The 72,089-nt window shown below is 37.1% G+C and overlaps 2 protein-coding genes and 1 long non-coding RNA gene across 3 annotated transcripts; 2 read left to right on the top strand and 1 right to left on the bottom strand.

The window, feature by feature from the left end:
• Nucleotides 1–12,292: 12,292 nt before the first annotated feature.
• On the bottom strand, nt 12,293–14,685 carry LOC127096700 (uncharacterized). The gene is made up of 2 exons (XR_007792771.1): nt 14,243–14,685; nt 12,293–12,640 (listed from the first exon to the last, which is right to left on the bottom strand). It is a non-coding gene; the product is annotated as an uncharacterized LOC127096700 (long non-coding RNA).
• A 20,605-nt stretch (nt 14,686–35,290) lies between these two features.
• LOC127098040 (lysine-specific demethylase ELF6) lies at nt 35,291–45,469 on the top strand. The gene is made up of 7 exons (XM_051036541.1): nt 35,291–36,795; nt 38,428–38,506; nt 38,675–38,742; nt 40,143–40,293; nt 40,825–41,372; nt 42,133–42,324; nt 42,870–45,469. The coding sequence occupies exons 1-7, from the start codon at nt 35,649–35,651 to the stop codon at nt 45,122–45,124; spliced, it is 4,440 nt and encodes a 1,479-aa protein (XP_050892498.1). The 5' UTR covers nt 35,291–35,648; the 3' UTR covers nt 45,125–45,469.
• Nucleotides 45,470–45,562: 93 nt separating this feature from the next.
• Nucleotides 45,563–47,047, top strand: LOC127098041 (lysM domain receptor-like kinase 3). The gene has a single exon (XM_051036542.1). The coding sequence runs from the start codon at nt 45,684–45,686 to the stop codon at nt 46,920–46,922; it is 1,239 nt and encodes a 412-aa protein (XP_050892499.1). The 5' UTR covers nt 45,563–45,683; the 3' UTR covers nt 46,923–47,047.
• Nucleotides 47,048–72,089: the final 25,042 nt, after the last annotated feature.

Raw genomic sequence — 72,089 nt, 5'->3', positions numbered from 1 at the left:
GTAGTGTCACATGTCAAAAGAGATGCTCAAAACAAATATCCTTTGTTGCAACAATGTGTAACCTTGACAAGAGAAAAGTTGGAAAAAATTGAAATCCTATAAAATATTGCACGTCCCAATGGAGGATAATACCAAGGCATTCTTCTTTTATAAGCTCTCCAACACTAAAGCCTTTAAGGTTAAACATTCTTTCATCCAGGAAACTCTGAGGAGATCGAGAATTGAAGCCCTTAAGGTGATGATGGAAATAATAAAAGGAATGTCACATCCTTCTTGGATCTCACCCAATGTAACATGCATTGAACAAGGAACATTTCCCACCGACCGACATAGGCCGCCCTAGCTAAGAGAAAATGTAGCTCATATTTTGTGATAGAAGGAACTTTGTGAAGGAGAAGAGCGATCCAAAATGCAGCGGAATTTAAAATTTCTCCTTTAGTGATCCTTACGAATGGGCATGATCAGTGATAGAATCGTTACCTCTTGCGGCGATTGTAACCTTTGATGCAGATCTACGGAGCGATCACGAACGTTGAACGATGACAACGCCTCTACTCAGTCCACACGAACAGATTCCTTTTATCTCAGTGCTAGCTGCTACGAATGAAGGCTTTGAGAGAGAGAGAGAGAGAGAGAGAGAGAGAGAGAGAGAGAGAGAGAGAAAAACGAAATTGCAACTACACGAATGCTTCTACACAAGGGTTCTATTTATAGAACCACTTGTGTGGGCTGCAAGCTAAAAATCCCACTCATGTGTATGTGGCCCATATCTTATAATATGCCAAAATCACTTAAGTGTGTGGTACCTTACCATATTTCGTATTCTACTTAAGTACACCGTACCTTACGATGTTCTACAATTCACTTAAGTGCACCGTACATTACGGTATTCCTTAGTTACTTTATCTCTCATCAATCCATCCTTTTGTGTGTGACCCTGTCGGTTTTCGCGGCATTGACAATTATATTAAATCACGTATTTAACATAATAAACAGTGAGCGGTATCTAGCAACACATCACTGCTACCCAAGACACGAAAATGTCATGTGATCTGACAAATCCTTTTGTGATAATACTAATGTGTACAAATACCCTTTTACCCTTATGTCTATATTGAACACAAGGCATAGACCGTGTCATCCTTGTCCAATTCAATATTGGGCCCATAGACATTTATCCTGTTACGCAGGATGGGCAAATTCCATCTAGGTCACTCATGTCCCTTAGCATGCTTCGTGGAGTACCCATCAACTGTCTTTATGGTCATCCAATTATGGACAATGTTTGATCAGCAATAAGGCACTCGACTCTACATCTAGGGTCCATAGCGGTTTCAGGTCGAAGGGTGGTATAAACCATTATCACCATGAGAATAACTTATGACACTTTGCATAACATTCTATATAGTATTCTCATAGCGGGTCAATCCAGTATAAATATTACTCTTAATATTCATACCTATGTTTAAGACTTGATAACTCCTTATCCATGATCCATGAGATGTGATCATCAGTCTATATACATAATAGTCTTAATGCTTTAATATTATCCCACTTCACAATAAAGCTCGACTACGGATACTTTAAGAATAATGTCCTTATGTTTAATGTGATCTCATGATTAAGTCACACTTGATACATTAAACGGACTAGCTATTATAGGGACTTTATTAAACAAACATAATAAAGAAAAAGCCTTTTATTATTAATAAATAATTCGATACAAGTATTTCAAAAGTATTGGCCTCTAGGGCTTACACGAACACTTTGCACATAAGATGTTTGTCATCCTCTCTACTGAAATTCCTCAAAGGAGAAGAATTTCCATACACTATCATCATGGTGTATAAAGGGATAGTTAGGCAACACTTGGGAGTCGGTCTCTGGTTAAGAAAGTCCTTATTCAAGACACTAAAGATTATATGAAGAAATGCGACCAGTGCGAAAGACATGGATATATTCACAATGCTCCTCTATTAGAGTTTCATTCATAGATATCGCCATGGAATTTCTCCCAATGGGGCGTGGATATCCTCATTCTATTTCCTTTAACTTTGAGTGAGTTGAATTTCCTGATTGTAGCAGAAGATTATTTTACAAAATGGGTAAAAGCAGGGGCCTTGGCAATGATCAATGTTGTCAACTTTTTAATGTTATTCAAAATAAACATCTTGATAAGGTATGGAATCCCTTAATCCATCATGATAGACAATAAGACATAATTCACAAATAAGAACTTCAAGAAGTTTCTGGAGGACTTAAAGGCCAAGAAAAACTTCACTTTGATTGAGCACCCTCAGATTATCGAGCAAGCAGAAGCAACAAACTATGTTATGTTTAGAGGATTAAAGAGGAGGATCAAAGTAACTAAGTGGAATTGGGACAAAAAGTTACTGCATGTTTTTTGGGATTTAGGACTACACCATATTCAACAACAAGTGAGGTGCTCTTTTGACTCACTTACGGGACCAATGTTGCCATCCCTATTAAAATAGGGGAGTTGAACTCGAGAACAACAAATGATTTGCTTGAAGGAGATAATTCACAAGCTATCAGAGATGAGGTAAACCTTTTAGAAGAAAGAAGATATTCAACCACCCTCATGAGCGTCATCATAAAGCAGGTAACAACAATTAAGTACAACAAGTGACACCAACCTTGGGAGTTCCATCCAGGATACCTTGTACGACGCGAGCCAATGTTGAAGGGAAGAATGTAGGAGATGGAAAGAATGCTACCAAATGGGAAGGGAAATACATGGTCAAGGCTAGAATATGAAATAGAGCTTAAACTTTAGAGACTCTTCCCAGAGGACCAATCCCAATGATGTAAAATGATCCTAATCTCAAGCAAGTATTTTAATTAAATTTTCTCCAAATTATTTGAACATGAATTAGAAATGATTGATAAATGTAATACTTTTGATATAAATAAATGCAACAATTTTTATTGGAACTGTATGATTGACTATCTTCATAAAAGAACGGTGTAAGAGAAAACTAAAGCGCACAAAGTCACAGTTGGAACAATCCTTTCTTGGTATCTAGCCACTCTATAGTGCATGCGGTGGAACTCTAGATACGTTGGACCTGAACCAGGTTTTCATCTAGGGCCAAGAACGGAACTGACCCTTCGCTGGGCACGGTTCCTAGATATGTCAAAACACATTCTAGTGTACAGCCCGAACGTAAACATGATGAAATAAAATCATAAAAGACCACATGATGAAATAAAATCATGATTGGTTATATGATAAAATACAATCATAGAAGACCACATGATGAAATAAAGTCACGACAAGTTGTATGATAAAATGAAATCATAGAAGATAACATGATGAAATAAAATCATGGAAGACTATACAACAAACAAACTCATGTAAAGTTACATAATGAACAAGTCTTTCAAACCCAGTAACAAATGAGCAGATTTATTAAAAAGCAAAGTCACGATATATTTGATAGACATTATTAAATTTCTAGATTTAGCTGAAAATTACAAACATTGTTAAACAATTCTATAAGGTTCATTCATCACCACTAACCAGTTCCCCGTCCATAACTACCTTCTTCGGGTTTAGTAACTCCCGAGGGATGTCCAAGCCTGGACAAAACAGTTCCACCTGTTGAGCGAGATGATTTTGAAAGGTGATATGGACGGAATTAATGTTATAGTCAATAAAGGAATATACTTATTTGCATTTTCCAAGATATCCTCGTGAGCTTTCACCTCTTTGGAGTGGTCTTCCATATCTTTCTAGAGGGTTTTCTCAACCTTCTTGACTTTGGAAGCCAATGCCTATTTGGACGTCTCAGAGTTAGACAATGAAGTCCAGACCTCTCCAAAGGCTTTATTTTTCTCGACCAAGGCCATATCCTTCTCCACCAAGGATTTCTTCAAGAAAGAGACCATTGAGGCAAGCTTAGAAAGGACACCATGGATATCCATGTCCTTCTAGAGACCATCAAGTTTTTCTTAAGGCTGGCTTCGTTCATGAATAGTGAGATCACATTGGCCTTTCAAAATCTCCCTCACCTTAAAAGGGTTACTAGGTGGAAATACCTCACCACGACCAGCACCCGTCAAGGACAACAAAAAATCACTTCGATACATGTTAAAGGTTGTTTCGGCCTTTAATTTTAACACAACCATATTTGTGAATTTCCAAATGCAGGCATAGTCCCATTTGTCCCTTTAGGGATGCAAAACTACACCTCTTTGGCATAACGAAGTCCTCGAGATAGGAATACGTATATGGGGTTAAAGAAGGGAAGAGTCGATAAATCTCCACCCATAGACACCCTTTCAGAGGCAGACCCTGAAGGCTTGGGTAACTTGGAAGGGTTATCCTCCACACCTTAACCTTTACCATACTTCCTCTTGGAAGCCTCACTAGTAGTAGATGTTTAACAGTCACAAGACTTCTTTCTCTGGATTTCAAATAGTGGACACATTGACTCTGCTATATTTTCTTGCACGGCCTAGATTGTTTGCGTTTGTCCAGTAAGCAAAGTCTTAGTCTTTTTTTAGGCATAATTATTCTCGTTTCAAATGGGTCATGGTGGGAGTTGGAAAGAGAGACGGAGAAACATCATTTTCCAAACGGGTCTTCTTCCTTTTGAAGATGTTCCCAATCACATCCATGTTATTTGAAAAATGATATAAATAAAAAAGTTTGTCATCATAAATGTTTTATAAATAATAAAGGCAAAGATAAAGATGGTTCCCTCTCCTCACCGAAAAGGTCTTTCCTCTCGAGAGAAATGACAACTTCCACAACCAAACATGTGTTAATATATCTTCTTTTTTTTGTTGTGGGGGTTGTATGTCTGAAGGGTTGGATCCATGTTCATGACCTAAAATATCTTAGAAGGAGAATAAGTCGTCTTTCAGTGACTCTTTCTCCAGGGTCAAAGAGTCACAGGCTTAGGCATATGTCCTCAAAGAATGGAAGAAATGGTGTCGGGTCTAGCATTTTCAAATCTTATACTTACATTTCATTAGCTCTGAACAAGGGGGCAATGAGGGAAGGAATGCCTTCTAAGAGGATGAAAAAATAAAAATAAGTCTCTTGATTTTGGGGGTCACCAAAAAGTAACAGTCCCTTAAGTTTTTCTAACTCTTAAGGTAGGTGTCAAACATCTTCAATGGTTGGCAAAGTGAGAGAAGTCCTTGTCCGCAGTATCAGTTGGCCGAATTACATGTCACATTGAAGAGATGGAAGAATAATTTCAAGATCGGCACCTTCCCCAGGTATTGACACCAATATTGGAACACTTTGACAAATGTCCAAGCTAGCAGATGCATTTTAGAGGGACAATTCTCAAGTGGTTCAACACCCCCTCCTCGAAGGTGTTGAAAGGCGACTTGAATCTCAGCCTGAAAAACAAGCATTCATAGAATGGTATAGAGCACCCTTTGAAGGATCTACATATCCTTTTGTCGGTATCGACATGGAAAATAAACCAATTAGAGGACGGTCTCACGTCTTTGTAAGAATTCTATAGTTTCTTTGTTTTGCTGAAGAAGGAAATTCTTCCCAATGACTCTGCCTCCACCCAGTGGTACTTACCAACATTAGTAGGCATGAAGAGACCTTGAAGATCCTTTGGAGCCATGTCTTTCTAATTTTCATGAAAAACATAATGCATGTCACGAATCAGAGAATGGTTCTGAAAGTTAACGTGGTAACCACCTTAATACTAGGTTTCCGACCATTTATAGATCTAAACAAATTAATAAAGAGATGAGTTCCTAGTCCATCCTCTCGGGCCTCAACAAGATCAAGAGCAGAAGGGTTAATATTAGTACCACTAATGACAGAACCAGCATGACCATTTGTATTTCCACTAGGATATGAACTCAAGGATTCGCTGTCATCTTTGATAGAACCCCCACCACAGTCAAAATTGTCACTTAAAACAATGAGGTTGGCAATGTGTCGATTAACTATTAAATGTGCGATGTTTGACATTTTTGGGTTTATTATTTTAGTGTTAGATGAAGCATCACTCACATCACAAGAAATTTATAAAACATTTGTAAGGTTGTCTCCTATATTGACCATAACTTAAATAAGGAAGGTAAAAATAACAAGTAGTACACAAGGAGAGAAATGATATCTAAAAAAGCTAAATCTTGAGGAAACGATTATAGCAAAGAACAGTTCTAAGGGGGTGGTGAGTCAAGAATACGCAGGACTTAGAGCTGAAAATAAAGATAGATAGAACAAGAACCACTCGAGCTCAATGAAAAAAAATCTGGATTCTTAGAAGAAGAAAAAGCTTGCAATTTGCACAATGAGTGGAAATGTGGATAGAAAATTGAAGTAACCTTTATATATTGGTGCGAAACAGGTAAGTTAACGGTCCCAAGTAAAATAAAATGGACAGATGAAAAACAACGGTTGGATGTGCCTTGATATTGTAACGATACTCGAGTACACTTGAGCATCCTTGAGGGAAGTGTCACGCCTTAATTTAAGATACTAGAGCCACGTGTAAGAATGATTGTGAGACGTTTCAATGATAAGACTCTCATTCAATACGTTTCTTCTCAAGGCCACTCAAGTCGGCTCCCAAGTAATTTCCGCTTCTCTAACCGATAAACCCGACACAATAAGTCAAACTCGGTTTTCTTAAAGACTTTCCATGACCGTGTCACGACAAGCCTTTGGGGCAACTATTTTTGACATACCACTTACTCAAAAGGAGAAGCTCAATCATCAGTCCTGACTACTCCACTAAATCGTTGAAGGTTCAGTATAAATCTCTCTCTTTTCCTCTCCCTCCCTTCTTATTCTCTTATTGATTTAAGTGTTAATTTCCTATGGGAACAATAATTATACTTATGATAACATGGTTAGGTATACTGAATGAGTATATGTGATATCATTAAGATTGATAATTAGATTAGCCACAAATGCATGAATGCACAGATCCAGTATTGGTGGACAAAAATCCAAAAAAAGCATCCAACAGATTTGTGTTTCCTTATTATCATGAAACAAGAGATCCCCAATGTGGCACATTATATTCTTTAATAGCTAACAGATTTGCAAAAGATTGATGGGTTTATTTTGTTTCATTCATTTTGGATAGTTACAAATTGAACTCCAAAATAAGTATCAAGCATATGGTTGGAGGTTAGCAGGACTGATTCACATGGTGAATATATGATAAGATAACTGGCAATTTTGGAAGAGCCATGATAATATTCTTTTTTACATCATCTTCATGCCTATTTGAGAATATATTTTGAAGATTCGCTTACAAATTTTTGTTTGCAACTGATGCAAACAAATATAGTTAACGAAAAGAAATTGAGCTTTGCACTTGATCTTAGTTTTTGATATATATTTTAGTTAAAATTGAACTCTGTTTAAGATTTAAATATTAACAAAAGAAATATATTGTAATTAAAATATTAAAATAAATTTATATATTGTACATTATTGAGTATATGTTTTAAAAATTATTTTATAAATCAATTTTAAAAAAATAACTTTGAAAAAAAATAACAAGTTTGATAATTTTACTTAAAAATTTGTTTTACAGACAAAAAAATGAAAAAAAAAATTCATCGATTTATTTTTGAAATATATTTTAATTTTTTTAAAAAATTGTTTTAAAGTATTTATTTTTTTATATTTTCATTTTAATATATTTTAATTAAATTTAGATATAGATTAAAAATACTTAAATATAGTATTTATTATATTAAATTTAATTTTGAAATTCATCATATATTTTAATTATTTTTGAATCAATAGGGGTTAATAATATAATACTCATATTTCCATCTAATATGCTCTATTTTATATTAATTACTTTATATTTACATTAAAATACGAATATTATCGAATCCAACATTGTTATTATTAAAAATATCAAACAAATATGAGTTTGATTCTCATTGTACATCTATTAAGTATATGAACTTTTCACTATTTTAGAAATATTTTGTGGACACAATTTTTTAACATGTGACGTGTATGATTTACAAGTTGAATTTTATAGCTATTGTTTTTTTTTCTCAATTTTATTTATAACTAACTCTTTGTGTATTTTATAAAATGTTGGATATTATATTACTTTTTTTAATTTAAATAACACTCCTCTTACTAGTTTTAGTTTTAAATTATAAATACTTTTTTCTTCTAAAAAATGTTCAATTGAATAACGCATAAATTAGATGCAACTAACAAAAAAGAATAAAAATATATTTTTTAATTTTTCTTTACCAAAATAAATAAATAATCTAAGGGTAATTAAATATATAAAAAATGTATTAAAATACTATTTATAGATTTATTTATGATTTTGACACATTTGTTTTTATAAAAAAAATAATTCATATACTTATTATATATATTTTAAAGTTGTAAATATTACAAATTTATTATTATGAAAAATGTATTATTTTTTCCTTGTTGTTTCTTCAAATTTTTCAAAACCTCTAAAATCTTTTTTAGTTTTTTAGTTTTCAAAACTCATAAATAAAATATAATTTTTAAAAATAATTTTATAAAATTAAATTATTAAACAAGTTTTATTATTTTCATGTTAAATAAATTAAATAATTTTTTTTACAAAAGCAAATCAAACAAGCCCCCCTTCCCCTTAATCTTGTATTGTTATTTTTATTCTTTCTTTTAGTTATTTTATGTTTTGATATTAATTATTTTTTTTAAAAAAAAATAGCTTATTACCTTCTTGCCATTTAAAAAAGGTAGTCTCACTCAATTGTATTATTATGATATTGAATTTTAATATAATTAAAGAAAATTTAGTTTTTATCTTCTAAACCTCTCTATTTTTTGTTTTAAATTTTGTTCCATGTTTTTAAATGAATCATCTCATATTCATTAGTTTTTACATGGTATTAGATGCGAGTATTAATCATTGCCTCCAATTTCTTTTCTCTATCAATCTTTAGGTTAGATTTGAATCGATGGAATAAAGAGTGAAATCTAATGGAATGGAACGGAACGGAAAAGATCAGGATGATGAGATATTGCATTTCATTGTCTTAGTATTTTTGTTAATTTGATGGAATGAAACATAACTAATTAGTTTAGTCTGTTGTATACACTCTAAATTCGACGGAATGAAAATTGAATAATTTTATGGAATATGATGGAATGAATTTCATCATGTTTTATTTTGCTCCATCCATTATTTGAAAATTCAAACAATGGAATTTGATTACTTACCACTACACCGTATTTCATTCTATCACATATCATCAATCCAAACATACTCTTAGGGTTCATATTCCCAAAATATTATCTCATTTTTTAAGGTTCGTGTTGCTTTTTCTATAACCTTTTCTTCTTTTCCTTCTTCTCTATCATGAACGACCACAAAGATACATCCATCACCGAACCACGAGAAATCTCTACTTCGATCGATATCATCAATGTAAGAAACTCCACACACAAAATTACAAATAAGACATGTTTGATCCTTTCTTTGTGCACCCTAGTGATAACCTTGTTCTTGCCCTCACCATTCCCCCTTTATCAAATGATAATTATCATTCTTTATTTCAATCAATGTTAGTTGCTCTCTCATCGAAGAACAAATTATGGTTCATCTATGGAATCTTAATTTTCCTAAATTCTCATGGTCACAAAATCCTCGTATGTATGACTTCTATAGACTTAGATATTTCCCAAATCTTGATGTGGATGGACATGGTATATGATGTTTAGTAGGATCTCAATGATCGTTACCATTTATGTGTTTTTTCTTCATATTTTAGATCTTCAAGAAGAAACTTACAATCTTTGTCAAGGTGATTGTAACATCACTATTATACTCGATTGAAGAAACTTTGTCAAACAAATTAATAATATTTTCAGTTTATTGGTGTGTACTTGTTCTTCTAAGTTCACTTGCGGTCTTCTTCCCACCAAGAAATATCATGAATGAGATTATGTAATTTATTTCTTAAAGGGACAAAATGAAAATATGTACTTGTGAGATCCCAAATAATACTTATAGATTCTCTCTCCATCATAAGAAAAACCTTATATATGCTCATTCAACAAGAGCCCTAACACTGGACCAACTAAAGACTTGAAGCTCTTTGCAAATTTCATCGATCAGGGTAGAGGTACCTCAAAATATAGAGGTTCTTACCCTAATGTTAGTCCATTACTACTGAAAACACCTATCATAACTATCATACCCCAAATTTTTCCCTACCTATTTTTATTTTATCTGGCTTATGGTCTCCAATTCATCTGCATGGTCCTCTTAACATTAATTTTAGAAATCATTCATTTGCATAAGATTTTTTTTTGTCTTTTTTCAGCAATCATTGTTTTCTCAAGTTTCCTGTATCCCCACAAGACAACCTATGAGGGTATTGTTTTTAAACTTGTTTAGCTTTCCTGCCTCACTCTTAACCTGTTTTAAACATAGGAAAAATATTAATGTTCATGGTTGTATCCATAAAATTATCAGAAAATACAAATGGTACTAACCATGAACTCCTCAGAACTACGAGACTTCACAAACTTTTTCCAAACCTTCTTGTCAAGATAAGGATATTTCACTCACGGGCACTCATTATTAGGCTTAGGCTTCGCAATGTAATCACTTGTGAGTCGTGACTTAAAACTTCTCCAAGTCGTACCAGCATAAGTGATCCATTTTTTTTCAACTTCAAATCATCACTAAACTCAAACGTCAACTACACATTTACGTCAATAAGTATGTATTAATGTTTATATAAAGTAATATGGAATCAATGAAATAAAAATTAATACCTAAATGTATGTCCATATGTTATTTTTCTCCTCATTTGTTACATATTTTCAATCATCTAACAATATGCTGACTTTGCCACGCCCAAGCAACGCAACATAACTCTTCAAAAGTGAATAATAAGGACCGTCAAGAATAGTATAAACGAAACTAAACTCAATCGAAAGTATGACACCCGACTAGCAAACTTTTGTTATTGTAGGCCTCATTGTGGCACCGCTTTGCTAATTTTTATGTTCTCCTACTACAGATTGAGAATCATTTCTCATGGTTTCATTTGTATATGTAGCTCTGTCGCTACTAGATGAAGAATATGTCATATATCAAGACATAAAACAATCAACATCAAGACACAAACATCATCATCAACACAATGTCATCATCAACAACAGTGGCATCATCAACACAATGGCATCAACAACAACAGTAGCATCATCAACACAATGGCATCAACAATAATAAATACATAAGCAACAATATGGCATCATCAACAACAATGGTATCAGCAACAATAATAAATAATGGCATCAACAACAACAAATGCATAAGCATAAGAGGAATCATCAACTTAATGACATTGAAAACAACAAATATATAAACAACAATGGAAAATGACGGTACTGTAGATGCATGGGAAAAGCTTTCGTACCGGAAATGTGATGAATAAGTAAAAAAAATGTTGTCAAAATCTTTGAGTTCCTCCTCAACAGCTAAACCAAAGGCTAGTCAAGAACGAAGAACACGGTGTCGGCTCCTTCCTCGACGGTACGAAAGCACAGACGTTGGTTGAAAATGTTGTTGTTTATTTAGGTTTGAAGATGGTGTTGTACTTTTTGTTAGGGCTGAAACTGATTTTGTTTCGTTAAGGTTTAAAATGGTGTTGTTCAATTAGGGTTGAAAATCGCGTTGTTTTGTCAGGGGTTATTTCTTGATGGAAATGAAAATATGTGTCATACCCTAAAATTTGTCCTCCCCTTTTCTTTTTTTATCTAAATTGTGGTCTTTAATTCATCTGCATTCTCATAGTAATTTAGGTTATTTCTTTCATTCCATTTTTTAAAACAAATATCATTGATTCAAAGGTTTTTTCTTATTTAAGATACAAGGCACTGAGTTAAGGTTTGCAAGCTTATGTTCATTATGCTTCATCTTGACATTGTGGATTATGGGCACAACGAGCTTATGGGTGACCTTTGTTCTTGATTTAAGTTTTTGAGAAACCTTAATATTGGTCTAGACAGTTTAGATCATGTTGACTACATCATGACATTGGGATTTAGAGATCACTTTTCAAGTTTGACTTTGATCAACAAAATTCAACCATGGAAGAATGACTTTTTTGTTGACCAATTTCTTGTGAGGTCTTACTTTGTGATTATCATTGGCTTTGGTTCTATTTGATTCAAGTATGGTAATTCATTCAATAAGTCAAATGCAATTCAAATTCAAGTCAAAGATTCAAGTTAAATTTAAGTTCAAAGTTCAAATTTTGAAATTTGGAGGAAAATACACATGGCTTGGAAAACAAGTTACATTACAATCAAAAAACTTCATTACAAACATCCATTTCATTACAAAAGGCCAATTAGAAGATTTCATACACACACAAAAACCTATATTTGATATAGAGTTGACTTTTTGGTCAAACAGTTGACCAAAGTCAAACTGATCCTAAACCCTAATAAACTCTTTGGCCTTCATCATCCTTGATCCTTCATATATGCCTCTAAGTGCTTCAATGACTTCAATATTCTTCATTTCCATAATTTCAACTTTGAACATGCCATGCCTACCTTGATCATGCCATACCAACACACCATGCCTTGCCAACAACCATGCCAAGCCATCCCATATGCACATCAGTCCTACAACAATGACACAAACAGGATGCACAATCAGTACACATACAATGCAACCTAAGCTCAACATTTTAAATCAATAAATTTCCATTTTCCAACTATCATCATCATAAACTAGTTAACTTTTTTTTCTAATATGATAATAACTATAGCAAAATCACAGTACAAACATCAACAGACAGTCAAAACTTTTTTTTTAAGAACTCAACATAATTAACAATTCAAATTAACCAAGTTCAACCCAATCAACACAACTTCTAATTGTGAGTTTCAATCCTGATAGTTAGCCAAGTTATCCACTGCACCTTTAACTCCAACTATAACCATAAACCACTCAAATATTAACTTCAAACTCCACCTGAATTCTATACAAATTTCAATCATCTAACTACCATAATTAACATGACTAACACATTCTCCTAATTGTCTTGACTACTAATCTAACTCTCCTAACATGATTAATTACGTAACAGTTTATTAACATAATCATAATGCTAACAGTTCAACATAACCAATTAACTACCAACATTTTACTAGCATTCCATCACCAACCTACTAACCAATTCACTTCAACTAATATTAGCTAACATTTTTGCTTAAACACTTCTATAATAGTCTAGTTAACCCAAGATAACTTTATGTTGAACCAATTTTCCACTAATACACTAGCATTGCATAGCAATCCATTTATAAAGCATTAGCATCCACTAATAGTTCATTTAAAATCCTAACAAGCTCAACTGTAACTCCTTACACTGTCAAGCTTCCATTAACTAACATAACAATTTACCAACTAATATCAACATTACTAAGTCTAACAGTTAATAGTTCAATAACAACCCAAGCAAATTCACCAATACACCTACTATCACCTAATTGTTTTTTTTTCTAACAGTTCTGTTTAAGTATTTTCCTCTTCAATCAACCTTTCTAACTAACTATCAGATTCTCATTCAAACAATTCAATTAATAAAACCATCCTAACTGATTTCTAACACTTAACTAACTATCTTGGCTCATTCTAACATCAATTTTGTTAACTCAGTGAATTCTAACTTAACTAACAGCTTTCTAACTCTAACTGATCTTTAACTATAACATTTAACTTTTAACTGATTCAGAATAACATAACTAATGTTTTAATCACTAACTAACCCACAAATTCTCCACTAACTGAAATTCAAACCAATAACTAACCCTTAACAACTCTTAACAGAAATTCACAGTGTTGGAAAACCTCCAACTAACTTCTTCATGGCATCTAACTCTGCCCTGATGTCCCTGACATCCCTGACCTAACTACCCTATTCAGTTATGTAACTCAACTTATATATATTCATCATCTCAAGCAACCTCAAAGGGGAGTCGAATCATTTTTTCATCATCTGTAATCAGTTTTCACTCTTCATCTATCTCTCACAAAATTTTCTCCCACTCTCCCAAACTCCCATCACATGCAATCATCACTCTCTCTGCTACTCTTTGGTCACACGCACATCAAGAGCAAGAACATCAAGCAACAACACATTCTACAGATCCTACAGGCTAAAGAAGTGAGGAGGAAGAAGAAAGAATCAAAGGGAAGAATGAGGGAATTTTGAAGCTTACCTGAAGGGTCTTCATCTTCGCATATTTACTCTGAATTCAACACTCACTGAGGAACTCCTCCTCATCATAGGTAGGGTCGTCACTTCTTTTCTCCTTACCTAAGTTACCAATATCTAGTGGTTGGCTTAAGGAATAAAAGCCCTAATATGAGATGATGAGATGAAGAGAACGATGTTCATACTGTGAGGTTTGAGCCTCCGCCGCCGTCGGTGGCGAATTTTGGCGCATCGGAGATGTCATTCTCAGACCATGTAATTTTAGGAGAGAAAATATTTTAAGAATGTGTTGAACCCTATCCTCCTCAATTGGCCTTACTTCAGCGCGTGGGCCTAAGGCTTTTGGCCTATGAAAACACATTATGCACCCTACACCTTCAGCAATGCACCCTATTTGAACCATGTTGTTTTTATTTGGTCCTATGTCCAAGCCCAAGCATATTTCTCTTCGTATACGCCTTCTTATGTGTTGCACCTCCCTGGTTTTCCATATTGTTTTTTTAATCTTTTCCATATTTTTATTATTTTTCTCTAATTGTTTAATCCATTTTAATTCCATTTCAAGATGTTTGTTAATGCATTTTTTATATGAAAAATACTTAGAGATAACATGTGTTTTTAGGTTTTATTTTCTTATTTTCATTTAACTCATGTTTTAATGAAAATAATCAAATTAGTGAGTTGTTAGAGATTAATCAGGATTAACCTTCTAATTGGATTTTGATCATTAGATGCATTGTTAGAATTTTAATCTAATATTTAGGATCAGCTTTGTAGTTAGTTTCTAATCAATGAATATGTCATGCTCCCTTAGATTCTATGCTCTTTTAGAATTAGGATCATGATTTTGAATTTCTTTACACTTTAGGTTTAGAAATCCTTATGCCTGATTTTCAACTAATTTCTCCTTAATTGATTAAGTTGATCAAAGTCTTCTTTGATCAACTAAATCCTTTGACATGTGCATATTTGTCGCTATGCGAAAATTTACCAGTCTGACACAGAGTCGCCACCGTTTTTATTTATTCCAAGAAAAAGAGGAAAGGAAAAATAATCGATAAAACCCTCTAAAGAAATAAGAAAATATTGGTCTCGCAACCAAATAATGATTCGGAAGTCGGTTATGCGAGGGGAAGGTATTAGCACCCCTCACATTCATCGTACTCGATGGGAACCATCTAAGTTGTCTATATGTATGGGTGTTTATTTATCTTAATGCTTACTTACTATCGGAAAAAGGGGAAAATGAATGGTTTTTTATTATTGTGCTCGCCAAGGATTGTGGTCTTTGTGCATATGTATCATCATCGAGGGATGAAAAATCATAGCTCTGTAGTTCGGAGTAGAAAATGATTGTTTGTTGGTTGTTTTTACCTTGAAAAAGGATTTTCAGAGTGATGCCCTAAGGCGTAAAAATAAGGTTTGATGAGTTGATGTTTGTTTTATGTTTTTTTGAAAAGATATCGTTCTTGATTAGAATTGCAATAAAGACTATGGACAGAGGTGAATGTTTCAGACAAACAAGATAAGCGTCTTGTGTCCAAAATATTCAGAGTAAGGGTAGGAAAGCTCATTTCTTACTCATTCTATACCACTTAAGGCTCGTGGCATACAATTCTAATCGTATTTTTATTGTATTTTTGAATTTGATTGAGAAAATGTCGTTGAAGTTAGATCAAGGGTTTATTACTTATGATTTTGAAATGGTGAGAAACATGGATTTTTACAAAAGGACAATGCGAGAAATAAAAGGTCTCATTGTAAGGTAGTTCAAAAGAAATCCTAAAATAAAACTAATAAAAGAGATAAGGGTATGGGGGTTAGTTATGCAAAGGGAGAGTATTATCACCCTAAACATCCATGGCATTCCAAGGGAACCTCTTTGAACATATGTACATTTTGGTTTGAAAAGGGTGTTGTTTGCAAAAGTTGGAGGATGGGAAAAGAAGTATATTTTTCTTATTTTTGTGTTTGCCAAGACTTTTGAAGTCTCATGCCTATGTACCAATAAAGTACAATGGAGGATCAAAACCTCGTAGTTTGTGATAAAAATAACAAAGGTGTTTGTGTCGATTCATTTTTAATGGAAAGACATTTTCTCATTTTAAGGAGAACACTTAACTAGTCACCACAAATATGAGAACTTTGCATCATCATGAGAAGGATTTCAACTTTGATAAGGATCAACAAGTATGCCACTAACTCTCTTAGATGGAAAAGAATTATCATTAATACTATAGAGATAGGAGAATTATATCTCAACTATGGAAATGACTTATGTCTAATGCCTTGAGAAAAGTTTTAAAAGGAAAAATGCACAAAGGGCACAAAATGATTTGACTGAGTTATGCATTTTTTTAAGTCTTTTGAAATTGGTCTCAATATGCTTAAGATGAATTAGCACTTATTAAGAAAAAAAAAGTTTGAAAATCACTTGACATAAGTAAAGGTTTATTGATAAAGTGGTTCAACTTAAAAACAAGAAGGATTTTGAAAAAGAGAGAGAAGATTTTGAAAATTAAAGAAGGGGAGGAGAAGAAAAGATTATCCTAAAGCATAAAGTAAAAGCTAAGGAGGAAAGATCTAACCAAGAAATGGCAAGCTTTGTGACATAAGTCAAGCAAGAATTCCCTCCTTTGGATTAAGCCTCAAGCAAGCCAAAATAAGCAAATAATAATTCATGTATCATATGAAACCAGAGTAACTCAACCAAGTCTCCGAAAGAAAGTCCAAAATCAAAGGTTCCAGTTGAACTCTAGGGTCTCAAAATCACAAGTCCCAAAGCAAATGTCAAGATTATAATTCTAAGTCTATAACTCCACAATGATTTCATGGATAGTAACCACAAGTCCATGAATCGGGATAACCAAGTTTCCTTTTTTTAGGTTTTTTCTTTATAAATGTCTTTTTTACAATGGTGTAAAAGAAAAGTCCAAATGGACAAAGAACAAATGACATAATCACAAATAATATGATATGGTATGCTAACATAAAGTATAAAGTAAAGGGCATAAAGATAAAAGCATAAAGTAAATGACATTTGAAGTAAAAGTTAATACACAAAAATGTTATTAAAGGATGTTAGTAATCAAAGATGAAAGATGGTTTGGTCATTTTTTGGAGAAAAGTTTTAAAAGGAAAAATGCACAAAGGGCACAAAATGATTTGACTGAGTTATGCATTTTTTTAAGTCTTTTGAAATTGGTCTCAATATGCTTAAGATGAATTAGCACTTATTAAGAAAAAAAAAGTTTGAAAATCACTTGACATAAGTAAAGGTTTATTGATAAAGTGGTTCAACTTAAAAACAAGAAGGATTTTGAAAAAGAGAGAGAAGATTTTGAAAATTAAAGAAGGGGAGGAGAAGAAAAGATTATCCTAAAGCATAAAGTAAAAGCTAAGGAGGAAAGATCTAACCAAGAAATGGCAAGCTTTGTGACATAAGTCAAGCAAGAATTTCCTCCTTTGGATTAAGTCTCAAGCAAGCCAAAATAAGCAAATAATAATTCATGTATCATATGAAACCAGAGTAACTCAACCAAGTCTCCGAAAGAAAGTCCAAAATCAAAGGTTCCAGTTGAACTCTAGGGTCTCAAAATCACAAGTCCCAAAGCAAATGTCAAGATTATAATTCTAAGTCTATAACTCCACAATGATTTCATGGATAGTAACCACAAGTCCATGAATCGGGATAACCAAGTTTCCTTTTTTTAGGTTTTTTCTTTATAAATGTCTTTTTTACAATGGTGTAAAAGAAAAGTCCAAATGGACAAAGAACAAATGACATAATCACAAATAATATGATATGGTATGCTAACATAAAGTATAAAGTAAAGGGCATAAAGATAAAAGCATAAAGTAAATGACATTTGAAGTAAAAGTTAATACACAAAAATGTTATTAAAGGATGTTAGTAATCAAAGATGAAAGATGGTTTGGTCATTTTTTGGAGAATATTCAATTATCCACTCACAAGCATGAAAATATGAACATATACGTCATTTATGAGAAGGGTTCCAACTTGGATAAAATCCACAAGTATGCCACTAACTCTCACAAATGGAAAAGAAACAACATTTTCACACAATATCATGAGGAATAAGAGACTTACAATCTCACTTATAAAAAGGCCTTCGCTTTTGGGACAAATTTAGTGTTTGTTAAGCAATCGTAATTGGACTTATGTAGAAGTCACAACTATCTGAGGTCGATCAATAATAATATTTGTGTTAATACATGCTAGAGAAATGATATGTAAACCATTCTCCTAAAGTCATGCCACACAAAAAAAGAAAGAAAGGGGATGATCAAGCACACAGGCTAGGAGGGTGGTCCATTACTTCAATTCATACTTCATGACACTTAGGAAAAACTTATACATCAATCCAAAGTACCTTAAATGATCCATGATCAATTAGGAGGTAGATTTGAAATGATGAAAGTTCATCGAGTACCAATCCATACATCATGAACAAGATGGACACAAGCCATCCAATTGATCAAAAGGAAAAGAATGAGATGAAGAAGAAATAATCAAGAGAGGTCACACCCAAATTGGGCCAAAGTTTGATCAATTCATCATCAAAATCAATCATCCATTTTGGTGGATTAGAGTTTTCCCCCATCAACACCCAAGATCCGTTGAGTTTGATGAGACTTGAAGTCCAAACCATCATGATCCAAGGCCAACAAAAGTTCACAAGGGTTCACAAATAAAAATGCACTTAAATGAAATAAAAATGCACCAAAAGTATTTTTTAAATGAATTTTAAAATAGAAATAAAATGTAAAATCCATAAAGTCCTTCAAAACACCAAATAAATGACTAAGAAGTATATCATAATATTTTCAGAATTTTAAAATACAGAAAAGTATATAAAGAAGAAAAGAGAAAATTCATGAAAAATACTGTGAAATAAAATATGGAAAAATAAAAATCAGATGAAGAAAAATAAAAGAGAATTTTAGAAATTACTTTGGGGTTGTTTGGATAAAAACGGAATTACTATGAATTTTAAAAGAAAAGAGCAATTAAAAATAATAAAAGAAAAAACACGGAGCGTTGGATCACGCCTCATTAATTGACGTGGTAGATTCAACACTCCATATGTTAGAGAACACGATGGAACACGCCGGAAGCCAAACACAGGATCCAGTTTAAATCCAACCAATCAGAATATTCTGTTTCTCCAACGTGTCTGACCAAACTCATACAACCTGAGAAAACTCTGGCCGTCTTCTCCGGTGAGCTCTCATCGGAACTTCATTGTTTGGCAAATTCATAACACGAGACCACCACCATTGTGATCCTCTTTTCATCCTGAATTCAACCCCGTGCTCCAAAATCCTTTATATAAAATGAGCAAAGGGAATTTCTTAGAAGTTTTAGAAACAAGCTAGCCACGAAAAATAAAATTAAATGATGAACACGATCAATCAACACCATATAAGTTAGGGGAAAGCATCATAGAGTGAAGGACTACATTGTGGTAACTTGTTTGAGTTCAAATGATGCTCAAAACTACCGTATCCAAATGGTGATCAGAAGTTGATGAAGCTTGATCTGGTTAGAGCACTTCAGAATGTCTCAGAGCTTGGGAATTATTGCAAACGTTTCAAAGGATGCCGAAGGAGCTAATGGACTCAAGAAATTGGATTGAAACAAGTTGAAACTTAAAACACGATAGTTGAATTTTCTGGAAAAGTTTCAAGTTGCAGTAGGGATTTCTTGGCTCTCCAAAGCTTGGAAATGAATGCAATAGTTCCCTCTATTTATAGGGAATCTGATTGGATCTAAATACGTGTGAAATGATGCAGAATTTGTGCAAAACGAATTTGTTCCGAATGTGAGAAAAGTGTGATTTTAAACTCCTCAAAACTCAGCGAAATGATGTGTTTTAAGGGTCAATTAACTTTTGGAAACTTGGTTAAACATGTTTAGGTCTAAAACACGTGTTAATTTGGCTTGGAATTGAGATTAGTGAAGTTCAAAACTCGGACAATGGCAATTTCTTCAATTACAAGTCACCATGTTTAACCCAATGGGGCACCCTACCTAGGAGGCTTTTTGATCCCATTCTTTTTGCAATGTGTTAACATCATGGAAAAGATTAAAATGTGCCAAGAAGGGTTACATTTGGATTCTTAAGCATAAATTTATGTCATGTTGAAGTTTTCATGAAAAACTAATCATATAACTCAGAAAAATTTGAGTGTTTCATGGCTGGAAATGACCTGTAATGTTTCAATGAATCCCATGGCCTTCCAAGCATATGACCTTGGTCCTTGAAGCAAACTTGTAGAGGGAATCACAAATGACATTGTGTAAAAAGAATCAGATTTATATGTTGAAAATTTAAGAAGTTATTAATCTTGAAAGTTGAGGACAAGTCACTTGAAAAATAGGTCAAATTTCACTAAGTCCACAAATGACCTATAATGTCTCCAAACTTTTGATGATCCTCCAAGCATAATTGGCTCTTGTCATGTAAGTAGAAGTTGTATAGGATGTTGAGAAGAGCCATATGCAAAAAGGAGCATTCAAAAATGTTGATAATTGAAGGAGTTATGATCCTTGGAACTTTGACTTCAAATGGTTGACTTTTGGTCAAACCTCTTGGAACAAATTTGTGTACTTGGACTTTTCTTGCATTTCAAAGCACATGGGTGATTATATTAACTCAACATAATATTTCCTTGATTTCCTCTTGATTAAATTTCTCAAAGCTTGAAGTTGCTTATTGAAGAAGGCATGGAAATAAACACATGAACCTTTGACTTTCCTTGAGAAGTAAGCCACAAAACTTTGAGATGCTCTTGAATGAAGAGAACTACATTGCAAAATAAACTTAAGGAAAATAAAAAATATTTTTTCTATTTTGATTAGTGGTTAGATAACTAATTAATCATGTAAACACAAAGGTAAAATACCAACAAAGAGGTGCTTGGTGATCCCTGTAAAAGCAAAGCCCAGGGATGAGAGGGAGAGGGACCAAGAAGTGACCTTGTTTGTGTGTAAATGATGAAAATGATATGTTGGATCTTAGGTTAAAAACTAGGGTGTGACAGATGCCCATATTTAAGTATTTTCAATTTGGAGAGACTTAAATATTAAAGACCCAATTTTTGGCACTAAGATACCGCAAGATGCTTATGATATGATATGAATGTAAACCAAGATCTATGTGGGGGGGAAATAGTTTCCATAAGGAGATTAGGATGGGGACAAATAAAGTTTCGCATGGGAAAAGAAAAGACTCTAGAATAACCAATGCATAGTTAGAAAATGAACGAACTAAAGATCCAACGGGGAAGACTTATCGAAGCAAGTCCTCGTCGGGGAAAAGAATTTATCAAAAAGGGAAAACCCCGACTCCAACAGGAGAGGAATATTACCTAACTATCAGTCAAGTGATAGCTTAACAAAGATAATAAGTCAAAATGAAATGATTATCAACTACCAAACAAGTGGTAACTTAACAATGGTAATAAGTCGAAATGGAATGATTACCAACTACCAGCCAAGTGGTAACTTAACAAATGTAACTAATCAGAGGTAAAAAGAACTATTACCTACTATTAGTTGAGTGATAGCTTAACAAAGGTAATAAGCCGAAACAAAATGATTACCAACTACCGGTCAGGTGGTAACTTAACAAAGGTAACCAACCAAAGGTAAGAGAAACTATTACTGAAGGAGAATTGCCATCCAAGGCGCAGCGGAATTTAAAAAATTTCTCCATTTAGTGATCCTTACGAATGGGCATGATCAGTGATAGAATCGTTACCTCTTGTGGCGATCACGAATGTTGAACGATGACAACGTCTCTACTCAATCCACACGAACGGGTTCCTTCAATCTCAGTGCTAGCTGGTACGAATGAAGGCTTTGAGTGAGAGAGAGAGAGAGGGAAACGAAATTCCAAGTCTTCACTTGAGTGTTAGTCTGAGTGACAATGCTTCTACCCAAGGGTTCTATTTATAGAACCACTTGTGTGGGCTTCAAGCTAAAAAGCCCACTTAAGTGTATTTTGGCCCATATCTCATAATATGCCAAAATCACTTAAGTATTTGGTACCTTACCATATTTCGTCTTCCACTTAAGTGCACCGTACCTTACGGTGTTCCTTAGTTACACTATTTCTCATCAATCAGTCCTTTGTGTGTGACCCTGTAGGTTTTCGCGACGTTGGCAATTATATTAAATCACGCATTTAATATAATAAACAGTGAGCGGTATCTAGCAACACATCACTGCTACCCAAGACACGAAAATGTCATGTGATCTGACAAAACCTCCTGTGATAATAATTATGTGTATAATTACCTTTTTGCCCTTATGTCTATATTGAACACAAGGTATAGACCGTGTCATCCTTGTCAAGTTCAATATTGGGCCCATAGACATTTATCCTGTTACGCATGATGGGCAAATTCCATCTAGGTCACTCATGTCCCTCAGCATGCTTTGTGGAGTACCCATCAACTGTCTTTATGGTCATCCAGTTACGGACAACGTTGGATCAGCAACAAAGCACTCGACTCTACATCTAGGGTCCATAGTGGTTTCAGGTCGAAGAGTGGTATACACTATTATCACCATGAGAATAACTTATGACACTTTGCATAACTTTCTATATAGTATTCTCATAGGGGGTCAATCCGATATAAATATTACTCTTAATATTCATACCTATGTTTAAGACTTGATAACTCTTTATCCATGATCCATGAGATGTGATCATCAGTCTACAAACATAATAGTCTCAATGCTTTAATGTTATCCCACTTCATAATAAAGCTCGACTACGGATACTTTAAGAATATTGTTCTTATGTTTAATGTGGTCTCATGATCAAGTCACACTTGATGCATTAAACGGACTAACTATTCTAGGGACTTTATTAAACAAACGTAATAAAGAAAAAGTCTTTTATTATTAATAAATAATTCGATACAAGTACCAAAAGTATTGGCCTCTAGGGCTTACACCAACAATTATCTACTATCAGTTGAATGATAGCTTAACAATGGTAATAAGCCAAAATGGAATGATTACCAACTACCAGTCAAGTGGTAACTTAACAAAGGTAACCAATCAGAGGTAAGAGGAACTATTACCTACTATCAGTTGAGTGATAGCTTAGCAAAGGTAATAAGATGAAACATAATGATTACCAACTACCAATCAAGTGGTAACTTAACATAGGCAACCAATCAGAGGTAAGACTAACTATTACTTACTATCAGCTGAGTGATATCTTAACAAAGATAATAAGTCGAAACGGAATGATTACCAGCTACCATCCAAGTGGTAACTTAACAAAGGCAACCAATTAGAAGTAAGAGGGACTATTACCTACTGTCAGCTGAGTGATAGCTTAACAAAGGTAATAAGTCTAAATGGAATGATTACCAACTACCAGCCAAGTGGTAACTTAACAAAGGTAACCAAACAAAGGTAAGAGAAATATTACCTACTATCAGACAAATGATAGCTTAACAAAGGTAATAAGCTCAAAATGAAATGATTACCAACTACCATCCAAGTGGTAACTTAACAAAGATAACCAAACAAAGGGGACCAAAGTTCAACCCAGAAATGAACTAAAGAGAAGCGGTCAAAGATGACTCCACCCAATGAGGAAATAAACTCAATTGGAGATTGATTCCATCCAGATAGTGAACTGGGGGGAGAACTAAAACAAAATCTTCCACGAGGATCGGGCTCAATGGGGAATTAGAAAGGATAAATTCTTTCTGCTTAAGGTTGACACTCAATTGGAGATAGGGCTTACACACTTTGCGGGGAGAAAAATACCAGAAAGCGGGGGGAGCATCGAGAAATGCAAAATGTGCAAATAAAACTCATGATGTTATGCACAAGTGTATGATTATGCTGACAAAGCAAGCACAAAGGTGTGAGATTGATAACACAATACAACCAGATACTCGGCTAATCTTAACAAGATGGGTATGCTGACAGAGATTCGTTAGGGATTCTACCATCCCTACAATCTGATGCTAGGGAGACTGCCATACATATAACAAAAGAAAATTCGGTATGGGGAAGTCACTGAATTCCATTCTTCAGGATCTTACCATCCTTGGGATTGCCATTAACATTTCTCTTTTTTATTCACAAGTCGAGGAAAATACATATATTCTTTTGTAATTTTTCAAAAATATGATTGTTTAAGTATATTTTTTTGTTTCAAAAATGATCATAAAAAATAAATGAAATTTCGTAAACTTAAACAAAACAAGAATAGCAAACAAATGCTAAAAGGTTCAATATTTATTGATAGATAGGTAGTCCGCAAATGGCGTGACTCCATGGATCATTACAAAGTTCGAAAATGGTAAATACATGGAAAGGGATACATTGAGATACAATGACCACTATTCTCCCTAACAAATTTGAATTCCACTATGCTCTGGACTTCAGACGAGGATGACAGAAAAGGAACCTGTGATAAGCATTATTGCTTCGAACGATCAAGTCTGGCCTAATGAAATCACTTGCCATAATCCCTAACTTTTTCCCAGATTTCCTTTTCGAGTTCAATCTATTGGGATGATTATTTCCTGCTTATGTCTCTAATTTTTGCCTGGACCGTCCTTTCGGGTTTCCAATCAATCGAGACGCTCATTTTTGCCTAAGCTGCCCTTTCGGGTTTTCAACTTAGCGAGTTGTTCTTTTATTTTTCTAGGCGAAGTATTTCTTGACTGCATCAAAATTCACAGTACGAGGGAGCTCCTCACCGTCCATAGTTGTAAGAATCAATGCACCACTAGAGAAAGCTCTCTTAACAACATATATGCCTTCATAATTAGGAGACCATTTTCCCCTAGAATCAGTGTTGAAAACAAGATCTTCTTGAGCACAAGGTCACATTCTCTAAATACGCGGGGTCGAACCTTCTTGTCAAATGCTTTATTCATTCTCTTTTGATATAACTGGCCATGACACAAGACTGTCATTCTCTTCTCTTCAATCAAATTCAAATGATCATATATGGTCTGACACCATTCAAACTCAGACAAATTGGCTTCCATCGGGACTCGCATTGATGGGATCTCAACCTCTACAAGGAGTAATTTTTCCATGCCATACACAATAGAGAAATGGGTTTCCCCTGTTGAAGTGCATACGTATATACGATACCCATGCAAAGCAAAAGGGAGCATCTCATGCCAATCCTTGTACGTCACAACCATCTTCTGGATAATCTTCTTAATATTCTTATTTGCAGCTTCAACATCCTCATTCATCTTGGCCATGTAAGGAGAATATTTATGATGCTCAATCTTGAAGTCATCACAAATTTCTTTCATCATCTTGTTATTCAAGTTCGACCCATTATCAGTAATGATCTTACTTGGAACATCATATCGCCAAATAATCTGGTTCTTAATAAATTAGACCATAACCTGCTTGGTCATATTAGCATAAGATGCTGCTTCAACCCATTTGGTGAAGTAATCAATAGCTACCAGGATGAAACGATGTCCATTCGAAGCTTTGGGTTCAATCATACCAATTATATTGATCCCCCATATAGAGAAAGGCCATGGAGATGAGATAACATTGAGAAATTCCGGAGGCACATGAATCTTATCAACATAAATCTGACATTTGTGGCACTTCTTCACATATTTACAATAATCATATTCCATTGTCAGCCAATAGTAACCTGCCCTTAACATCTTTTTAGCTATTGCGTGTCCATTGGCATGAGTACCAAAGGATCCTTCATGAACTTCTTGCATTAACATGTATGCTCCGTGTCTATCCACACATCTGAGCAAGACCATGTCAAAGTTTCTCTTGTAAAGCACATCTTCATTCAGAAAGAAATTGCTAGCCAGTCTTCTCAAAGTCTTCTTATCTTTGCTGGATGCCCCAAGCGGGTATTCCTGACTTTGGAGGCAACACTTAATATCATAATACCAAGGCTTATCATTTGTAACTTCTTTTGCTGCAAACACGTGAGCATGTCTATCAAGGTGCATAATCATGATATTGGGCGCTTCATTCCAGCAATTTACTTTATACATAGAAGATAGAGTAGCCAGAGCGTCCGCCATCTGATTCTGTTCACGAGGTATATGATGAAACTCTATTTTATTGAAGAAAGTTGACAACCTCCTTGCATAATCTTTGTAAGGAATTAAACCAGGATGAAGAGTCTCCCATTCTCCTTTAATCTGATTAACCACCAAGGTTGAATCTCCGTACACATCGAGGATTTTAATTCTCAAATCAATGGCTTCTTCAAGACCTATGATACAAGCTTCATATTCTGCCATATTATTCGTGTAATCAAACATCAATCTTGTATTAAAAGGGATGTGAGAACCCTTAGGAGTAATAATGATTACCCCAATTCCATTACCATAAGCATTGACAGCTCCATCAAACATTAAACCCCACCGAGATCCAGGCCCTGACCCTTCTTTAGGAAATGGCTCATCACAATCTTTAGCCTTTAAGTACATAACATCTTTATCAGGGAAGTCAAACCTGATGGATTGATAATCATTAATTGGCTGGTGAGCCAAATGATCTGCGAGAATGCTTCCTTTAATTGATTTATGAGTACGGTACTCAATATCATATTCAGACAATAGCATCTTCCAATGAGTTATCCTTCTAGTCAAAGCAGTTTTTTCAAAGATATACTCGATTGGATCCGTTTTGGATATCAACAAAATGGTATGATTGATCATATACTAGCGTAAATGTTTGGCATCCCATGCTAAACCACAACAAGTCTTCTCAAGCATGGAATATCGATACTCATAGTCTGTAAACTTCTTACTCATATAGTAGATGGCATGCTCATTTATAGCAGTTTCATCTTGTTGTCCAAGCACACATCCCATGGAATCTTTTAACACATTCAAATACATAATCAAAGGTCTTCCTTCCACTGGAGGAGACAAGATAGGAGGTTCAAGCGGATATTCCTTGATGTTGTCAAAATCTTTCAGGCAGTCTTCTGCCCAAACACAACCTTGATCTTTACGGAGAAACTTGAATATTGGCCCACACGTGGCGGTCATGTGAGATATAAATCTGGATATGTAATTCAGACGCTCGAGGAACCCTCTGACTTGTTTTTTTTCTTTGGTGCAAGCATCTCTTGAATATCTTTGACTTTATCAGGATCTACTTTAATACCTTTCTGGCTGACAATGAAACCCAACAAATTTCCTGAACGGACACCAAAAGTACATTTATTAGGATTCAACCGGAGTTTAAACTTTCTCAATCGCTAAAACTGAAGGAGAATTGTGGTCCAAAACGCAGCGGAAATTAAAATTTTCTCCTTTAGAGATCCTTACGAATGGTCATGATCAGTGATAGAATATTTACCTCTTATGACGATTGAAACCTTTGGTGCAGATCTCTTGTGACGATCAAAACCTTTGATGCAGATCCACGAAGCGATCACGAACGTTGAACAATGACAACGTCTCTACTCAGTCCACACGAACAGATTTCTTCAATCTCAATGCTAGCTAGTACGAATGAAGGCTTTGAGTGAGAGAGAGATAGAGAGAGAGAGAGAGAGAAAACGAAAATAATGCAACCGCAAATAAATGCTTCTGCACAAGGGTTCTATTTATAGAACCACCTGTGTGGGCTTCAAGCTAAAAGCCCACTTAAGTGTATTTTGGCCCATATCTTATAATATGCCCAAAATCACTTAAGCCCATGGTACCTTACCATATTTCGTATTCTACTCAAGTACACCGTACCTTACGATGTTCTATAATTCACTTAAGGGCACCGTACCTTACGGTATTCCTTAGTTACTCTATCTCTCATCAATCCGTCCTTTATGTGTGACCCTGTAGGTTTTCGTGACGTTGGCAATTATATTAAATCACGCATTTAACATAATAAACAGTGAGCGGTATCTAGCAACACATCACTGCTATCCAAGACACGAAAATGTCATGTGATCTGACAAAACCTTCTGTGATAATAATTATGTGTATAATTACCCTTTTGCCCTTATGTCTATATTGAGCACAAGGCATAGACCGTGTCATCCTTGTCTAGTTCAATATTGGGCCCATAGACATTTATCCTGTTATGCAGGATGGGCAAATTCCATCTAGATCACTCATGTCTCTCAGCATGCTTCGTGGAGTACCCATCAACTGTCTTTATGGTTATCTAGTTACGGACAACGTTGGATCAGCAATAAAGCACTTGACTCTACATCTAGGGTCCATAGTGGTTTCAGGCCGAAGAGTGGAATACACTATTATCACCATGAGAATAACTTATGACACTTTGCATAACTTTCTATATAGTATTCTCATAGCGGGTCAATCTGGTATAAATATTACTTCTAATATTCATACCTATGTTTAAGACTTGATAACTCTTTATCCATGATCCATGAGATGTGATCATCAGTCTACAAACATAATAGTCTTAATGCTTTAATGTTATCCCACTTCACACTAAAGCTCGACTACGGATACTTTAAGAATAATGTCCTTATGTTTAATGTGTTCTCATGATTAAGTCACACTTAATACATTAAACGGACTATTTATTCCAGGGACTTTATTAATCAACCATAGTAAAGAAAATGCCTTTTATTATTATTAAATAATTCGATACAAGTACCAAAAAGTATTGGCCTCTAGGGCTTACACCAACAAAAACAACTTCAACAAATAATCAACATGATCTTCTTCAGTCTTTGACTTAGCAATCATATCATCAACATATACTTATATTTCTTTGTGCATCATGTCATGGAAAATAGTAGTCATGGCTCTTTGGTACGTTGCACCAGCATTCTTTAAACCAAAAGGAATCACTCTATAGCAGAATGTTCCCCAGGGTGTAAAAAAGCTTTCTTCATTCTCTACTGATATAACTGACCATGACACATGGCAGCCAATCTCTTCTCTTAAATCAAATTCAGCTGGTCATATCTGGTATGTCACCATTCAACTTCTGTCAACTTGACTTCCACCAAAACACGCAATGATGGGATCTTAACCTCTACCGGGAGCACAACTTCCATGTCATAAACAAATGAGAAAGGGGTTGCCCCTGTTGAAGTGCAGATGGATGTATGATACCCGTGCAAAGCAAATGGGAGCATCTCATGCTAATATTTGTAGGTTACCACCATTTTCTAAATGATCTTCTTGATGTTCTTATTCGCAGCTTCAACAACCCCATTCATCTTAGGTCTGTAGGGAGAAGAATTATGATGTGCAATCTTGAAATCTTTGCAAAGAGCTTCCACCATATTATTATTCAAATTCGATTCATTATCAGTAATGATCTTGCTTGACACACCATAACGACATATAATCTGATTCTTGATAAATCTCACAACAACTTGCTTGGTTACATTCGCATACGACAGTCCGATTCCATTGTCAACCAATAATAACCCGCTCTCAACATCTTCTTAGCCATAGCATGTCCATTGGAATGAGTACCAAAGGAACCTTCATGGACTTCAGTCATCAATATGTCTGCTTCGTGTCTATCCACGCATCTGAGCAAAACCATATTTAAGTTTCTCTTGTAAAGCACGTCACCGTTCAGGTAGAAGTTACCGGTTAATCTCCTCAAAGTCTTCTTATCTTTCAAAGATGTCCCAGGCGGGTAAATTTGACTTTGGAGGAAACATTTGATATCAAAATACCACAGTTATATCCTTTCTATTTTTCCGTTCTGAGAGGTTGAGAGTGAGCTAGAAAATGAAGGAGTTTTGTTCCATGAGGAGTTTTGGTTTCTTCTCCCTTCTACAGGTAGTTGGAGCGGATTCTGTCAGTGACGGTGAAGGAGCTCAATGGAGTTGGAGATTGGGTTTTTGACAGTGAAGATTTGAGGCTTTGCAATGAAGAAGATTTGAGTTTTTGGCCATGAATAATAATGAATTTGTTGAAGAAGAAGATTGAAGTGAAGGAGAAGATTGAAGTGAAGAAGAAGATTGGAGTGGAAAGTGCAAAATTGCAGAAAAATCAAGTCTCTCCAAAAGTTGCAGTGAGGTTATTTTTATAGTAGTTTAGATTCTGTTAGAACATTCATCCAAATTCAAGTGAAATTTACAGTTAGAAATTCACTTCAAATGTCACTGAAATTCAATAGTTAGTTCGGAATAAAAACTGTTTTGAAATGCCAATGAAATTCAGTTGGAATTTAGAATTAGTTACAAATGAGAATGTTAGTTGGATTGAAATGAAATGGAAACCGAAACTCATATTGGAAATGAAACTGAAATTAGCTCAATGAAAATCCCTTTTGTTGTTATGCTTGGTTAGTTATGATAGAATTCTGTTATGAAACTCAATCTAAATTCCAAATGAAATTCACCTCACAAATTGGTTGATTAACATGAGTTGGGTTGAAATTCTGTTTTTTTCAATGAACTGTTATGCTCCCTTTTATAATTCTGCTATTGGATGGAGGTTGTTAACTAATTTTTCCCTTGGTTTCAGTTAGGAATTGGTTCTGTTAGAACTTGGTTATAAGAGTTAAGTAAGTTATTTTTATAAAATAATGATGAACCACTAGTAAGTGTCATGTGCCATGGACGTGTCAGGTTTATGAAAGTGTGAACATGTTATGTGTATGTACTGTTAATGTAGCTGCTAGTTGTTCGGTTTTATTGTCAATTGGGAAGAGGAGTAATTGTTCATTGGACTGTGCTGTCAATTGGATGTTCAAATAAATTAGTTGATGGTTAATCTGTTTTGGATTGTTTTGTTCACCTTTGCTGCCTTGACGATGTAACTATCTACTTGTTTCTTTTTGCTTGGAAATGTGATGTTTGATCATGAAATGTGGGTGATGGAAATGCTTGGAATAATTATTGTTGAGTTATTTGAACTTCACCATGCTAGCCAAAACTCACTATCTATTTATGAATCTGAATTAAGTAATGTGTGTATGATTTTATTTTGTATGTTCATTACGCCATGCCAAGGAATGCACGAGCTTGAAAGAAATTTGACCATGGCTTAGTTGGAATATGGATGCTTCATGAGTTGCTTGGACTTGAAGAAAATATGCCATGAATTAGGAGATTAGAAGTCAAAATATGTTATGTTAAGTTGTAATTGTTTCTTTTGGTTTAATCTTTGTAATATTCAATGTAAGGCCATATATTTATGTTTATGGATATTTGACAAGTGCATGGAACTTGAATTTAGAAATTGGAATGATGAATATTATTTAGAAATGCTTGATTTATGGCTTATGATGGAACTAGGTGAATGGAAATGAAAATTGAACATTGAATGGAAAACATGATGAATTGGAATGGGATTGTACTAAATGTTTGGAATTTAAAATAGATTTAATCATTTGAATTGAATGGTTGAAGATTCAAAAATGACTTTGGTTTGTTTCATTGTAAGAACGGTCATGGTTTAGAAAGGTTTATGCACAAGCTTTAAACATGGAAATAGATCATAACCTTTGAAATGGACATGGACTAAAGATGAATGACTTGAGAATGACTCATGGAATGTGGTTGACTTTGGTCAACTGGTTGATCAAAAAGTCAATAGTTGGCCAAAAGTTAACTTGTGCCATAATATGTAATTTCTAATTAAAGTGAATGTTCTAATGAAACAATGCAAAAATGTGGATTCACATGACCATTTTCCAAAACAACCAATTGAAAACAAGTACCATGAATGAATGAAGAAACCTTAATAATTATAAAATGATTGGGCCAAACAAATAAGGAATCCTTGGACCAACTGATTTTAAATAAACCTTGACACACAAAGGGACCAATGGATGAAACCTGGACCAGATGATGACCAAGATAGCCAATGGATAAAGTGACAACATGTAATGGGATGTAAGCATGCCTTAGACCAATCATAACAAACCAAGGACTAGAGTTTAGCTAGGTCAAAGTTCAACAACCAAGGACCTCAACCACAAGCAAAGCATCATTGCTCTAAGCCAATAATGGTTTTCATACCCCTTAAAGCAAGCCATAAGATTCACCAACCCTAAGATCATTGTACTAGGTTTTAATGTGAAATAGACACTAGAGTGCAACCTCGAAGGCCCTGAGCACCTATCAATTAGGGCTTTGATGAACCTTAGAACCAAAAGTCAACCAGACTAGGCACTCAAGTACTAAATTCCTCTGATTAGGGTTGCAAACCAAGCACAAAGCTCCTCATGCAACATCTCAGACCATGGGGCCATAAATAAGGGTTTAGAAGCCAAGTCCAATGCACAAAGGTTAAGCAACAAGGTCCCACATGAGCATAGTCGAGAACTAGGGTTGGGCTGCCCAGATGAAAGTCAAGATGTAGGGTCAGGGAGTTGAGCTCCCAAAGAATCAAACAAATAGGGTGTCAACCCATATGATGAGGAGAACCACAATCTCTAAGTAAGAGCCTGGTTTTGTCAACCATGAACCTTGAATCCATGATACTTGTTAGTAGGTGTTAATCATGAATGAATGATGCACATGAATGGGTCATGAATGAGTCTCAGGTTATAAGTCAGGTGAGAAGCAAAAAGGGAGGGCAAATTTTGGGGTACAACAACAACTAAGCATAAAAACAAGATTCTCTCGAAAAATGTCTAGTTAAGGCTGGTGTGGTGTATAAGGATAATTTCAAGGATGTGAACGCTTGTTGGAACTCTATCGTCCATTAGAATTAAGCCTTTTTCTTCAATAATTTATATAAGGGGAGAGCATGATGTGCAAACTTTGAGATGAATCTGTTTAGAGTTGTAAGCATCTTGTTCAACTTCATTACAACTTTCTTCGATATAAGTGCGCTCATCTGCATCACTGCGTGACACTTGACTGGATTCACTTTTATTCCCTTTTCTATGAAGTAGAAACCAAGGAACTTCCTGAATCTTACCCCAAAGGTGAATTTCTTAAGATTTAACTTCATATTATATTGTTGGAGTCTCTGAAAGACGCATGAGAGATGTTGGTCGTGCAATTCTTCTTCACTTGACATAACAATCATATAATACATAAATACTTTCAACGTTTCACCTATATCTTCTTTAAAAACTTTATTAATCATTCTCTGATATATGGCCTCTACATTCTTTATACCGAATAGCGTGACATTATATTGGTAGTTGGCTTGTTAGGCTATAAAGACAGTTTTTCCTCTGTCTAGCTCATACATCAGAATCTGGTTATAGCAAAAGTACACATCCATGAAAGACTGAAGTTTGTACCCTGCTGAACAGTTGGCTAACTTGTCTATATATGGGAGTGAATAAGAATCTTTAGGGCATGCATTGTTCAAGTCAGTGTAGTCAACACACATTCTCCATTTCCTAACAACTTTTTTGACTAGTACTACATTAGACATCCATTCGGTATACTTGAGCTCAAAGATGAAATTAGTGCCTAGTAATCCTTAGACTGTCTTCTTAGTTACTTGTGCTTCCTCAAGTGTTTGTCTCCGTCACCTCTATGACACATATCAGCCCTCAAGATACACGCTCAACTGGTGGCACACCATGCTAGGGGTCTATCTTAGGCATCTCATAGGGGAGAGATAGTGAAAAGGTTGACATTGGATTTTAAATAGTTCACCAACCCTTCTCTGACTACGCCAGACATATTAACTCATATCTTCATACTTCTCAAAGGGTTACTACCTTGCTAGATGGTCTCGAAATTTCCATTTGTGGCTGGTCTCAGGTTTCTCACTTTGATTTCGATCATGGGTTCTTATTCACTATGCAAGGAACATTCGTCATCACACGCATCGAGGTTGGCTACCTCTGTCTTCAGACTATTTTATTCGATATCTTTCTTCTGGAAGATGAAGGTTGCAATATAATCTTCATGCTCGTTTCTAGTATCCAATGAGCTTTATGAAGGTTTGCTTTAATTTCAACTAGCCTACCCGATTCGTCATGGTACTTCAACTTCAAAAGCATTGGAAATGCGACTGCGTCTAATGTGATTACGAACAAACATTTGAAGATGTCGTTGTATTCACTTTCATATAGGATCACGAAGAAAGAGATGTCCAATGTCATTCTTCCCTTCCCCCTTCTTCCAATGTGAGAGGCATGTAGATTTGCCCGTAGGAATTAGTGGATGAGTCACTAAAAACATGTGGATTTTGATCTTTGCAAGGTTTTAGATCACGTGGTCCAAGTCCAAGTTTAGTGAAGGTTTCTAAATAGACAAGATTACAAGAGTTTTTGTCATCCACCAAAACTCTAAAGATGAATTGATTAGATATGATGGAGGTGATGCTCAATAGAAGATTTACATTACGAATGCCATCTAGTTTTTCTTCGTTTAGAAACCCTAAGATTGATCTTCCACCTCTTCATCCTCTACTAACAAATATGTCTCCTCTCGAAGTTGATGGGAGAGGTTCAATTCGATATGATGGATATTCCCCGTCGGTATCGATAAGGAGTACTAGGATGCAACTTAGTTCAAAAACCTCTAGAACCGCATCCATTTGGTGCAACTGTCGAATATGTGGAGATTCATAATGGAAAGTTTTGGTAATAAAATTTAGTAAGAATCAAATGTCGGTTCCCACATACGACACCACTCTTCCGTTGAGGAACTAAAATTGAGGGAACATGTCCTGATGTTGGTGACAATGCTCGCAGCTCCGATGCAAATGCGAAAGTGAAACTGCAAGGTTAACACTATAACACCCAAGTTAATTTGTGAAATCACTTAGGGTGGAATAAAATTCTGAAAAATAAATCTCATACATGCTTTATCGCAGAAGGAGAATATTTAGACGATGAATATGATTAGGTCTTCATAATCCTTTTTTAAGTCTTAGATCCGTTCCATAACAAGTATTAGTTTAAAAAATAAATAATAAAATTTATATTAAAAACAATTTTAAAATGAATAATATACCATGTTTCAACATAATATTTCTACATTTAAATACTTCACAAGTAGCCTCTTATTCCCTTAAAAAAAATAAAGCCTCTCTTATTATTAATTTTCATCTGATATAGCAGCCGTCTGATTAATCAAACGTTGAGATATATTTTCAGTAGAAACGGCAACAGAGGATATTGCCGCTGAGGATCCGAGACCACCGCTATATCTTTCTCTCTCAAATACATGTTCGGTGTTTGAACTTTGGAGGCCAAATTATGCACAGTGCTCTGCAATTACAGTCTCCGCAACTCAATTTTCACTGTGCATTTCGCTATTTTGCTTAACCTTTGGTCTCAAAAGTGTTCCCAATTCTTTCAAAGGTAAGCAGAATTTCGCAAAATCCCTTTCCCCAATTTAGGGTTTTTGAGAATTTTAATGGATAATAGTTTCTGCGAATGATTGAATAGAATTAGCCCCCTGGTACAACTTGCATTGTTGTTTTGAGTCTTCAATTTTCCCATCTTAATTCGTTTTCATGTCATGGGCAATGTTGAAATCCCTAATTGGCTTGAGGAGTTGCCACTGGCACCTGAATTTCGACCTACAGATACTGAATTTTCTGACCCTATTGCTTATATTTCAAAGATTGAGAAAGAAGCTAGTAACTTTGGGATATGCAAGATTATCCCACCCTTGCCCAAACCTTCAAAAAAATATGTCTTTTCTAATTTGAACAAGTCCCTCTTGAAGCGTCCCGAATTGGTTCCAGATAACAGTTCATTAGGCGTTGGTAATTCTTGGAAATCAGGTTCTTGGGATAGTAGTACTGATGGGATATCGCGAGCAGTGTTTACTACAAGGCAACAAGAAGTGGGGCAGAATGTGAAAAAAACCAAAGGGACAGATCAGAAGCCACTGTCATGTGTTCATAAGCATGTATGGCAAAGTGGAGAGGTTTATACATTGGAACAGTTCGAGTCTAAATCAAAATCTTTTGCAAGAAGCATTCTAGGTATGGCGAAGGATGTTTCTCCACTGGTTATAGAGGCTATGTTCTGGAAGGCAGCTTCAGAGAAGCCAATATATGTAGAGTATGCCAATGACGTGCCTGGGTCTGCTTTTGGAGAATCACAGGGTCAGTTTTATCGAAGTCATAGAAGGCAACGAAAAAGAACTTATTATAAGAGTAGAGTAGATAGCTCTGTTTGTAAACAAACTGAAATGGGTGATGTAAAAGACACACAGAATGACCAGTCTAATGGCGTTGCTACTTCAAGTCTTGCTGTCTCATTTTTAGAGATGTCTAAATCAGCAATGACAACATCTATAGAAAATGAAGCGTCACAGTCTTCTAAGGAGAGGACTTCAGATGCCAACATTGATATGCAAGGCACTTCTGGTTGGAAGCTTTCAAATAGTCCTTGGAATTTGCAAGTTATTGCCCGCGCTTCAGGCTCACTAACGCGTTTCATGCCGGATGATATTCCCGGTGTTACTTCACCCATGATATACATTGGTATGTTGTTTAGTTGGTTTGCCTGGCATGTAGAGGATCATGAGCTTCACAGCTTGAATTATCTTCACACTGGCTCATCAAAGACTTGGTATTCTGTTCCTGGAAATTATGCTTTTGCTTTTGAGGAAGTCATACGCACAAAGGGTTATGGTGGTGATATTGATCAATTTGGTATGTGAATTCCATGACTATCATTTGTTGACATATTTCTTTTTCCTATAAGGTTGAAGATATATTAAATAATTTTATTTCATCAAATATTTTTGCGTTGCTTCTGGAAGTTCTTTCTTTGCATATGGAATAAATAAATTATAACAAAACTTGGTCTGCATATTTGGCATGTCAAGAAAAGTGTGTTGTGGTTCTAGATTCTCAGTTTTCTCAGTGTTGTTAAATAGCGGCTAGTTATTGCACAACAGAATTTGAACATATCACTATTTTTCCGCGATACACGATTTAGAAAAAAAATTATCTGAAGTAGCGTTTATAGTGGCACTATAGCACTATAGCACTGTTGCATAGAGGAATTGAACAAACTACTATTTTTTGTGATTCACAATTGAGTTGAGAGCAAATGAGTCTTCTGTTTAGATACATGCTGGCATTAATATCCATGACTGATTCACTGAATATTTATGCCTTAGAAGGATGATAAAGTAAGTAGCTAACTTAGGTTGGCAGACTCTCCCGATCTTCCTTGGAGCAGCTAAATTTCCTGTCATATTTATGTTCTCTAAAAATGTGTGAATTCTTTTGGTGGTTTTGGCTCTAAACTTAATGAAAATGCTATGTAATATGCGGTTCTGTAAATGTTTGATTAGATTTTTTTCTTCCAATTTTCAAAAACACTTGGGACAATACAATCTATAATATGATAACTCATTTGATATCATTATCTTGTTCTGATATTTGTTCTATTGCAACTTGAATATTTAGATATATCCACACATAAGTAATTTGTAAGGCATGTCACATCGCAGCGTGCACAAACCAGACACTGATGTGGCACTATGGAAAGTATAAATTAGAAGGTTAATACTAAAACTTATAGTTGTGAGGTAAATCATGTTCATAAAGTTGCTGACAACTGCAATTTTTTATCCCAACGGTAATATATATATATAATATTATATATATATATATATATATTATATATATATTATATTATAATATATATATATATATTATATATATATATATATCGAGACTTGTGTCACGAGTCTAATGTGTCAAACAGGGACATAAGTTTGTTTTAAGGACCGAAGAAAATTTCCAGGGATGTATGGGAATTAAATATGAAGTTTTGTTAAGAGTCCCACATCGGGCAATTTATGGCTCGAACATGTGCTTATAAGTGAAGACAATCCTCACCCTTCAAGCCAGTTTTATAGGGTTGAGTTAGGCTCAACCACACATTCTTAACAAGGTATCAGAGCCAGATTTAAGATCCGACGGGCTACCTGCTATCAGGTTTCCGCTATCAGACTACCCAATATTTATTTTCACGCTCCAGATGTCCTGTCCTGGACGTGAGGGGTGTGTTAAGAGTCTCACATCGGACAATATGTAGCTTGCCCAGATGCTTATAACTGAAGGTGCTTATAAGTGAAGACAATCCTCCACCCTACAAGCCAATTTTTCAGGGTTGAGCCAAAAAAAAAGAATATTATTCTTGAATTCAAATTCTGCTCATACATTTGTTTTTCTTTTTCTTTTTGGAGATCCATTTTATTCTTGAAGTAATTGAGTGCTCCAATTTCTATAGTATTTATAGCTCATGTACATTCTTTTCTTTCTTGTCAGCTGCTTTGAAACTATTGGGCGAGAAAACAACTCTTTTAACACCTGAAGTAGTTGTTGGATCTGGGATTCCTTGTTGCAGGTCTGTTGCGTGATATATTTGATTTATTGTTATGTCATGAATGACTCATGAGGTTAAACATATGCTTAGAAATTATTGATTGAGGTCTATAGTTGGTGATTTTTCTGCTCAAACTTCTACTCTCTATGTTGAATTAGTACTGATATCTATGTTGATATTTCTTTCTAGGTTAGTACAGAACCCTGGTGAATTTGTTGTGACTTTTCCAAGAGCTTATCATGTAGGATTCAGCCATGGTAATTGTTTTGAAGTTAATGTACACTACTTGATATTTTACAGAGTACCGCCGTTTCAGGTTTTTGCTGTGTAAATGATAGAGTGATAATAGAGGCCTTTCAATAATGTGTGCTATGTTTTACATATAGTGCATGACAAAATTGCATACATACTGAAGTCTTCAATTGAAATGTTTGTGGTTCATAGAATGTTTTTGTTGTTATTAAAGTATCTATAATCTCAGTGATTTGCGACATGAAGAATTACGAGGCAATTTTTTTAATGTGTGAGCATATAGTTGAAATTAGAATGTGCTAGTGATTTATATATCCTCTAGCCCGTTAGTGATTATAAATTTAATTAAAACAGGTGCAGACCCAATTTTTCTTTATAACAATGGCAATATATTATCAAGATGGGTGAAATGATAAAATTCTTTAGGCATAACTTGCGATCACAAAGTGCCTATCAAACTCGGACAATTTTCATCTGATAGGTTATAAGACCAATGATTCTCCATGGTAGTAAATTTTGGGCAGTCAAATGCCAACAAGAGTAAAAATAAGTGGAGCATAGATGAAAATGCCTAGTAGATATACAAAAACAGATAAGACTAAGAACAATATATTTGGGAGAAATTTGGGTAGCTAGATAATAGAATTTCAAAAAGTTTTTTGTAATGATTCTCATGACTGTCATGTGAGAATACTGAAAGAAGCTCTAGTGAGGAAAACGAATGATGGCTCAGTTGAAAGGGGTGCAAAATGACAAACGAAACCATTAGAAGAAACCAACAGAAAATAACTTGCTCTAAATGGTTTTACTGAAAACTTGATTTGTCATAGCAAAATGGCGTTGCCTGATTAATTTAGCCAAATCTATTAGTAGGTTAAGGCTTGGCTGTTACTGTTAGTATCTTGGTGATGGAATTGGCATGGAGGCTCAAATTGAAGTCTTACAAAGTACAAACTACTCAAATTCCACTTCACTAGCTCACACTAGTATGATATGATCCTTACTTCTAGTCATCGTGGTAGAAGGCAATATTGAAAAAAGTGCAGTCTTTGTGCTTTAACATTGAATGTTAAGAGAATCAGTGGCTTATTCACTGCATAAGTTAGTTTACATGTTCCGTTTATGCTTATAATTTTCTGGTGGATTTCTTTGTCTGTTCTGCTTCTGATGGACCAAACTATTATTATTATTATTATTGTTATTATTATTATTATTATTATTATTATTATTATTATTATTTTTAGTTTTAATCATGATATATTGATCATAGAAAAGCCGTTATTTCCCCTTTGTATCTTAGAAGCTCACTATTTTTATTTTGATTTAAACTGTCCTGTGACTCTTATCTCTCTTCTATCTTCAATATCTTTCTTATTAGCTTTGTACAATATGGGTAAATTTTTAGGTTTTAACTGTGGCGAAGCTGCTAACTTTGGGACTCCACAATGGCTTGGTGTAGCTAAAGAAGCTGCTGTGCGTAGAGCTACAATGAATCATCTTCCCATGCTCTCCCATCAGCAACTGCTTTACTTGCTTACCATGTCTTTTATTTCAAGGTGAGAAAATTTTCTGACGTCTATATACATAGATACTACTTTATGGATGTTATATTAATCATTCCTATGATATATGAATGGTTGCCTCTATTTCCCTTTCAACTATTTGGTGCTAGTCCATTTTAACTCTTGTGACGCATGGATTATGTTTAATGATATGAACAGGCTAATTGGGTAAGTAGTAATGACGAGTTATGATTTATGAATTAGCTTTTTAAGGCGTCTTTTAAGTTGAATTAGTTATGCAAGTCCTTTGCTATTACCCTTACTGCATTCAAAGTAGAGTTGTTCTGGGCCTTACCGGCTTATGTTAAACATTAAAGCAAGTCAGAGGTCTGAGAAGTTTTAAATCAAAAGTGTGATGTATATTTTGTTCAATATGATGCTGTTAGATCTGTCTACATTTCCCTGATTTTTTTATCACAAAGTTTGTTCAAATATCAACAGTATTATTGTAACATGCATTTTATTTTTATCTAAAGTATCAAGTGGGTAACAAATTGTGTTTTATTCCTGGTTTTGATTTTGTAGTGTGCCAAGAACACTATTACCTGGTGTTCGCAGTTCTCGTCTCAGAGACCGCCAGAAAGAAGAAAGAGAGATTCTAGTAAAGCAGGCTTTTATAGAAGATATGCTTCAGGAAAACAAACTGCTATCCATTCTTCTTGGAAAAGAAGCTACTAAACAAGTTGTTTTATGGAATGCTGATTTACTACCAGATTCTGGCAAATATCGTCAGCTGCCGGATTTAGCTTCTACTTCTGGAACCTATATGACAGACATGTTAAATGATAATATTAGTTCTGCAGATAAGAGTAGCCATTGTCTTCTTGATGATATGAGTTTGTACATGGAGAATCTGACCGATTTATATGATGGTTGTGATGATGGCCTTCCATGTCACTTCCAAACTGACTCAGGAGCATTGGCTTGTGTGGGCTGTGGAATACTTGGTTTTCCATTTATGACATTGATACAGCCAACTGAAAAATCGATAATGGAACTTCTTTCTGATAATCATCATCTAGTTGAAGATTCTTCCCTGAACTCTGTTGCCTCCCTTCACAGTGTAGTCTCAAGTAATGCCTTTATACTTTGTCCTATAATCCATTTTTTAATCATATTTTCACATGTATGTTTTTATTTATGCATATTGCATGGTGTAGTGAAATTGAACTTGTTAGCTACTACAGGTACAGCAGAGTTAGATAAGTAGTGGTTTCTAGTGTTGCTGCAATACTGTTGTCTAAATTCTAAAATTAAGTTCCTGGAATCAACCAATAGAATCTTAATATTATAATGGAAATCAATTATATTGTGCATCTCTTGCAACTTCCTCAGCACCTTATAAGTTAGAACTGCCCTTCCTGCAATGGTTTTTTAGCATATTTGTGTTGTAAAGCAGCTATAGTTGATATATTGCATTGGTTCTTCTATGTAATATTGATCCAAAACGTCAAATTACGTTTAAGAAAATATTACTTGGTCTATGCAGCTACTCTATTCATTGTGAAGTATGAGATCTCTTATCTCATGATTGGGTAAAATTTTTGTTAAGAACTAATTCCATGATATAGTTGATGTGGGACTATTCGATATACAAATATTCTTAACATTATATTTACAAATATCCAACAAATTTAATTTAAAACATGATTGGGTAAAAGTTAATAGAAAATAATTTTGCCAAATATATACAATTTTTGATTTGCATTTTCCCTTATATATTTATGATTCTATGGAAGCTGATATAGTGGTCAAGTTTTTACAAAAAGAAACATTTGATAAAAATGTATATTGGAAATGCTGACATTAGTTGTTGTTTAACCTGTTCTTCAGGGGATCTTTCTGTTTCTGAACTTGCTTTGGCAGAGGATTCACAGAATCAGTCATTGATCAAATGCAATAAATATTGGAACACCTCCAGTAAATTTATGAAGCCACGGATTTTCTGCTTGGAGCATGCTGTTCAGATAGTAGAGATGTTGCAGAGCAAAGGTGGAGCCAATGTGCTTATAACTTGTCATTCAGGTCTGTTTGAAGATTAGAAATTTCTTTGTGTTATCTTTATAAAATCAAATATCAAATTACATAGATGTACAAGTTTCTCTGTTTTGAATATCAATTTCAATTTAGTTTGGAAAACACGCGGCACTTTCTTTTATGATCTTTGTTGAATCTTGCAATAGCTTAAAGTAGCTTAAATGATCTTAGGAGTTGTTCCCACATGTCATAAACCTAGTAGTATTAGTATGAATAAGGTTTAGTGCTTTGTCTTTTGTATCACATCATTTTACCTTGAATCAAAATCATTTCCAGTTTATTCCTTCTAAGTTTTTATCATTTACTTCCCTACCTAAACCCTAAAATTTCAACAAGGTCTAATAGGGAATCCATCTACTTGTCATCTGGTGATCAATGATTGATGTGTTACAATCCAGTTTTTCTTTATGTATCAATCATGGACATGCAAGCTGTATGCTTTAACTCAAGAAAAAATGACAATCAAAGACATATAATTGAAATATTTATTATAAGTTGTGTTTTCTTACTTTTACTAATCTTCTGTTTTGTAGACTATCCGAAAATAAAGGCACATGCCAGGGCAGTTGCAGAAGAGATAAAAAGTGATTTTGATTATACTGAGATTGCAATAGATATTGCATCCCAAGAAAATTTGGCTCTGATAGATCTGGCAATTGATGGTGAAGAACTTGATGAATATGAAGACTGGACATCTAAACTAGGCCTTAACCTGCGGTTTTGTGTCAACAGTATGAACAAATCTCCATGTGAACAAGTTCCTTTGACATTAGCATTAGGGATGCAGCTCTATCATAAACATCCCGGTTTATCTATAAATTGGCATTCACAGAAAACTCGGTCTAAAAGGTCAAATCGTTTAGCTCAGTCTAAACCTGACAATATTCAGATAAAGAAAGACGATCCTTTGCAAATAGATGGCTCCATTGCTAAAAAGAAGCTAATTCAATATTCAAGAAAGAAATTCAAGTCAAAGCCAAGCTGTTTCTCTGCAGCAAGCGCGGTTCGTGAATCCCATGAAAAGTTCAAAAATGCATCAGCTGTTTTGAGTGGGGATCATTATAAATGTGTTTCTGAAGATGAGCTTAACACAGACAATTTCAGGAGTGCTTGTGCTTTGTCACATGGTTCTGCTTCTGCTGCAATATCATCTCCAATGCATCATGAAATCCAGAATGTCGAAGCTCCCACTAGTATGAGCTTGAATACCAATGTGTCAGAAATATGTGGCAAAGAGTGCAAGGACTGTCAGGACAAGAAATATTCTCGCTCTCTTACAAGTGGAATAGACGGAAATATTGATGTGTTAGGAAACAACCAAATTACAGAAGCATTTGTCGTTAATAGCAATTGTAATGGCATAGACTTGAATGGTGAAGGGTATCCAGAATATCAGTCTGCATGCAAAAGCAACAGTGAAGCTGTTTTATCGGCTTCATTTAAAAACCAGTCTGCTCTTGCCACTGTGGATGGAAGTTTTGAAAGTCCAAAGAATACTTATGCTGAAGAAAGAGTAAACAGTTCTATGTCATTAAAAGTGACAACTGAGGGAGAAAGTAAGTCTTTGAATGAAACGGACAAGGAACTTCTAAATGATGATAAAACAATAAGTGAACATGCTCCTATTGCAGACGTTAGTGAAGTTTCAAGAGAGGTTTATGCTTCTGCAGACTTCCATGATACAATAAGCTTGGATGGTGAAATGCAGCATGGACAGGTTGGAGAAAGGGGTAAAATAGAAACAATTCAGTCCACTCCTATTTCAGCAAAACAAATGTGTGAATCTACAAGTGGGGAATATGTTGAGGGGTTGCAAGATGAAGCGGCTTTAGAGCCTGCAGAGCAGTCTTTGATCCAAAATAAGAGTAGAACTAATGAGGAACCTGTTTCCAGTATTGTTGCAAAAGGCAACAATAGAAGTGTATCTATATCAGAAATAGTGTGTTCTGAAGTTTCAGCAGAAACCTATCCCGAAGAAGACTCATGTATTCAATTTGTTCCGAGTACAGAAACAGAAATGGAAATCCAACCCATTAATAGAATTGATGAGGAACTTTCTGTATCAACTCAGGAATGTTCTCAGACCGAGAAAAAGACCTGTGGTGGAGAAAACATAAATGGAAGCGAAGTTGATTTGTCACAAGATGATGGGGAGATGGAAAGCTGTGACTTGACTACAGCAGCTCCCAGATCAAATCCCGCAAAGAAAAAAAAGAGGAAAGTGGAAGAACCTGCAAAGAACCAAATTGATTGCGATGACTTTATAAGAAGTCCATGTGAGAGGTTGAGACCAAGAGCTGGGAAGATTGCCACCACAAGCAAAAATGGAGGGGTCATCAGCCAAAATGACGAGGAAAATCCGGTAGCTAAAAGGACACGGAAACTACCCGAAGCTTCAGTTCCTCGCAAGGATAAAAAAGTCAATGTTAAAAGGCCGCACAAGTGCGACCTTGATAATTGCCGTATGCGTTTCTCGACAAAGGCTGAGTTACAGTTGCACAAACGTAACCTTTGCCCACATGAAGGGTGTGGTAAGAAATTCAGTTCCCACAAATACGCACTAATTCACCAGCGCATTCATGAGGATGATAGGCCTCTGAAATGCCCATGGGAAGGTTGTTCCATGTCATTCAAGTGGGCATGGGCAAGAACAGAGCATCTAAGGGTGCATACCGGGGAGAAGCCTTATCAATGTAAGGTCGAAGGTTGCGGCCTTTCTTTCAGATTTATATCAGATTATAGCAGGCACAGGCGAAAAACAGGACATTATGTGAAATCTCCCGCTTGAATTATTCATTCTGTAACTGTAAGATGTGCATATATGTGATTAGATGTGAGGCAATAGATGTCTGTCTGACCATAAGCATTCTGGTTAGCTAGATGTAAAGTTAGGATATAGAATGGTTGTAGGTGCTCAATATCCAATCTATTTGGAAGTGGTAATAACTTGAAAGGGAGTTTTGATCATTTAGCATCATAGATGTTCATTGTTGCTGTATAATATTTATTTCATTTGTTATAGATGAGAGTAAGAAACAAAGACATGTTTGCTCTCAATGTAGTTTTATGAATTCCTCTCGGGTGTATTCTTTTATTACCAACCAAAAATTGATATTGAATTTTCTTGAATTTAGATGGGGACAGAAATTAGCTTAAACAACAAAGAAACGGACGCCACGTGTGTGACCGACCGTCATTGGCGCAATTATTTATTTATTACCCGACCAAGACGTAACTGAAGAAGCAGAAGAAAAGACCAATATACTTTTACTTGTTCTTTCCTTGATCCCATGAAGATTATTGAAAAATACTAAACTATTGTAAATGAGTCACAAACTCTTACTTCGATGTGCAAATCTAAGAAAAGCACCACCGTGGTGCAACCCACAAACAGAAACCCTAGGCGAACATCAACTTCTCCTTCGTCTTCGAATTTTCCATCTTCCAACAGTGAAGTTCCAATCACAGAATCAAGAAGTTACGTATACGGTGGAAAAGATAAAGAATGGTCAAAAACTTCTTCTTCTTCTGTATCTAGCCACGCTTCTCTTGCAAGCCTCAAACACACTCTTCCAGAAAACCCTCACATATACCCTATCTCTGAGATCTCAACCGCCACCGCCAACTTTTCCGCCAACCGTCTCTCCTCCAACTCTTTCCGCTGTTCCCTACGTGATCGGGATGTCGTCATTTTCCAGCGGAAATTCCGCCTTCAGATAGATCTTCAAGAGGTTCGTGATCGTCTGGCTCTTATCTGCCGGAGCCACCATAGTAGTCTTGTTAAACTCCTCGGAGCTTCGGTTTCTGGTAACTGCATTTACCTTGTTTATGAGTTCGTTCCCGGTGCTAACCTTTCTGACTGCCTTCGCAATCGCCAGAACCCTAGCTTCACCAGTCTCTCCACGTGGACATCACGGATGCGAATCGCCTCCGATCTTGCTCACGGTCTGGATTATGTCCACAATTCATCCGGTTCGGGTTCTGGTTTCGTCCACAACCATATTAAAAGTTCTAGCATCCTCGTTTCTGAAGAGAATTTTAGCGCGAAGATTTGTCATTTCGGTACGTCGGACCTCTGCGGCGAGTCCGTTGGTGAGTCTTCCGTAACGGACACTGGCCGGAAATTGAAGAAATCTGGTAGCCGTGGGGTGAGGCTTGAGGGGACGAGGGGGTACATGGCGCCGGAATTTCTTTTAACCGGCGTGGCAACGCAGATGACGGATGTGTACGCGTTCGGCGTGGTGGTTCTGGAGCTTCTGAGCGGGGAAGAAGCGGTGAGGTTTGAATTGGAAGGTAATGACGGCGGGTACAGGAGGGTAAGTGTGGTGGATACGGCGATGGACGCCTGGAAGGAGCACGGCGGAGTGAGAAAGTGGGTTGATCGGAGGTTGAGGGATTCGTTTCCGATGGACGTGGCAGAGAAAATGATTCGGGTCGGATTAGATTGCGTTACGGATGATCCGAGAGAGAGACCGGATATGGGTCGGGTATCTATGAAAGTATCCAAGTTGTATTTGGAATCGAAGGAGTGGGAGGAAAAATTAGGAACAAACTTTGATTTTTCGGTCTCATTAGCCCCACGGTGACTCATGTGTCTCATGTGTTTTACTTTGTTTATTCTAATCTTCTGTTAGGTATTCTATTCTCCTTTTTGTTTTAATCTCCACTTAAAATATTATGATTTTTAAAAGTGAGATATTTACGGATTGTATTTTTCGTTTTTAGGGTATGTATATATAATCAAAATAGAATAACGAGGGGGGATTCAAAAAAATCAAAATTAGCCCATATTTTACAACCATACACCAATCAAAACCAAGATTTAATATTAAACATAACATCACCTATAAAGACATGGAGGCCATCCTAAACAAATTTGCCTTGCTCGTAGGCCATAAACTCTAGATGGAGGTCATGCTAAACAAATTCGCCTTGTGACTCTTTACCTTCTTTCCCACCAACTCTCAAAAAGTAGTAAGATTGAGAACACAAGACAAGACGTCCAAAACCTCCAATCCTAACAAAAAAGGAAACATTCTCCCAAACCTTCTCGCTACAATAACAATTGAAAAACAAATGAAAATTAGATTCCATCTCTTAAGAGGATAAGCAAGGAGAAAAGAATAAATTTTGTTATTATATTTCTCAAGAATGCATAGTACAGAGGATCCATATATATAAGGAATTGATAAGGCTAGGCACTAACAAATTCTATGCCAGTTGTACAACACTAACAAATTCTATGTCAGTTGTACTTAGTGATAACACACAATATAAGCCCTATAACAAACTCTATACAAAAGCATCTCTAATAGTCCCCCTAAGAACTTGATGGGGCTTCCAGCAACTGTCTTTTGTTGACAACTCTGAGCTTGTTCCTCAGAGGAAGAAACTTCACAGCAGTAAGAGGTTTTGTCAGTGCATCTGCCCACTGATCCTAGGCAGACACATGAGCAACAATTAAGCTTTTATTTAGGACCTTTTCTCTCACAAAAAATATGTCTAATTCCATGTGCTTAGTTCTGTTGTGAAGCACAGGGTTGTGAGCCAAAATGACAGTGCTGAAATTGTCACAGAGAATTCTAGGAACCTGAAATTTGCACTTAAGCTCTTGAAGGAGAGATTGAATCCACAATAATTCTGCAGCCAGGTGAGCCATGCTTCTATACTCTGCCTCAGCACTTGACCTTGCTACCAACTGCTGCTTCTTAGACCACCAGGAAATTAGGTTAGGACCTAAGAAAACACAAGCACCGGATGTGGATCTTCTATCATCTGGGTCTGCTTCCCAGTCAACATCACAAAAAACCTGGCAGAGATAGAGGCTGATGTTTAGAAGCAGGCTAAAGTAACAAGCCATGAGTGAGTGTACCACTGAGATACCCGAGTATTCTCTTAACTGCTTTCTAATTCTCCTCCAAAGGATTTGACTAGAATTGGCACACTTTGTTGATAGAATAGGATAACTCATGCCTAGTTAAAGTAGCATACTACAAGGCACCAACAATAGATCTGTACTGTGTAGGATCAGAGACAATAGCCGACCCAAACTTAGATAATTTGCTACTAGACACCATAGGTATGGGCATACCATTAGCAGTAGCCATGTTAACCTTTGCAAGTAAATCACTGATATACTTGGTTTGTGAGAGTATAAGAGATCCATTTGGCATATGAGTTACCTCAATTCCAAGGAAGTAGTCTAGTTGACCTAGATCCTTGAGAGAAAATTGATTGTTGAGGCTCTTGACTAGGTTGGCAATAAAGGATGGAGAGTTTCCAGTGATGATTATATCATCCACATAAACCAAAATCATAATGGTTAAACTGTCACTATGGAAGAAGAACAAACTGGGATCACATTTACTTGCCTTGAAACCATGTTGCACCAGAGAACCTTTAAGTCTGTCAAACCAGGCCCTGGGGGCCTGTTTTAGCCCATACAATGCTTTATTCAACCTGCAAACCAAAGACCTATCAACAGCTTCAAACTCAGGGGGCTGAATCATGTATACTTCTTCCTCAAGCACATCATTGAGGAATGCATTGTTAACATCAATCTGCTTAATTGACCATTGATTAGTAACAGCAAGTGTAAGGACTGTTCTAACTGTTACAGGTTTAACAACCGGAGAGAAAGTCTCAGTAAAATCTCTGTCAGCCTATTGATGGAATCCTTTGGCAACCAGTCTTGCCTTGTATTTATTAATAGATCCATCAGGGTTCTCCTTAACCCTAAAGACCCATTTGCAGCCAATGTGCCTTTTTGAATCAGATGGAGACACCAATGTCCAGGTCTGATTCTTCAAAAGAGTATGATACTCATCCTGCATAGCTTGAAGCCAGTGTGGGATAGTCAAGGCTTGTTTAATATATGTAGGCTCCATATGAGTGAGAAGAAGAGTAAGATTAAGCATAGGTTTAATACTACTACTCTTAGCTCTAGTTTGCATAGAGTGAACATTTTGAGGATGGAGAATAGGAGAGATGGAAGCAGGACTAGCAGAAGAATTAGAGAGAGGTAATGAAGAGGGAGAGATTGTACTTGCTTCTGCAAGATCAGAAAAGATAGCATTAAGGGAGGGTGAACTAGGCTGGGATGAGCCTACATGAGTGGAAACATTAAAATTAGCAGCAGTAGTGGCTGGAGTATTTACAGAAGCATTCATAGACTGTCCATTAGAGGAAGAGTTTGCAGAATTAAGGGGTGAGGAAGGACTGGTTGAAGGAGGAGCAGTAGGACTGTCATGATTTAAGGGAGGGATATGATGGACAGTAGGGGAGGGAAACCAGGACATGGCTGAGGGAGCACTAGAGGGAGTGCTAGGGGAGGAACTAGAAGGAATATGGGAGGTGGAAAACAGGGTAGAATATGGAAATTTTGACTCATGAAACATCACATCTTTAGAGATATAGATGTGACCATCTGCAGCCAAACACTTATAGCCTTTATGCACAATTGAATAACCTAAAAATACACACTCCTGAGATCTAAAGTCTAGCTTGTGAGAGTTGTATGGACGAAGAAAAGGAAATCAAGCACACCCAAACATACAGAGGCTAGAGTAATCTGGTAACTGATGCATCAATTTGAAATAGGGAGACTTGTTTTGGAGAGAAGGACTAGGCAGCCTATTGATAAGATAAGCTGCAGTGACAAATGCATGATCCCAATACTTGAGAGGCATATTGGAATGAGCAAGCAAGGCTAGACCTGTTTCAACTATATGACGATGTTTTCTTTCACTATACCATTTTGATGGTGAGTGTAGGGACAAGTAAACCTGTGAATGATGCCCAATTCAGTGAGGTGCTCAGTGAGGGGTTTGAATTCACCGCCACCATCACTTTGAACAGTTTTGGTCTTGCAATTAAACTGGAGTTCTACCATAGATTTGAAGTGAAGGAATTGGGTGAGGGTATCGGATTTCAGCCTAAGAGGAAACACCCATACAAATCTAGAGTGTGCATCAACACATGTGAGAAAGTAGGAGTAGCTACCTGAGGAAAGAATGGGTGCAGGACCCTATAGATCACACACAACAAGTTCAAATGGGTTATGATAAACTGTAGTGGACAGAGATGAAGGGAGTCTGTGTGATTTGCCAAGACAACAGGCAAAACATAAATCAAGGGAAGGTTTGTGAGGGATAGGAATATTGCAGGCCTTAAGAATTTCTATAAGAACATAATGATGAGGGTGCCCAAGTCTTGTATGCCATAAAGCATACTTGCTAGTGGCAATAGGGGAATGGCAGGTCATTGAATGATCTATGTTAGAAGGATTAGAGTGAAAGACATTAACAATAGGATTCAATGTACTGAGAGAATTAGGAATACTTTTATTTATATAAGAGGCAGAATTACAAGAGGGAAACCAGTTGCAAGTGGCAGCTGTATTACAGGGGAAATTAGAGTTTAAGCTAAGTCTATTATAAGAGCTAGGGCTAGAGCTAAAAGACTTGAACTGAGACTTGGACTGAGATGGAGTAGAGGAGGAAGGTGAGGAAGGATTGACAAATCTGTAGAGCCCATTAGCTCCAACAGTGCCACTAAGAAGAACTTCAAAAGAATCCTGTGATTTTACAAGACAAAATTGAGGATGAAACTCAAAGAAAACGTGATTGTCTTGTGCAAATTTACTGACACTCATAAGATTTTTGGTGATATGTGGCACAAACAAGAGATTGTTTAGGATTAGGGATGAATTGGAATAATTAGACAAAGGAAAATTCATAGAGCCTACAGAATTGATAGACAAACCTTGACCATTTCCCATAAACACCTGTTCTGCACCAGACAAGGAGGAAACATCAGACACATTTGAAGCACCAGGAGTAACATGATGAGACGCACCTGAATCAGGGTACCACCACTGATTGTTAAAGCTAGGGTCAGATCCTGCTAGAAAAGCTTGTGGTTGCTGCTGCCTGGGTGGTGTTGGCCATGGAGTGGGAGGATATCCAAAGGATGGATGAAATGAGGGACGTGGAGCCAGTGTGTAAGGATTGAAGGGAGCTCGTGGAGTTGAGTAAGAAGGTGCTCCAGAGTAAGTGTAATGGTGATAGCACACGGAGGCATCGTGTCCAGGTTTATGGCAAATCTGACAAGGAACCTTTCCAAAACGACCACCACCGCGACCATAACAACCACCACCGCGACCGTGTCTACCTCCACGAGAACCAATGCCATGAGTGTCGGTATTAGCTGTTACATGGCTGGTACCAGTGGGAAATTCAGAGGTGGAATTAGAACCAGAATGTTCAGTCGAGTGCGACACTGAAGATGGTGGAGCTTGAGCCATATTAACAGATATCAGTTCAGTGATCACAACCTTGCGATTCTTTTCAAGTCGCGATTCATGCGCAAGGAGACTGGACTCAAGTTCATCAAGAGAACACAAGTCGTCTTTACTGTTGATCGCAGTAACAATAGGATCATAGTCCTCAGAAAGAGCATCAAGAACTACCTCAATAAGATTACAAAGAGGACCTGGATCTCCGATGGACACCAACGCTTCGCTGATGTCACGGACATGAACAACGAAGTCAGTGATGGAGCGCGAACCTTTTCTCAGATTGCGAAGACCAGATCCCAGTTGTCGCGCTTTGGTGGTAAGCAGAATATTGAAGTAGCGGTGAATCTCCGACCAAACTTGCCATGAGTAGGTGCAGTCGACGAGTTTGGGAAGAAGAGAGTCGGAAATAGTGGAGAGAAACCAAGTGCAAATAAGCGCATCCTGCTGTTCCCAATCAAGATAGTCAGGATTAGGACCGTCAGTGACTGGATCGGCACCGGGAAGAAGACGCGGTGGAACGCACGGTACCGTAACGAACCGTTGAAGACGATGACCACGAATCACGCCTTTGATCTGCTGTTTCCACTATTTAAAGTTTTTCTCTTCTAATTTGACGGAGATGAGATGTGAAAGTTTCACATGAGATGAAGGGAAAGCACCGTCAGTGCTGAACGGTGACGCCATGGAAGCGTTGAGATCGAGAAAAAAAAAGCTCAAGATACCATGTTAAGAGGATAAGCAAAGAGAAAAGAATAAATTTTGTTATTGTATTTCTCAAGAATGCATAGTACAGAGGATCCATATATATAAGGAATTGATAAGGCTAGGCACTAACAAATTCTATGCCAGCTGTACAACACTAACAAATTCTATGCCAGCCGTACTTAGTGATAACACACAATATAAGCCCTATAACAAACTCTATACAAAAGCATCTCTAATACGATCTCGTCCTTACAAGAAATGCACACGATTTTGGTTAGAATGCAACATTCCTCTCCTTCCTAATTGTTCTCTAGTAGGTATTCTATCCAATAAAACTCTCAAGAAAAAAAAATCGAGGAAACTTTAGAATGTCATAATTGCTTCAAAGCCTTCAAAACTCCGTCTTCGACTGTCTCCTCTCGAGCCTTCATATTCAGCTTAGAATAACAACTTTTAACTGAAAAACCATTGTCCACACTATCTCTCCACCTAAAGGGATCATAAGCACCAGAAAGAGGAGTATGAGAAACTCCTTTTAAAATATTCAACAGCTCATTATTTCCTGAGTAAGCTACTAAAGAACACCACTATCATTTATCATCCACCCAAGAACCAAATTCTGCAATTGTAGCTTCTTGCTTTGCAGACGTTTGAAATAGTCGTTGGAATGAAACCTTTAACGACACACAACCTAACCACCTATAATGCCAAAAAAAAAACCAAATAGCCACCACCAACACTAATAGAAACATTATTCGCGAACCAATTCATACCCGACTGAGAATTCCTTCCCACCACATCAACATCTTTTTACCATAAAATGCTGTAAATTTTTGTACCTTTCCGTCAAAATATCTCTCCAAATAGCTTTGTCGTCTTCTAAAAACCTCCACTTCCACTTGAGTAACAAAGCTTCGTTGAATAACACAACAACATTATGAACGCTTAATCCGCTTTTTTCTTTTGGTTTGCACACTTAGCTCCATTTTAACCAATAGATTTCCTTCTTGTCTTCGTTACCATGCCATAAGAAACGACTCTGAAGAAGAATAATTTACTTTAAAACCTTCTTAGACACTTTGTAAAAGGACATGGAAAAACCGATAGACTAGAAAGCACCAAATTCAAGAGAACAACACGACCACCAATCGAAAGGTTACGACATTTTCAAACAGACAACTTTCTCTTAATAGAGATTATAATAGAATTCCAGGAAACACTTACACGTGATATGATATGATAATATATATATATATATATTATATATATATATATATATATATATATATATATATATATATATTATATATATATATATATATATATATATATATATAAAAGAGGAAAAAAATATTACAAAAAAATTGACAATTATTTTTAAACTTTAATGATTTAAATTTCATAAAAAATTTATTGAACCATACGAGAGCATTTGGATTGGGATGAGATGAGATGACATATATCTCTTTCAATTTAATAAGAGATTTTGGATGAAAGAGATAAAATTTCTTTCAAAACCGATGAGTAAAGTAGAATATGATCTATCTTTGTATGTAAAGATAAATTGCTTAAAGATTTTATTTTAGTCCTTTATCTAACAAATATTTTTGTTTCTTTAAAAACAATTTTGTTGGCCAATTTTGTCATTCTTGTTAAGTTTTGATAAAAAAAATGTTAATTTATGTTTATGTGGTAACTTAGTTGACAAAATTGTACATATTGGGTTAGCAAATCCCTATAAAATCCGTTTTTTAAACCACATCGCTCGTTCTCAATAGAAAATCGCTGGTTCTCAATAGAAAATCTCTAGGGTTTCTTAATCTTTTTATTTTCTTTTCAAAATCATTTATCTTCAACGTTCTTCAATTTATTTTCAAGTTATCTTCTTCCCAAGTTTCATTACAAACTCCGATCTTCTCCAATTTATTCTAAGAGTTGTTCTTACCTAGACTCTCTTTCTTCTTTAATTCTAAAAATATATAAAAAAATTAATTGTGGTTCGAAGTCAAACCGTCACTATTTTAGTTTTGTCGGATATGTATTAAGAAAACACAAGAGGAGAAAATATTATTGTCAAAAGGAACGTCTTCTTTGTATTTTGATGAACATAAACAATTTGAACTTTGGAAAAAAAATTAAGGTTGTAGAAATAACATAAATTACACAGATAAGATTTGTAACTTTTTCAATGGTTAGATTATAAAATTGTTGATGAAAGAGATTTGAAAATTAAAAAGTAAAAGAGAAAATTTTCAAATTGAAGAATGAACTTGTTAACAAAAGATGATGGTTGAAAATGCCAATATTTGAGATTTTTAGTTTAAGACTGAATTTAGTGTTATTAACAATGTATTTTAAATAGGTTTGTTGTCAACAAGTTTGTTGTAAATGTTATTCAAAGTTAATAAAAAATTATTTTGAGAAAATTTGTGTTGGAATATAATAATTATGTTACAATTATTTTACAATGTGTTGGAATAGTTATGTTACTATGATATTTGTTTTTTAAATTATAGTGTTTATCAGTTACTATGATATATGTTTGTTTAGAGTAGTTATCAGTCTTTTTCCATCAAGAAACCATAAGTATGTAGTGATGTAGTTAAATGAAGTCATAGTACGGTGAGACAAACTTCTGGTACGACGAAGATGGAGTGGACCTGCAAGATTAATGGTCCAACACCCAAGTCAGTTACTGAGTGAAGAGTAGTATGCGAGTGAGAATGTTTTGAATACCTGAAATGGTGCGATATGATATTTATATAGTAGATGCAGTATTAATTGTTCGCATGTGTTTCAGCGCCTTGTACGGGTAGCCATTCGTTTATATTAAACAACGAGAGATGTGATGAGGGCATGGTCGTATGTTCTCAGTGTTGGTGTAAGCCCTAGAGGCCAATACTTTTGGTACTTGTAAGACCCCAATTTTGGCCCTAAGATCCCTCATGGCCCATATCATATCATATCATGGCCTCAAGGATCATTGCATGCCCTAGCTTCTCTCCTAGTGGGTAAGTTGCCTTGTGAGTGTGGTTCTTGATCACCAAGCATGCTTTGCATTTGTATATCTTTGCTTTTCATATGATTACTAACCAAAAAGTACAAAAATATTGTCATCTAACCATGTTACTTGCAGCTGAAGCAATCATCAGCCAATTAGGTCAAAATCAGTCAAAGTCAGTCATTGCAGTGGATGGTGGCCATTCTTGCAGAATTTGGGCACCATGATCAATCATCAAGAGTTCATACATATTGTGATATCACTTGGAATCAAAATCTCAAGGAATTAGGATTTGGAATTCATCAGAAGATGCTTCAGTCATGCAAAACCCTAGAAAGTCAACCCTTGGTCAACTGTGGATTTAATCAGTGGTTTGATGGTGGGAATTGGTTTGAGGGATCTCATTCATGTCCATATAGGCCTCATATATCATGTCAAACATCATCATGGAAGAATTTGAAGTCAAACAGAAAATTTCCAAAAATAGAAACTTGACCTGTAATTCAAATTTGCCAAAATGGAAACTTCTTGATCTTAATCTTGCATCATGATACAAGCTTCAAATGAATTTTTGCCCAACATGAAAGTTGAAGATCTTGTTCTCCCATTTCCAAAAAGTCCAAGAACACTCAATTCCCATGTATGGTTGGCAAGATATGATCAATTCAATCTCAAACATTTTTGAACTTCAAAAGGCCATATCTCTCAAACCATTTGGCCAAATTTGGTGGGGTTTTTTCCTACAAGTCATATTTGATCCCCTCTTTCCAAAAATGTCATCATCATTCACCAAAACATCACCATTCAAAATGGCCTTTTTGGACTTGTCTTAATTAATTTCAAGTGTAGTGAAAAATTGAGTTTTTGAATTAACCATTTTTAACACATTTGGCCAATTGGAATAGGTCTGAAATGTCATTTGAAACATGTTTGCAAGCCCAAATTCGTGCAGCATACTCCCCATACCAACTTGAGTTGTGTTTTAGCAATTTTGTCAAAAGATGTCATTTGAGCCAAATCCTAATTACCACTTGAACTAATCCTACTTAGCTTGCTAAACAGCAAATATATAACATATTTTCTGTCATTCAAACCCTAGCAGCAGCCTCATTACACACAGAAAACCATTTCTCTCTAAAACATTCATTTTGCACTTTGGAAATTTTCTGCTCAAACTTTCAAAGAAACACGATTGTTACTTGTTTACTTCATCATTTGTCCTCATTTTGGAGCTGTTGCAAACCTCAAATCTCCACTGTAAGCAAGTTTTCCAGCACTGCTATTCAAGAACACATCAATGGTGATTTTCGATTTGAGCATTTTCAAGCATCACTGAGCCAAACCATCTTCATCGTTCATCATTTGGAAGGTTGTAGGACATCTGTTTCAAGCTTGCAGCACCAAATTCCAACTGTTTCATCTTTTCTTCAAAATCAAGTAAACTCTCGAATCTTATTATTTGCTAAACTATGACATGATTCTTATAGATCTTCGTTTGCTGGTTTCATTAAACTTTGAATCGTGTTAATTGGTTGCTTGAGTTGAGAGAAATCGGGTTTTAAAGTTTGATTGTTCATATTTATTTTCGTTCGATTCTTGATGCTTGGTGTATTTTAATGAAAATGGATGATGGATTATGTATGTATGAAGCTTGCTGATCATTTTGGTATGCTCAATTTCATTTTCTGGAAAAAATTTTGTTGAACTCGAATTGGGGATGAAGATGTTGTTCCCTGTTCATAGTAAACCCTAGGTTGTTCATCCATTTCCCAGATTTTTGAGCCTTCACGTGCATGGCCACTGTAGCTCCATACTGGCCAATGAAAACATTTCATCTGCCGTGCCAAAACGCGGCGTTTTGTTTAGTTGGGCCTAATATTACAAATATGCCACTCCACGTTTTAATGTTTATTTAAATTATATTATTTCTTCAATATTTGTTTCACTTTGATACTCAACTTACAAAAATCATATCTCATCCATTTTAATTCCAAATTCCATGGGAATTTTTGCATTGTGTTATGCCTGATCTCTACTTTTTTATCATGATTTTGGCTGATTTTTTGGATGAGTAGGTTTTTAATGGTATTAGGGTTTTGTTCATGTGACAATATTTTGTACCTTTTACCAATTCAATTGTGAAATGATGATACATTATCCAATGGCCCTGAAATGTTTTGTACACACACTAGACACATTCATGGTGATTTTGGTGTAGAGTTTGTTAATTTATCTTATCTGGTCATTGAGTTATGAATTTTTGAATTAGGGTGTGACAATTTGTGTCACACCAATGATGTGCAACTTCATGATTTTTGATACCATGCTTCTTGACCTCCAATTGATCTGAATTTTTGCATGAACCTACTCTTGGATGTCTAGTTTACATGTGATTTTTTGTGGAATTGTTTGTTGCATTTTCCAATTGATTGAGATTTTTGTCCCCTGTTTGACCAAAATGTTGACTTGTGTGACACATCATGCCATATCATTTGTGAAATTCTCATACTTTATTGGATGAATTTGAAATTTTACATGTGATTACTAGACATCTTAAGCTTTGCCATGGTGTTGATCCCATTCATTTCTTATATGTTATCACTGAGTTATGAATTTTTGAAGTTGATGCATGATTGGTTGACTTCTCTGAGCATGTTTGAAATTGTTTTGATTTTCTGATTTTCATTGACTATCTTCCCATGATCCAATTGAGCTGAAATTTTATATGCATGCCATGTAATGGATTAGGATTGATCATGATTTATTTGATGATTTTTGGAATTGTTTATGGTTGGTTTTTGAGTTAAGTCTTGCTGTTGACTTCTATGAGCTTTTATTTGCCATGCTTTGACTTCTTTTGCTTATGAAATCATGATGATGAATGATATGAATGTGGAACCAATTGAGTTTGCTTCTTAAATGTTTGAACTTGATTTTGATTGGATATCACTTGCTGCTTGGACTTTCTCATCCTCTTTTGACCCTAGGCTTGTCCTAGTGGTCTTGTTGCTTATGTTTGAATTCATGTTTTCAGGTTAAGCAACAATGTTCCAAAGAGATCATACAAACTTGATTGAGCTTGATTGTTTATCATGAGCTAACCTCTTTGTTTTGTAGGTGGCTTGACTCATAAGCCTTGTGCCTTGTGCTTTGCACATTTGGCTATCTGTTTGACTGTTGACTTCTATTTCCTTTTGCTTTGACTTTTGAACTGTGTACTGATTCTGTTTGACTATTTCAGGTACCTTTAGTTGCTTAGTTCTTTGAACTTGCTTTGCTTTGCTAATATAGCAATTTGCATTTGAGGTATAATCCCTTTTCTTCATGTAGTCTGGAAGACCTGGCCTGTTATTTGGCCAGGCAACTGTCTGAAGTCCTCCTTAAGAGGCAATGCTTGTGTGTGTTTATATTTGTCCCAAGCAGGAAAAGTCCTTCAAATAAGGCAATTGGTAGAATCCAAGAGATAAGCAACCTATCTCCCATTATTCTGTGAGTCTTCTCATTGCTCCCATCACATGGTTGTAGCATGTAGATACAAACCCAAGATCTATAGAGTCTTATCTGTGGAGAGAGTTCCTACTTTCTGAACTCCCACATCTTCTGATATTCAATGCTCTCCCTGATCAGGGATAAGAGCAATGAGGCACACCCCTCATATCCTTTCATCTGCTTCACCTTAGCCCCTCAATGGCAAGGTTAAGAGCACCATTGACCCTATTCCAGTTGGCTTTAATGCCTAACCCTCTTGTATGAGCCCCTTGTTTGGTTATAGTGTGTGCTGATTGCTTTCATTGATTGATCACTTGCTTCATATACACATGTTTGCTTGCATGCTTTATGCATTTATCATCATTAATTGCTCATTATTGCATGATCATCTCATTTGTCTTTGTGACATCATTATCATTGTTGTTTACCCATTGAGGACAATTGTAAGACCATCCTTTGGCCATTTGTTCCTATGATATGGAAGTGAGTTGTAAGACCATTTCATTGGCCACTCATCTTATCTTTGCTTGATGCATTTGTTTGATTGTATGTGAGGATGCAATTATAAGTCCCTGCAAGTTGGCATTTGTATTCCTAGGACCATACTGTGGAGGTTAGAGTAAGCCCAGATAGATTGGCATCTGACATCCCTGTTTTGCTTTTCCTTGTTTATGTGAGGATGCAATTGTAAGTCCCTGCAAGTTGGCCTTTGCTTTCCTATGATCATATGTTGGATATTGGTATAAGTCCAGACAGATTGGCATCCGGTATCCATTCTTTTATTTCTTTGTTGAGGAGATTAGTGTAAGTCCATTGAGTGGCCTCTGATATCCATTTCTGTTTTAGGAGATTGGTGTAAATCCATCTATTGGTATCCGGTATCCGCTTTTTGTTTGTGAGATTGGAGTAAGACCATTGAGTGGCATCCGGTATCATTTGTTTGCTTTGTTTGTTATTGCTTATTGCCCATTCCAAAGGACACACTTGAATCATCCTCCATATGATCTCAAGAGGTGAACTTTCTAAGAAGTTTTACAATCCATCTTCATCCATTCATCCTCATTATGTCCTAAACCTTTTCACACTTTGATTTCAAATTTGAGATAGATATTGTGCAAACATCTTCATGTTTTCAAATTAAAAACCTGGACCCAAGTCCTTGACTTTTTTCAAACTTCATTTCATAATACTTCTTTCAAATCAATCTTAATCATACTTTGACTCCATTTTCATAATCACAATCAATTAACTTCACCCATTCACTTGTTTTGGCTTTGTCCATTGTTAATCTTTTCATGCATTAGCCATAGGTTTCAATTATCTTTGTGGTTGATGTAAACCTCACCTTATCCTTAGTGAGTCGACTATAAGACTTCCGTACTGAAAACAGGGTTAACCCCTCTAGTACGTTGAAGCTATCCTCGCATGGTGGATGTTGGTCTTGGTCGAGTTTTCTCCCATTGATAATGAAGAGCCTCAGTGCTATTGTTTAAAATTGAATCCACCAACTTTTGGAAATCTTTTAGCCGAACTACGGCGTTTTGATCCTTACCTTTGATGGAAGGTACGTAGGCAACGGGTTCATCCGTTCGAACACAAAAACAATAAAAATTGTATATTCTTTTCTCATCATCCCAATCATGTTTGCACAATACCCATGTCATAACAAATAACAATTTTATACAACAAGTGTGAAAAGGGCTCCCTAGGAGTACCTAGGACGTAGTGGGTGCCTAACACCTTCCCATTGCGTAATTTACCCCTTACCCAGACTCTCTGATCTTTTTATAGTTTTCTACGTGTAAAACTTCTTAGGCTTTTGTTCGCTTTTTAGCCAGTCCTTTGGATAAATAAAAGTGCGGTGGCGACTCGAAAAATCTTTGTATCTCTTGCTTATGATTTAATCGATAGATCATATAGCGACGAATACACCGCTACAGAAAAGTGGCGACTCTGCTGGGGATCGAACGCAGAATCTCTGGTTGTAGTGCCTACTTTTCACCCTTGTTGTGCTATATTGTTATCTGTTATATGACATATTTTTTGTACAATTTGGGATGACTGTATTGATTGTAATGTTTGAATTGCTTGATATACATTTGCTGTTTGCTTTGGTGATCTGTGAGATGAGTTCTGTACCCGAACTCGAGTGCACTCTAGGATAGGAGAATGGCATAGTCTTGTTGACTGGTGTGGAGTATTCCTTAGCCAGTTGACTTGCGAGCCCATTCACTTGGTGGAGGTCATGTTGGACTAATAATGTCACACAAGTTATTTGTGGTTAGGCATTATTCTTTCAATCATGTTCTGCAGAAGCCAAGGACCGTAGTTTACCAAACCCATCTTGGCCTATTTTTAGGAACGTAGTGCGGAGGTCGTTCAGATGTCAGTTCTGATACGATTGTTACGCGATACTACACTCATAAGAGTTTCTCTTGAGAATATTCTTGGAATACGAGTATTCGTTCCTCCGATAATATTCGAAAGATGGAACGATGATTAGGGGAACCTCTGATAGAACATGTCTGGCAGGTTTAAACCCTAGTACACTCCCTTTGGGTGGTTCTTAACCGAGACTCCATGCTCGTGACTCTCAGCAAACCCGTGATTCATGGTTGAGTCGTTCAGACACCGTTAATATCAATGGATCCCGGATCAGGTGTAAAACCTAAAATCCACCAAAGCGGCTGGTTGATATTAAGGGTGTTCGAGCCGGTTCATGTACCGTTAATATCAATGGAACTTGGGTGTCGATAAGGTGAAAACCTAAATCCACCAAAATGGATGATTGATATTAGGGATACATAGAGCTTTCCCATGACCTTTGTTTGGTGTGCTTTGCTTGATCCTTGAGTGTGTTTGTTGCATTCATACATTCATGCATTCATCTGCACTTCATGTCATCAAAAGAGAAAATTTTCAAGGAACTTAAAGGGTTTATTTGCAAAATTTTCAGACATGGAAAGACCAAAAAGGCATACAAAGAAGTACAGCTTTAGACAGCCCGATGTAAAAGAGTTAAGGAATCTGACATCGTATGTATTAGATCCCTTGGGTTTCAAAGCTCGCTATGGGAAGCTCCTACCTCTGCTGACTACTCAGGTTGATGAAGGGTTGATGAGTACCTTAGCTCAGTTCTACGATCCGTTGCATCACTGCTTCTTATTCCCGGACTTCCAGCTGTTGCCGACCTTGGAGGAATATTCTCACCTTATTGGGATTCCGATTCTGGATCAAGTGCCGTTCAGTGGCCTAGAGAATATTCCATCTGCTCGAGAGATTTCCAGCTTGTTGCACATAGATGAAGAGTTGATTAGGGCTAATCTGACTACCAAAGGCGGAATTCAGGGTTTTCCTTCCGAGTTCCTCATTGCCCAAGCTACCTTTTATGGGAAGGCCATGAGTGAGGATGCCTTTGAGGCTCTATTTGTGCTGCTCATCTATGGATTAGTGCTGTTTCCCAACTTCGACAAGTTCGTGGACATGAATGCTATTAGGATCTTCTCAGTTCTTAATCCAGTTCCGACTTTGTTGGGCGATGCTTATGTTTCCTTGCACTCCAGGAATGTGAAAGGAGGAGGAGTTATTGTCTGCTGTCTACCCCTGCTGTACAAGTGGTTTATTTCGCACTTGCCGCAGACAGTTGCTTTCAAGGAGAACAAGGGATGTCTACGGTGGTCCCAGAGACTCATGTCTCTCACCAATGATGACATCACCTGGTATGATCGCGTGTATGATACCGTTCAGATCATCGATTATTGTGGTGAATTCCCTAATGTGCCTCTTCTTGGCACATGTGGTGGGATCAGCTACAATCCTATTCTCGCACGTCGTCAGCTTGGGTTCCCCCTAAAGGATAAACCCCATAACATTCTGTTAGAAGGTGTATTCTTTCTGGAGGGTAAAGATCCCCAAGGCCTGAAAGCCAGATTTGTCCGTGCTTGGCGCAGTATTCGCAAGAAGGGTAGGAATGAGTTGGGCCCAAAGAATTGCATTGCTTTGGAGCCGTACACTGCTTGGGTCAGACAGAGAGCTGCTACCTACCTGATGCCGTATGATCATCCGAGACCTACACCGTTGGATGTGGCTGGGCCTTCAACCCTCCCTACCCAACGTGTAGAGGAGTTGAGAGAAGAAGACCTTTCGCGTGCTTGGATCCGTGAAAGGGAGGAATTGCTGCAGCAGCTCAAGGAGAAGGACACCATGATTGAGTTCCTCGAGCACCGAGTGATCGACGATCCGAACGACACTTGGACATCTCTGCTTCCTCAGTCTTCCAAATTCTGGAAAAGGAGGTATGATCAGCTTGCAAAGGAGAAAGCGGACATGGAAGCTGCCTATGAGAGAGAGATCAAGAAGTTGTGCACTTCTCGTCTTCCAGCATCCCGAGCTGTTAGGGATCCATAGGATGTCATTTACCTTTTCTCTTTGTAATGATTAAAGAATGCTGTACTTCTTTGTCTTGATATTTTGAATGAAATATTTTCCATGAGTAATTAAAATGCTTTAACAATTCAAAATATTGCAAATAATACCCTCAGGGTTCCTTGAAAATAAGCAAAGCATCTACACAAGCATTTCATGCATCATTCTTGCATAAACAGGTACTCCTTTTCTGGTCTTCTTGTCCTAACCTCTGTTCTTCATTTATTTTGAAGACAAGCTGACTCACCGGTATTATACGCGAGTCAACTCTGCCAGAGTAATGGAGCAATTGGAACAAGAGAACAGAGAACTGAAGGAAGAGGTCGCCAGACTTGGCGCTTTGATGGAGCAACTTCTTGCTGCCCAGAATCAGCCCACTCCGCCTCCAGCAACTCCTCCCCAGAGGACAGTTATTTCAGAGATAGCCACTTCTACAGTGTCGGTCAGTGTTTATCAGCCTAATGCTATGCCAGCCGGGTTCCCTTGGGGGATGCCTCCAGGCTTTATGCCAGATATTCCTGCGCCAACATTTGCTCACATGCCGGCATCTAGCCCGGTCCCTGTTCCCGCTCCTCCTGTCGTGCATACCATGCCCAGGGTAGACGACACCATCTATCACTCCGAGCCATCTGAGGGCTCAGATGTTCATGAGAAAATGGATGCTATGAATGATCAATTCCTTGAGCTGAGAAAGGAATTGAGGACTCTTCGAGGCAAAGATCTCTTCGGCAAGTCTGCAGCCGAACTTTGTTTAGTTCCCGGTGTCAAAATACCGATCAAATTCAAGGTCCCTGACTTTGAAAAATACAAGGGGAACACCTGTCCACTCGCTCACCTGGTCATGTACGCCAGGAAGATGTCAACACAGACTGATAATGATCAACTCCTGATTCATTATTTTCAGGACAGTCTATCCGGTGCCGCGCTCAGATGGTACATGAGCCTGGACAGTGCCAACATCCGATCTTTCAACGACCTTGGCGAAGCTTTCGTCAAGCAATATAAGTACAATGTCGATATGGCGCCTGACCGAGATCAACTCAGGTCCATGTCACAGAAAGATAAGGAATCGTTCAAGGAGTACGCCCAGAGATGGCGAGAGCTGGCAGCTCAAATCACTCCACCGCTGGAAGAGAAAGAAATGACCAAGATCTTTCTGAAGACTCTTGGCTCATTTTATTACGAGCGGATGGTTGCAAGCGCTCCCTCTGATTTCACCGAGATGGTGAACATGGGGATGCGTCTCGAAGAAGGTGTCCGTGAAGGACGGTTGGCTAAAGACGATAGCTCTTCCTCTAAACGATATGGAGCGTTTAAGAGGAAAGAAGGGGAAGCACACGCTGTGCAGTCTCAGCCTAAACATAGAAGACCCTCTGTTCAGAGGAAGCCTGCGCATCGTGCCAGTCATCAGCATCAGGTGGCTCACGTAGCACCTGTTTTCAAGGACAATACTCCTCAGCATCAGCAGTATCAACATCAACAGTATCAGCATCAACAGCAATATCAGCAACCGCAATACCAGCAACAACAGCAACGTCCACAGCAACAGGCTTACCAGCCTCGTAGAAGTACAACCAATCAAGCTAATGTGAATTATGATAGGAAGAAGGTCAGCTTCGATCCAATTCCTATGACATATGCAGAGCTTTATCCCTCTCTAATAGAGCGGAAGTTGGTTTCTCCAAGAGATCCTCCAGCTATACCGGTCAACCCTCAGTGGTGGTATAAGCCTGACCTACACTGTGTCTATCATTCTGGCGCTCCGGGCCATGACATAGAAAATTGCTTCCAGTTGAAGACTAAGGTGCAAGACCTTATGAGAAGCGGAATTCTGAGTTTTGAAGACTCAAACCCGAACGTCACCAGGAACCCATTGCCTTCGCATGGGAAGTCTGTGAACATGATTCAGGAATGCCTTGGGAAGTACAAGGTCAGATATGTCAGCCATATCAGGCAATCGTTGGTTGAATTACACCGTATGCTGTGTCAGTACAGCTACTTGGAGCATAACCACGACAAGTGCCGCGTCTGCTCGGTTAAACGTTTGGGTTGCGACCAGGTCCGCAGAGAACTTCAGAAGATGTTGAATGAAGGTATCATTGAGATTCTCCAGAATCGCAATGTTGATATAGCTGAACCTGAAGTGGATGTCATCTCACCAGTGTTCAAGCTGCATGAACCTGTTGTTATTCGCTACAATAGCAACAAGCCGAAGGCTTCCCCTTCTTTGATCATCAAACCTGCCGGCCCTGTGCCCTATTCATCTGATCGAGATGTGCCATTCAGATACAATCCTGTTGCTGTCCAGGATGGGGTAGAAGTGCCTTTGCCTTCCACTTCTGTGACCACTGTAGCTGATGTCAGTGGGTTGACCCGAAGTGGTCGTGTATTTTCTGCACCTGCCAAAGCTCCTGCTGTTTCTTCTGAATCTGTTGAACGTCCTGTGGGGACTGCTGTTAAAGTTCAGAATCCGGCACTTGATGCCGCCAAACCCTCCTCATCCGTACAGAAGACTCCTGTTTCTTCAGTTGGCCCGAGTGGCATTGTAGATGAAGAATCTGATGAGATGCTGAAGCTCATCAGAAAGAGTGAGTACAACATTGTAGACCAGCTTCTACACACGCCCTCCAAGATTTCTATTCTTTCTTTGCTGCTGAATTCAGAACCCCATAGGGAGTCTCTGCAGAAAGTCTTGGATCTGGCGTATGTTGATCACGACGTCACCCTCGAGCAGTTTGATAGTATTGTTGCAAACATTACCGCTTGCAACACTTTGAGATTTTGTGACGCTGATCTCCCTGAGGAGGGAAGAGACCACAACATGGCCTTACATATATCCATGAATTGCAAATCTGATGCAATGTCCAATATGCTGGTGGACACTGGATCTTCTCTTAATGTATTGCCGAAATCCACACTCTCTCGTTTGTCATATCAAGGTCCTCCTATGAGGCAGAGTGGGGTCGTTGTGAAAGCATTTGATGGGTCACGCAAGACCGTGATTGGGGAAGTTGATCTCCAGATCAAGATAGGACCAAGTGATTTCCAAGTTACTTTTCAAGTAATGGATATCCACCCATCTTATAGCTGTCTCTTGGGCAGACCATGGATTCATGAGGCTGGCACCGTGACATCCACCCTACACCAGAAGCTGAAGTTTGTCAAAAACAAGAAACTGGTCGTAGTAGGGGGAGAAAAGGCTCTCCTGGTTAGCCATCTGTCTTCTTTCTCGTATATTGACGCAGAGGATGAAGTTGGAACTCCATTCCAAGCTTTATCTATTGATGAACCAATCGAGAAGAAGTCTCCTTCATTCACTTCCTACCGTGATGCTAAGCTGGCCATTGAATGTGGTGCAGTTGCTGGATTAGGGAAAGTGCTTGAACTTGAAGATAACCGATCCCGGGCTGGCATTGGCTACTGTTCTGGGGCATGCAATGAGCAAGGTTTATTCACAAGCGGAGGATTCATTCACGCCGATCAACCTGAAGAAGAGGAAGTTGCTGCTATCATTGAAGAAGATGCAGAAGATGTGAACAATTTTGTTATTCCTGGTGGTGTCTGCCACAATTGGGTCGCTGTGGATGTTCCTACAGTTATCCATAGATCAGAGTAAATTGTTCACTTTGTTTAAAACCCTTCTCCCATGCCAAAAGGAGAAGTGATGACATTGTTGGCAAAGCATATATACAATGATGTTTTCATTCAATTTTCGCATTGTTAAACATTTGTTTTTCCTTTGTTTTCACTTTTTGCTTTTCATTATGAAATCAGTGATCACAAAAAACCATAAAAACAAAAATAAAATCAAACATTTTTTCATCTGCATAATGATTTGCTTGTTCAAATTCTGAAGTTTTTCCCTAACCAAAATCATTATGCAGGTTGATCCTAAAACCCATTGAACATAATGATCCAACGCCATCTCCCAATTTTGAATTCCCTGTATTTGAGGCAGAGGAAGATGATGTTGAAGGGATTCCTGATGAGATCACCCGTCTCCTTGAGCACGAAGAGAAGATCATTCAGCCGCATCTCGAAGACTTGGAGATAGTCAACTTGGGGTCTGAGGATTGTGTTCGCCTGGTGAAGATTGGGGCACTTCTTGAAGGGTCTGTCAAAGAAGATTTGATCAGTTTACTACGAGAATATTCAGATATCTTTGCTTGGTCTTATGAAGACATGCCGGGTTTGGATACAGATATTGTGCAACATTTCCTGCCTTTGAAGCCTGAGTGCGTGCCTGTGAAGCAGAAGCTCAGAAGAACTCATCCAGATATGGCAGTGAAGATCAAAGAGGAAGTTCAGAAGCAAATTGATGCGGGGTTTCTGGTGACTTCTACATATCCTCAATGGGTGGCCAATATTGTGCCTGTTCCTAAGAAGGACGGAAAAGTCCGTATGTGCGTTGACTACAGAGATTTGAATAAAGCTAGCCCAAAAGATGATTTTCCTCTACCACACATTGACATGTTGGTAGACAATACAGCTAAATTCAAAGTCTTTTCCTTTATGGACGGATTTTCCGGATATAATCAAATCAAGATGGCACCAGAGGATATGGAGAAGACAACATTCATCACACCTTGGGGAACATTCTGTTATCGAGTGATGCCCTTCGGTTTGAAGAACGCCGGAGCCACGTATCAACGAGCTATGACTACCTTGTTTCATGATATGATGCACAAGGAGATAGAAGTCTATGTTGATGACATGATTGCTAAGTCCCGAACGGAAGTTGAACATGTTGAGCATTTGTTGAAGCTTTTTCAGCGTTTGAGGAAGTTCAAACTTCGCCTGAATCCGAACAAATGTACCTTTGGAGTCCGTTCCGGCAAGCTGTTGGGTTTTGTGGTAAGTGAAAGAGGTATTGAAGTTGATCCTGCAAAGGTCAAAGCAATACAAGAGATGCCCGCACCCAAAACTGAGAAGCAAGTCCGAGGTTTTCTTGGCCGCTTGAATTACATTTCCAGATTTATATCCCACATGACTGCCACATGTGCGCCGATATTCAAGCTCCTCCGGAAAGATCAGTATCATGATTGGACCGAGGATTGCCAGAAAGCTTTCGACAGTATCAAAGATTATCTGTCTGAACCTCCGATTTTGTCTCCGCCTGTGAAAGGAAGACCTCTGATTATGTACTTAACAGTTCTTGAAGACTCGATGGGTTGTGTACTCGGCCAACAAGATGAATCAGGGAAGAAGGAGTTTGCTATATACTACCTCAGTAAGAAGTTTACTGATTGTGAGTCTCGGTACTCTACGCTTGAGAAGACGTGCTGTGCTTTGGCTTGGGCTGCTAAGCGTTTGCGCCAGTACATGATAAATCATACAACTTGGTTGATATCCAGAATGGATCCAATCAAGTATATCTTCGAGAAGCCTGCTTTAACTGGGAGGATTGCCCGGTGGCAGATGTTGTTGTCTGAGTATGATATTGAGTATCGAGCTCAGAAAGCTATCAAAGGTAGTATCTTGGCTGACCATTTAGCGCACCAGCCGATTGAAGATCATCAGTCTGTTCAGTTTGACTTCCCGGATGAAGAAATTCTGTATTTGAAGATGAAAGATTGCGATGAGCCTACACTTGATGAAGGTCCAGAACCTGGTTCCAGATGGACGATGGTGTTTGATGGCGCTGTTAATCAATATGGGAATGGAATTGGGGCAGTGATCATTACTCCTCAAGGTTCACACATTCCGTTTACAGCAAGGTTAACTTTCAAATGCACGAATAATATGGCGGAGTATAAAGCCTGTATTATGGGACTTGAAGAATGCATTGATTTAAGAATCAAATATCTTGATGTCTATGGTGATTCGGCCTTGGTTGTCAATCAAATCAAGGGTGAATGGGAGACGAATCAGCCAGGTCTCATTCCGTACAGAGATCATGCAAGGAGAATTTCAACTTTCTTCACAGAAGTTGAATTTTATCACATTCCTCGAGAGGATAACCGGATGGCAGATGCCCTTGCAACGCTTGCTTCCATGATAGTGTCAGATGGTGGAATGATGTTCCCAATATTACTGTGATGCGCTTGGATAGACCCGCTCACATATTTGCAATTGAAGAAGTGAAAGATGACAAGCCTTGGTATTTTGATATCAAGAATTTCCTCCAGAACCAGGTCTACCCGCCTGGGGCATCTGTGAAAGATAGGAAAACTTTGAGAAGGTTGTCAGGCAGTTTCTACCTCAGTGGTGAAGTGCTGTATAAGAGAAATTTTGATATGGTTTTGCTCAGATGCGTGGATAGACACGAAGCAAACCTATTGATGACTGAGGTCCATGAGGGTTCATTTGGTACTCATTCCAATGGACATGCCATGGCTAAGAAGATGTTGAGAGCAGGCTACTATTGGCTGACAATGGAGTCTGACTGTTGCAAGTATGTGAAGAAATGTCACAAGTGTCAAATTTATGCGGATAAGATTCATATTCCTCCGACACTCCTGAATGTGATTTCATCACCATGGCCTTTCTCTATGTGGGGAATTGACATGATCGGCATGATTGAGCCGAAAGCGTCCAACGGACATCGGTTTATTCTCGTAGCAATTGATTACTTCACCAAATGGGTTGAAGCCGCTTCGTATGCGAATGTAACCAGGCAGGTGGTTGTGAAGTTTATCAAGAACCAGCTGATTTGCCGTTATGGTGTGCCAGAAAGGATCATTACTGATAATGGATCCAATCTGAATAACAAGATGATGGATGAGTTGTGCGCTGAATTCAAGATTGCACACCATAATTCCTCTCCCTACAGACCTAAGATGAATGGGGCTGTTGAAGTTGCTAATAAGAATATCAAGAAGATTATCCAGAAGATGACTGTCACATACAAAGATTGGCATGAGATGCTGCCATTTGCTTTGCATGGATATCGTACGTTTGTACGCACTTCAACAGGGGCAACCCCTTTCTCTCTTGTTTATGGCATGGAAGCCGTTCTCCCAGTAGAGGTGGAGATCCCATCAATGCGAGTCTTGATGGAAGCCAAGTTGACTGATGCTGAATGGATTCAGAGTCGTTATGACCAGTTGAATTTGATCGAAGAGAAGAGATTGACTGCCATGTGTCATGGTCAGTTATATCAACAGAGAATGAAGAAAGCATTCGACAAGAAGGTCAAGCCTCGTGTGTTCCGAGAAGGTGACCTTGTGCTCAAGAAAGTTTTGTCTTTCGCGCCCGATTCCAGGGGCAAGTGGACTCCAAACTACGAGGGTCCATATGTTGTTAAGAGAGCCTTTTCAGGCGGTGCTTTGATGCTTACAACAATGGATGGGGAGGATTTCACTCGTCCTGTGAATTCAGATGCAGTCAAGAGATACTTTGCCTAAAAAAAAAAAAAGTATATGCAAATGAAAAACAGAATAGCTCGCTAAGTTGAAAACCCGAAAGGGCGGCTTAGGCAAAAATGAGCGTCTCGGTGGAGAACCCGCAAGGGTAATCCAGGCAAAAATTAGAGACTTGAAAAAAAAGAATATATTTGCATCCCGCTAGATTGAGTACCTCACTCTGGGGCAATCTAGGCAAAAATTAGGGACTTGGCAAGTAACTGCTTCCTGACAAGACTTTCTGTTCCATCAGTCGTCATTTCGTCAGAAGATTCTCGATTCGTCGTCAACTAAAGCTTCGGATACATCGAGGTTCAAATTGGTAGAGAAAGGATCATTATGTTCAATGTAGCCCTCTTCCAATATATATCACTGATTTCAAATTTGTACAGATCTATGGAGTCTTGCCATTTGCAGGCTACCATTCCATCAAATAAATTTGAGCTTTTATCCAATTATTTGCACTCTTATTTGTTTCAATTCAACAAATGTTTTGCATGTTTTAAATTGATAAAATATCATTGTTTTAAACAAATCAAATTTTTCAAAATTTTTGTTTTAAACAAAAGTGAACATTCACAAGATTGAAAGGATACTTAAGAATATCTCAGTGCTCTCCCGAGGGTGGCATGATTTCCAACAGGTAAGACATTGGTTCATATTCCTGGTTTGGTTGTATCTTCTTTCTTCATATCTTTGTTGAGGTTGTTCCTCAGAAAGAGTTGTTGTTGGGGTTGTTCCCCAGTATAGTCGCAAGCAGAGTGTTGTTGAAGACTTCGTTTTCTCCAGCAGCAGTTTTCCCCAGCATGGGTATTTTCTTGTAGAGGTTTCGGCGGTTGATGGTTTGTCATCCTGGTGCCCCGTCATTTTCTCCAGTGGGTCGCCCGCCCTAGACTTTATTTGTCTCCTCAACACGGTCATGAGTAGAGCTGTTATTGATATCCTCATCGGATTTGCGAGTAGAGTTGTTATCACTCTTCCCAATGCAGGTGCCAGCGGAATTGTCTATTTCCTCAGCACGATCGCTCTCTTTTTTGAAGACTCGGTAAGTCAGTGGTTTGATACCCGGTACTTTACCTTTTCCCCAGCAAAGTCGTCTGCGGAATTGCTGCTATCTCTCCATCAGAGTTTTTCTCTTCAGCAGGGCAGGATTTATTTTCCTATTCAGTGGTTGATTTGGGTTGACATCCCAGTATGTTCACCCACCTTTTCCTCAGCATAGTCTGCAGAGTGTTTGTTGTGGCAGTTTCGCCTGTTGAATACTCCTTTCAATCCCCAGTATGGTTGGATGATGGCTTTGGCCTCCAGTGAACGGATTGATTTCCTGACTGCTTGTGATCCCCAGTAGAGTGGCTTTTATTGCAGAGTCTACTTGTTGTGATCAGTTTGCTATGTGGATTCTCCCCAAGTAGAGTTGGTTTGTTACAGAATCTACTTGTTTGATCTGTCCTCCCTCAGTGTTTTGTTCCCCAAGAGAGTAGCCGACAGTTTT

This window comes from Lathyrus oleraceus, chromosome 6 (assembly GCF_024323335.1).
Source record: "Lathyrus oleraceus cultivar Zhongwan6 chromosome 6, CAAS_Psat_ZW6_1.0, whole genome shotgun sequence".
Lineage (NCBI taxonomy): Eukaryota > Viridiplantae > Streptophyta > Magnoliopsida > Fabales > Fabaceae > Lathyrus > Lathyrus oleraceus.
Note: the sequence above shows the minus strand (reverse complement) of the source record. Positions and strands in the feature narration are given on the sequence as shown.

What these genes read in the sequence shown, in the direction of transcription:
- LOC127098040 (XM_051036541.1), top strand. Translation starts at nt 35,649, where the DNA reads ATGGGCAATGTTGAAATCCCTAATTGGCTTGAGGAGTTGCCACTGGCA. An exon ending in ACCATGTCTTTTATTTCAAG is followed by an intron (nt 40,294 to 40,824) that starts GTGAGAAAATTT and finishes TTGATTTTGTAG; the next exon opens with TGTGCCAAGAACACTATTAC. An exon ending in CCTTCACAGTGTAGTCTCAA is followed by an intron (nt 41,373 to 42,132) that starts GTAATGCCTTTA and finishes CCTGTTCTTCAG; the next exon opens with GGGATCTTTCTGTTTCTGAA.
- LOC127098041 (XM_051036542.1), top strand. Translation starts at nt 45,684, where the DNA reads ATGTGCAAATCTAAGAAAAGCACCACCGTGGTGCAACCCACAAACAGA.